Source organism: Mustelus asterias, unplaced genomic scaffold (assembly GCF_964213995.1).
Source record: "Mustelus asterias unplaced genomic scaffold, sMusAst1.hap1.1 HAP1_SCAFFOLD_124, whole genome shotgun sequence".
Classification (NCBI taxonomy): domain Eukaryota; kingdom Metazoa; phylum Chordata; class Chondrichthyes; order Carcharhiniformes; family Triakidae; genus Mustelus; species Mustelus asterias.
The window spans coordinates 972,830-1,044,918 of NW_027590162.1; the positions used below are offsets into that span (position 1 = coordinate 972,830).

Genomic DNA, 72,089 nt, shown 5'->3' on the forward strand with positions numbered 1-72,089 from the left:
CTTCATGAGTACTTTGCATCGGTATTCACAAAGGAGAGGGACATGTTGATTGGTGGTGTCTCAGAGGGATATGTAAGCCTTTTGGGACAAATTATGAAGCAGGAAGTGTTAGGTGTATTAAAAAGCATTAAGGTGGACAAACGCCTAGGACCAGATGGCATCTATTCCAGATTTCTGAAGGAGACAAAATTTGAAATTGTTGGGCCTCTAACAGAAATCTTTGTTTCCTCGTTGGCCACAGGTGAGGTCCTACAGGATTGGAGGATAGCTAATGTTTTCCCATTATTTAAGAAGGGTAGCAAGGATAACCCGGTTAATTATAGGCTGGTGAGCTTGACGTCAATGACAGTGAAACTGTTGGGGAAGATTTTTAATGAGAGGATTTGGAACTGAATGGTCTTATTAGCGACAGATGGCATGGTTTTGGAGGAGGGAGGTCATGTCTCATTCATTTAATTCAGTTTTTTGAGGAGGTGACAAAAATGATTGACGACAGAAGTGCTGTGGATGTTGTCTACCTTGACTTTAGTTAAGCATTTGAAAAGGTCCCTCATAGCAGGCTGGTACAAAAGATTAAATCACATGGAATCGGTTTGAACTAGCCAGATGGATTCAGAACTGGCTTGACCACAGAAGACAGAGGGTAGTGATGCAAGGGTGTTTTTCTGAATGGAGGTCTGTAACTAGTGGTGTTCCGCAGGTTTTCTGCTGTTTGGAATATATATAAATGACTTGGAAGAAAACGTAGCTGAACTGATTAACAAGTTTGCGGATGATACAAAGATTGGAGTTGGGGATAGTGATGAAGATGGTCAGTGAATACAGCAGGATATAGCTAGACTGGAAAATTGGGCAGAGAAATGGCAGGTGGAATTTAATCCGGACAAATGCGAGGTAATTCATTTTGGTAGGTCCAGTTCAGATGGGAGCTATCAAATAAATGGCAGAGCCGTAAGGAGTATCGACACCCAGAGAGATCTGGGCGTGCAGATCCACAGATCCTTAAACGTGGCAGCACAGGTGGAAAAGATGGTGAAGAAAGCATATGACTTGCTTGCCTTCATTGGACGGGGCAGCGGGTATAAAAGTTGGCAAATTATGTCACAGTTACATAAAATGTTGGTTTGACTACATTTGGAATACTGTGTTCAATTCTGGTCACCACACTACCAGAGGAATGTGGAGGCTTTGGAAAGAGTGCAGAAAATTTGCCAGGATGTTGCCCGGGATGGAAGGTATTAGCTATAAAAGGAGAGATTAAATAAAATGGGATTGTTCTCCCTGGAAAGACGGAGGCTGAGGGGAGACCTGATAGAAGTTTATAAAATTATGAGGGATATAGATAGGGTGAACAGTTGGAAGCTTCTTGACAATGATAATTACAAGGGGGCACAAGTACAAGCTAAGGGGGGAAAGGTTAAGTGGAGATGTGCGGGGAAGTTTTTTTACACAGAGGGTGGTGGAGGCCTGGAATGCACTGCCAAGTGAGTTGGTTGAGGCGGATATGTTCGCGACATTTAAGACTTATCTGTATAGACATATGAACAGGTGGAGAATAGAAGGGTACAGGTGGATGGTCTCGATAGTACAACGTGTTCGGCGTAGGCTTGTGGGCTGAAGGGCCTGTTCCTGTGCTGTTCTGTTCTTTATTTTCTTGTTCTCTTTTTATAACGGTTCTCACTTGAAGAATTCTTCTGACATGCATCATGCGGCCTCTTCATTGTTTCGTTATATTTTCTAACTTCCTCATCATCCAGCCCTGGCTTTGGTTCCCCTCCCTGTCACCTTGATTGGAATGTACCAAGTCTGTACCTGAAACATCTCCTGAAAAATCACCCATTGTCCTGTCACAGTTTTTCCTGTCAGATTTTGGCTCCATTTTACTCTGGCTCAATCCCAGCTCCTCCCGTTGAAGTTCGTCTTCTTCCCATTCAGAAGTGCTACTTTAGATTGTTCCTTGCTAATATCAAGCTTGTGATACAATGATCACTGTTACTCAAGTGACAACCTCCAGACACTTGGATCATGTGGTCAAACTTCCTGTCCGTCTGTGTGAGAATAGAATTAATTCTGTATCTGCAATGCATAATCTGCCTACAGATTTGCTGCTCTCTTTCTCACCACACCTCCCTTTTTCCCTTCTCCATCTTCTCTGTTCACATTGTATTGAATAGCAATCGCCCGGTTCGCCCCATTTCTAAGCCACATTGTCATCATTGCCAGTATATTGTATTCCCATGTGGCTATTTGTGCTTCTAACTCACCAACCTTATTCACCACACTGTGTGATTACACACATGCATTCTAAACCTGTCCTTCTATTCCTCTTAGATTCCTTCTTCATCTACTCTGATCTTATATGGCACTACTTCTTTCTCCAGATATTCCTCCTTTCTACTTCTATACACTGATGTCCATCCCCCTGCCAGGTGAGTTCAGACCCTCCCCATCCACATGAGTGACCCTCTCCATGAGGACACACAGGCATTGAGTACAGAACCATGCAAGTTATGCTGAGCCTTTAGAAAGCTTTGAATGGACTGCAGTTGGAGTATTGAGTCCAGTTCTGCTCAGCACACTTGAGGAAACATGTGAGGATATTTCAGCGGGTACAGAGGAGATTTACCAGAATGGTTTCAGCAATGAGGGTTTTAGCCACAATGTTAGGTTGGAGAAGCTGGGGTTGATATTTTTGGAGCAAAGCAGATTGAGGGGGAGATTTGATAGAGGTGGACAGGATTATTCCAGGTGTGGATCAAGTCGACAAAGAAATGCTGATCCCATTCGCTGAGAATACAAGGACCAGGGGGGCACAAGTTGAAGGTTTTGGGATGAGACAGAGAGGGGATGTGTGTGGAAGAACTTCTCATGCAGCGAGTAACAACCTGGAAGTCGCTGCCTCTGAGGGTGGAAGCAGAGATGGTGAATAGTTTGAAAGATGAATTGCGATGGACATTTGAGGGAAATAAACTGATAGGGCTCTGGGGATAGAACAGGGGAGTGAGACTGACTGGATTGTTGCATGGAGAATCAGCATGGACTGGATGTGGTTCCAGAGATATATTTTTAATCCACAATCAGTCAGAGCAGGAGAGACAGACATTGTTTCCATGTCACCCCAACTCAGTACCCCTGACAGAGAGATACATAAATCCCAGTCCAAATTCTCACCCACTATCAGATTGTCAATGTGTCAGTCCTAAAATATTGCAGCATTGGCTGGAATTAAGTTAAATACCAGATACAACTGAATGATAGGATAACCTGAGACACCAACTGTGATCATTAAAATAAGAATACATATAAATTTGATGAGGACAGATTGAGATACAGATCACATACCCAACCTGATGCCTCATTCAGTGTACGGCAGATATTATATTCTAACAGTGAAAGCTAAGCTCAACATTCAAGTATAAAGTTCTTACAACCAGAGTGAATGATGAAAGCATCAATTGGATTAATAAAATTTGAATAACACTTTCTTTCACTTTGCAACGATTGTGAGATGAAAAGATCCATGGTCCTTCCCAATTGTGTTCAAATAGAAAGTGATTTAATCCTCGGCCAAATTCTCAATAATTCCATTAAAACCCACAGCATTAATGGTCTGTTTCTGTGCTGAAATTTCAACGTGGAATGAACTCAGATTGTTAAACAGTCACAGAGCCTGAGGTTATGTAATGAATCCCACACTATCAGAGCAGCAGAGGCGACAGATTCAGAATCATTCTCGAGCACATGTTCATTACCAGACACTGACAGAGACAGACTGTTACTGAACTCACTGACAGAACCTGATCCTGAATGACACTAATCAATCTGACACACATATATGGTTCCACTGACGTGGTCAGAAATCATCACAAACCCACATAGACTGCCGAATGTGCACAAACAGCACATGTTTCTTCAGAAGGAACTCTTCAAAATGCAGCTAATGAAAATACAACAAAACTTACTCCAACTTATAAATCAAAGAAAGGGTTTGATAAAGAAGCATCGTTACTCCAAACTTGGGGTCTCGCCTGGGCCAATCCAAGCTCTCCAAAATTCTGCACAGTTCCTTATTTATAGTGAATCAGCTGGTCAGCTGACTATTACATCACTCTAATTGGTTCCATGGTTCACTGGCTCAGCTGACCCTTACATCTTGTTCACAATAGTCCCATTACATCCAATCAAAGTTGTCACATTCTAACACCACACAGCTATTAAAGAGTGGGAGTTACAGACCCACATTTTCAAACGGGTTTTCCACATTCCCACGGAGGATCACTGAATTATACTAAAATAATCCCACACTCACATCCAGCACCAGATCCTGACAGACACAGCATGAATTCCACATTCACATACAGCACCAGAATCTGATATGCGTAATCAACATAGTCAAACTCACAGAGAGACACACTTGTTACACGACTGAAAGAGGATTTTTGGCCTGTCAAGTTCTGGCTCTCCAAGTGAGTAACACACCTCGGGCCATTCATCCGCCTTCTCCCCACATCTCTGCACATTCTTCATTTTCAGGCAATAATCCAATTCTTTCTTGAAGGCCTGGATTGAAGCTGCCTCTCATGCACTGTCAGGCCCCACATCCCAGACCATAACCACTCGCTGTATGAAAACGTTTCTCCTCATGTATCCATTCCTCCCTTTCCCAATTCCCTTAAATCTGTTCCCTCTGCTTCTCAACCCATCCAACAATGGGGACAGTTTTTCTCTGTCAACTCTGTCCAGACTCCTCATGATTCTGAATACTGTTATCAAATCTCCTCTCAACCTTCTCTGCTCCAAGGAACGTGGTCCCAACTTCACCAGTTTATCTCAATAACTGAAGTTCCTCATATATAACAATGTGTCTCACTTACACAGGCCAGAGGCAGCATATATTTATATGCAGGGCCCTGACAATTGATCCCAATCTCTCAGACAGTACCACCAACTGACAGAATTAATCCCACTCTCACAAACAGCACTGAAGATAAACAGGTGCAGAATTGGTGTCAAAGATTCCCAGATTTTGAGACCAATTCCCACATTCTGATTCAATGCGAGTAGCTGACAGATACAGACTGAATTCCACTATCACATTGAGCAGCGGAGCACACTCAATGCCACAGACTGAAAGATATCCAATCAATATCACACTGATTCACACTGCCAGAGACTGACAAATACAGGATGAATCTCACAGATGGTTACAAAGACTGATAGGTACAGAATAAACCCAGCCCCCTCAAAGTGGCCGAGATGGACAGCTACAACATTAATCCCAAACTGGCATATCATCCCAGGGAGTGAATGAATCCTGCACTCACTCTCAGCCCCCACTAACTGGCAAATACACAATGAGTCTCCAACACTACCACAGACAGAATGACTCCATCAGTCACATAGTCCCTGAGACTAAAAGATAATGATCCTCACCTTCACACCCGAACACACACTGTATCAGTGAGTGAATAAATCCCACACTCTCACACTGTATCAGAGAGTGAGTAAATCCCACACTCACACACTGTATCAGAGAGTGAGTAAATCCCACACTCTCACACTGTATCAGAGAGTGAGTAAATCCCACACTCACATACTGTATCAGAGAGTGAGTAAATCCCCCACTCTCACACTGTATCAGAGAGTGAGTAAATCCCACACTCACACACTGTATCATAGAGTGAGTAAATGCCACACACACACACTGTATCATAGAGTGAGTAAATGCCACACACTCACACTGTATCAGAGAGTGAGTAAATGCCACACTCACACACTGTATCAGAGAGTGAGTAAATGCCACACACACACACACACACACACTATCGGAGAGTGAGTAAATCCCACACTCAGATATTGTATCAAAGCTCCAGGGACCCAGGTTCAATTCCACCTTGGGTGATTGTCTGTGTAAAGTTTGCACATCCTCCCCTTGTTTGCATTTCCTCCCATGCTCCAAATGTTAAGTGGATTGACCATGCTGGATTGCCCCTTAGTGTCCCAAATGTATTGGTTAGGGGGATTAGCAGGATAAATATGTGGGGTTACCAGGATAGGTTCTGGGTGAGATGCTGTGTCAGAGAGTCGGTGCAGACTCGATGGGCCAAATGGCCTTCATCTGCACTGTAAGGATTCTATGACAGTTAAGGCTGAAATGGACAAACTTTGGTTTCTCAAAAAATCAAGAAGTAAAATGGGGTTGAAGCTGAAGATCTGAAACACTATCAGCTGCTACTACGCCCACATCTGGAGCCTGAATCCACAGTTTGGAATCCACATTTTCAAAGAGAAATACAGCTCATAGATTGCAAAGACAAGTTACCAGGAAAATGGAAGGAATGTGGGGAATATTTTATGAGGGATTAAGAGATTTTGGATTGCAATCTTTAGAGAAGGCTGATTTATGGTTCAGTTCAAGTTTATAAATTGATACATTTTAATTTGACATGGAAGTACTCTATGAAAGGTCTGGTACGGGGAAGTTCCGAACAACAAAGGGACCTTGGCGTGTTTGTTCATAGATCTCTGAAGGCGGAAAGGCAGGTGAATAGTGTGGTGAAAAAGGCGTATGGCACATTCACCTTTATCAATCGGGGTACCTCTTTTTGTGTACCAACCAATTATACAAAATCAAATTTACTTAGGAAAGACTTATCAGGTATCTCTTTTAAGGTACCAACTTAATAAACTAACTCAGGGACAAATTAAGAGGGGCAACTCCCCAAAAGGAAGGGGGAACAGCCCGAACCAAAAACAAAGTCGAAAGGAAACTTAAAACATCAAACCAAAAGGTGATTATTGGGGTCGATAATACACCCCAGCCCCTGCGGCGCCCAGCGGTCGCAGAAGGCATCAACCGCGCCCGTGGACACCGCATGCTCCCTCTCCAGAGACATCAATCGGGGTATAGATTACAAAAGCAGAGAGGTCATGATGTATAGAGCTTTGGTGAGGCCACAGCTGGAATTGTGCGTGCAGTTCTGGTTGTCACATTATAGAAAGGATGTCACTGCATTGGAGGGGGTGCAGAGGAGATTTACCAGGACGCTGCCTGGGATGGAACATTTAAGTTATGAAGAGAGGTTGGATACGCTTGGGTTGTTTTTGTTGAAGCAGAGAAGACTGAGGGGGCAACCTGATTGAGGTGTTTAAGATTGAGGGGAATGCACAGGGTGGATAGGGAGCAGCTGTTCCTCTTAGTTGAAGGGTCAGTTACGAGGGGACACAAGTTAAAAGTGAGGGGTGTGAGGTTTAGGGGGGAGTTGAGGAAAAATGTTTTTACCCAGAGGGTGGTGACAGTCAGGAATGCACTGCCTGGGAAAGTGGTGGAGGCGGGGTGCCTCACATCCTTTAAAAAGTACCTGGATGAGTACTTTGCATGCCATAACATTCAAGGCTATGGGCCAAGTGCTGGCAAGTGGGATTAGGTGCTCAGGTCAGAGCATTTCATGCATCGGTGCAGACTTGATGAGCCGAAGGGCCTCTTCTGCACTGTAATATTCTGTGATACATGGCCTTACTACCCAAGCTTGAAAAGTTCTTTACTCACAGTTACTGTATTTTGTGTGTCATAATAAACTACAGAAATTTGGTTCATGTCTCAATAGTCAATTTGTTTATCCCACATAGAATTGTTGATATTTCAAAAGCGTTGCCTGATTCTGTGGTGAATGCTGAAAATGCAGTGACTTTTGGAAAACCTGTCAGAAACATAGTGTGATTTCTATCTATGTATTGTCTGATGTTGTTGCTATTCTTGTTTTTAATACTGTGACTGTACGGCAATCAAGATAAATAAATAAATGAGTCATGATCGAACTGAATGGTGGAACAGAGTCAATGCACCTTGTGGGGGGCCAAGGATAGATCCTTGGGGGATTCGGGAGGTAACAGCACAGGAGTGGGAAGAGAAACCATTGCGGGTGATGTTGTGCTTAAGACCAGAAAGAGAAGAATGGAACTGGGGAGTGCCAACTTACCCAGCTGAACAATCTCTCCACCTGTCCCCCACTATTGACATAGTTGACTGCACCATCCTGCTCCAATACCTTCCCATTGTCAGGTCAGTGTTCACAGCAGATGAAGATGTTAAACAACCTGAGGAAACTAATGATGAATGAAGGGCTGGGCCTCAGGAAACGAGTGTAGAGAAGGCTGGAGTTCTCAATCATCTTCGTCTCGGGCGGCAGCTCCTCCATCTCAATGTGTGTGGTGAGATCAGGCCATTCTGCTCAGTCAGGAACACCCAGACTGACTGCAAGAGAGAGAGAGGCTGTAATTAGAACCAAACGATGAGGGAGACCCACTGAGAGTAACCAAGCCCTGGCCCCAGACACAGGGCACTGGAAGATCCCAGTATCTCTCCCTGGCCGATGCAGAGTGAGGTTCTGTAACCCGGTGTGGCACTGCGCCCCACACAAGAACACAGGAAGATCCCAGTCTCTGTGCTGATTGGTGTGACGGGGTTTGCAGCGCCGAGACTGGGGAGCTGCAGCGTGACATGTTTACACAGGAAGCCGCCATTCGAAACCCTGAGCTGCGGATTGACAGCCGGGCGGGGCGGGATTCGCGCTGCCGAAACCCTTCCCCCATCCGAAGCCCCACCGCCGGCTCAGGATGCGGGCCCGGGGACTGAAGCCACTGGCCGGACATTTACCGCCGCCCGGTGTCTGATGGGACCAGTGTGTACCCCCGCCCTCTGTCCAATCACAGTCACCGACCTGTGACCGACAGCTGAGAAAACCAATCGGAAATTGAGTCATTTCTGTTATCCAATAGACGCTCTGCGCCGATTGAGTGATGGCTGCATCATCCAATCAGTGAGCTCAGTCTGTCTGAAATGTGCGCGAACAATGGAAATGACGTTTTAATCTTGACCAATAGAGCGACATGCTTCACACAACACCCGCCCACATCACGATGGACATCGGCCTGAACCAATCGAAGAACGCCGCTGTAACACATACACCAATCGGAATGCGGCGCTGTTGTTCGGCTCCAGCAACGTCACTCCCAGCCCAGCGTCATTGCGTCATACAATTCGATCCGCGGCTAAAACCAATGAGAAATCAGACAGCTGGAGGCGGGTAAAGAATCCTTAAAGCGGAACCGCTATTAGAATTACCGTTGTACAACTCTAATTTACTTACGATAGTTAAAGCAACAACAGGATTGGTGAAAGTCAGAGCGTGAGAGAAGTAGAAATCGGGGGAAAGGAAGGAGGAAATAAATGTAGGAAACGCGATAGAAATGAAAGGAGAGGAAAGGAAGATGGAGGCAGTGAGGTTTAGAGAGGGAATTCTGGAGCTGAGTCCCTGAGAATTGAAGGCGTAGCCATCACTGGTGGAGTGAATCGATGATGTGGAGATGCTGTTTCTGGGGGTGTCTCCGAGTCGGGAATGGTGGAAATGATCTTTAGTTTTCTGCATGTTGCAAACGAAAGTCTCATCTGCTTCTCAGAAGGAATGCTCAGTGAGCTGGGGCTAAGTTTCTGAGTTCGCACCCACACAAGCTTTACCTGCAGCCTGGAGCTCAATGACTGAAGCGGGATTTTGTCTTTCTCATCAGGACGGTGCAGGCTGAACAGGTGCAGTGTTGCAGTGAGGAAAATGAAAAAGAGAATTGGTGCAATGACACAACCTTGTTTGGCTGCAGTTTTTACTGAACGGGGTTTGTGTTGGTTCACTGGGTTAGGATCACTGACTGCATGTATTTGTGGAGTGTTTTAGGTTCATTTATTAACATCGCAAGTAGGCTTACATTAAAACTGCAATGAAGTTGCTGTGAAAATTCCCTAGTCGCCACACTCCAGCACCTGTTCGGATACACTGAGGGAGAATTTAACATGGTCAATGCACCTAACCAGTGCATTTTTCAGACTGTGGGAGGAAAATGGAGCACCTGGAGAACACTCACGCAGACACAGGGAAACATGCAGACACTGCACAGATAGTGATCCAAGCCGGGAAGCAAACCCGGGTCACTGGCGCTGTGAGGCAGCAGTGCTAACCACTGTGCCACCATGGGGAGAGGGTGGTGACACATGTCCATGAGAAGCCAAGTCTGACGATAATAGCGAGAGTCATACAGTACAGAAGAGGCGCTTTGACCCATCACATCTGCACCAACAAACCTACATTAAATCTACAAGTATTCCTACCTTCCAGCACTTGGCTCGTAGCATTGAAAGTTATGACATTTCAAGTGTTCATCCACATACTTTGTAAAATTAGTGAGTTTTCCCACCTCTACTACCTCTCCAGGCATTGCAATCCAGACTCTGACCATGCTTTGGATGAAAAAATGTTTCTCTCAAATCCCCTCTAAACTTTCTGCCCCTCACCTTAAAATTCTGCTTCCTTGGTATCAACCCTGCAACTAGGAGGAACAGCTGCTTCCTATCCACCCTTTCCATAACCCTCATAATGTTATATACCTCAATCAGGTCTCCCCTCAGCCTTCTCTGCTGTAAAGAAAATGACGCGAGCCAATATAGTCTCTCTTCATAGTTCAAATTCTCCATCCCAGTCAACATCCTGGTGAATGGCCTCTGCACCCTCTCCAGTACAATCATATCCTTTCTCCAGTGATTTGACCAGAACTGCACTCAGTGCTCCAACTATGGCCTCACCAAAGTTTTGTACAGCTCCAACATTGTCTTGCTGCTCTTATAATCATACATTAGTACAGCATCACTCATGTTTCATGCATCTTTGCAACTCACAGAGTGAAAGGCTCTTTTATCATCAAAAAATACAATGTACGGCAGCTGGAGCTTTCCCTTGTATTTTCAGGGATCTAGGAATCAGTGGATCATCTAGAGATAGAACAAAAAGAATATTTTCACAGTATTTATTCACATGGTACTAACATCAGGTTGCAGTAGTTATGAGCCGACTGCGTGGCCTTATGGATAAAGTGTCTGACTTTGGTGCTTGTAGTAATGATATCAGAAAATTGCAGGTTTGAGTTCTGTCACGGTCGTTTCTGGTGGAGCTTCCTGGGAACCGATCTCCCACGTCATATTAAATCCACATTTTCTTCCAAACATTGCAGGGTGCTTTCTCAGAATGTACGTCCTTGTTATTTTATTACTTCAATTCTAAAATAATCTTAGCTCTGAACAATTCCACAATATCTGTTTGATCTGCATAAATTATTGATCCCAACTGGAGCAAAATGCTTTGTATTGATTGGGTGATTGAAATTCTGTGGAGGTAATTCTAATTTCCTCAGGACGAGGTTTAATAATGAGCTGAATGAAGTGTTTTTGTTTACAGGGATGAAAGGTTATGTCACTGGGCTGGTAAACCAGAGGCCCGCACTGATCTTTGGAGGCATGGAGTAAGTCCCACCATGGCAGCTGGTGAAAATTAAATTAACTGATTTCATACACAGAATTATTGATCAAATAAAGAAACAGGAGTAGGCCATTCGGCCGAAATAAGTCTGGACTTGAAACCAAGCCTCAGAAATGGCGGCCTTGAAATTCCTGTTGATTGTTTTCCCACAGAAAACATCTTCACTGAACAACAGAGAACATTTCACACAACAAGAAACACCTTTGCAGAACAGAAAATAAAAATTCTGCTCAAGATGGCACATATTTACATAACCGGGAATCTGGTCGGACCCCATTTGGAATATTGTGAGCAGTTTTGGGCCCCATACCTAAGGAAGGATGTGCTGGCCTTGGAAAGGGTCCAGAGGAGGTTCACACGAATGATCCCTGGAATGAAGAGCTTGTCGTATAAGGAACAGTTGAGGACCCTGGATCTGTATTCGTTTGAGTTTAGAAGAATGAGGGGGGATCTTATTGAAACTTACAGGATACTGCGAGGCCCGGATCATGGAGAGGATGTTTCCTCTCATAGGAAAAATTAGAAACAGAGGGCACAACCTCAGGCAAAAGGGACGATTCTTTAAAACAGAGATGAGGATGAATTTATTCAGCCAGAGAGTGGTGAATCTGTGGAACTCTTTGCTGCAGAAGGCTGTGGAGGTCAGGTCATTGCGTGTCTTTAAGACAGAAATAGATAGATTCTTGATTAATAAGGGGATCATGGGTTATGGGGAAAGGGCAGGATAATGAGGATGAGGGAAATATATGATTGAATGGTGGAGCAGACTCAAAGGTCCAAGTGGCATAATTCTGCTCCCATGTCTTATGAATATATTTACACAACAGGGATGAATTTGACACAACCACAGCAAAGATCTGTCAACGGCAGAGACACAGTTTCACAACAGAGAGAACAGTTACACAGCAGAGAGTGCAGTTACACTTACATGAAATTAATTTTGAAACAAGGTCTATCTTTATGTAACAGAAGATCCCTTTTCAAACATAATCAATTGTTCCATCTCAGTATCTTGTTGGGTTGTTGGGTACCTTCTCTGTCTATCGCTCTGTGTGTGTCCTGATCATCTCTTACTGCTTCTCTGTGTGTCTTTCTCTGTCTGTTTGATTCGGGCTGATGTTAAGTGTTATTGTCCAGCCAGGGTGCGCTTCCCAACACGTGGGTCTTGTTTGAAATACAAATACAATGAATAGTTTCCTCTCACCCGCGCAACAGGAATAGACAGGAAGCGGCAACGTTTCGGGGCAGAGTGGCTGGACCCATAACCCAGAGGTCGATGGATCGAAACCATCATCTGCTGTCATGTTCTCACGAACATCAAATCGTAACATTCGGCTGCTGCCCAAAGGTAAATCTGGGTTTTCCCGACAGTAAATTTGTTTCATCATCTTGATTTTCATTAACTGGGAACACAGCGCATATGTCCCAGGTTCACAGGAAGTAGTCTCACAACACCAGGTGAAAGTCCAACAGGTTTATTTGGTAGCATGGGCTTTCGGAGAGTTGCCCTTTCATTAAATGGTTGGACAGCTTATTCAGCCAAAAGCACGGGATTAATTCCTGTATCGGTTGAGATTGTTCATGAAGGCACGGCTTCGAAGCCTTGCTCCTCTCTTGACGTGTGAATCATCCTGTTAAATCGCCACAGTCAGCTGTCTCCTTTGATGACCCATAGGAACATCTGAGTCTGTGGACCTTGCTTTAATTTTGCAAGCAATGAACACCTCACAACTCTGAAACATTGTTTCAGATATAAAACTGTGCAAAAACAAAACTGAGCATGCGAACCGGAAGCATCCCTAAAATATCATTTCTACCATCGTTTTGAAATTTGTCATTTCGGGAACAATCGCAAACAATCAACTTTACCAAGATAACAATTTTAACCAGACACAAAATCCGACGTAGAAAAGCTTCATGAGCCTGACGTGATTTGAACACGCAACCTTCTGATCTGGAGTCAGACGCGCTACCGTTGCGCCACAAGCTCAGACTGCTTGCTGCATTTTACATCCGGGTTATGTTCGATGAATTCAAAATCAAACTGGGACCAGGGAATGGAACTGTCTCCCTCTTTACTTTCTGTGGTTACACATCGAATGGAAGAGTAGCAGCGAACCGGATTAACAAGAAAGCAGCAACACAGCATTATCCTGCGGGAGAAATATGTTCTTTGTTACGGGTGTTAAAACACCCTGGTTTGGTGAGAAGTCAAAAGAGAAAACGCTAGAAAATCTCAGCAGGTCTGGCAGCATCCGCAAGGAGAGAAAACAGCTGACATTTCAAGCCCAGACATTTCGAGCCCTTTGTCAAAGCTTGGTGAGAAGTCATTGCGTGACGAGGTGGCCGAGTGGTTAAGGCGATGGACTGCTCATCCATTGTGCTCTGCACGCGTGGGTTCGAATCCCATTCTCGTCGGTGATGGTTCGTTCAGTGTTTTGAGGTTCACGGAACCAAGATGAAGTTTGAACACACAAGCTTGGAGAGAAGAGTCCAGAACAATTCCATATTCCCATAATTCTCATCCTCTGAGAAACTCGATCTGACAATCAATTCAAATCAGGGCACCCGCTTTGGACACGAGTTTGCCACCATGTCAACATGTGGTTTCAGAAGCTCCAAAGCAGACGCCAGTGGCAGATTTTGTCTTTCCAGAATCGGCAGGTCAGCCATGAAAATTAATGCTATATTCGCTGATTTGGCCATGCTAAATAGCCCCTTAGTGTCAGGGGGATGAGCATGGTAAACATATGGGGTCACGGGGATTCATTCTGGGTGGGATTGTTGTCGGTGTCGGCTTGATGGGCCGAATGTCCTCCAAGTTCGAGGCGGCAGTTTCGCTTCTCTGAGAAGATTGACACACCAGTTCCTAATTTCTTCAAATTTTACCCAGAAAGCTGACTCCGATGAGATTCGGACCCACAACCTTTGAACATTTCACAAGACAATGACTAGCAGTCTAACATGCTGGTACCCACTGCCGCAGCAGACGCCATTTCCCTGGCCCTGCACTCAACCCTGGAACACCTAGATAACAAGGATACCTCTGTCAGACTCCTATTTATTGACTACAGCTCAGCCTTCAACACCATTATTCCCAAGAAACACATCTCCAAACACTGTGGCCTGGGCCTCAGCACCTCCCTCTGCGACTGCATCCTGAACTTCCGAACTCACAGACTTCCCTCGAATGGACTTACTTTGCATGAAGTTGATCTTTCTCTCCACCCTCGCTATGACTGTAACACTACATTCTGCACTCTCTTGTTTCCTTCTCTATGAATGGTATGCCTTGTCTATATAGTGCACAAGAAACAATACTTTAACAATACTTTTTCACTGTATGTTAACACATGTGACAATAATAAATCAAATGAAATCAAATCAAAAATGCCATTCTTTGTGCCACAGAGACATTGCTGCAGCAACTATTCCCCGTTCCCATCTGGCAATTTCTGATGTCGTCGAACAGACAGTTGAAAAGTTCAGCAATTGGGCAGCGATTACATTTCAAAAATACTTTATCATCATTAAAATATTTTGGGACGTCCTATGGTTGTGAAAAGAGCTACAGAAATTCCAGTCGAACTCCGAAAGGACACAGACAGGTTGGTGGAATGGGAGGACATGTGGTAGATGATGAATGAAGTGATTCATTTTGGTGGGAATAACACAAAGCGACAATATAAAATAAAGGATTTCATTCCAAAAGGGGGTGCAAGAACAGCAGGACATATTTGGACATGTGTATATGTCATTGAAGGTGGCAGGACAGTTTTTAAGTGCCGTTAATAAAACATACTGTATCCTCCAGTTTATAACTGAAAACAAGAAGTTTATACAAATTTACGGCAAAGAAAATGCAGATATACTGTTAGATATTTTCAGCCTTGCCCCTCGCCTGAGGTGTAGTAATCCTGAGGCTAAATCAACACCATTAAGCTCTCCCTGTTGAGATGGGGAACAGCGGATGGTCATTTGGGATTATGGTGACTTTACCTTTATATCTGTGCCATATTCAGAATATGTTTTGCATTATCCGCTGATTTTCGAGGATTGGGATCTTTCTGATTCTGTTGGTAGAACTGTGCGTGTGGAAGCAATTTGTTCTGGCGGTCAGCTCCCGGAACAGTAAAGTAGTTTGGAATCCATTCTATATTTGCAAACTCTGGGATTGTAAACGAGTTGATGGATCTCCTCATTCTGAATCTTCAATGCATTTTTTCAGCGTCGCTGACTGGGCTTGCATTTTTTTAAAAATTAATTCATGGGACATGGGTGCCACTGGCTGACCAGTATTTATTGCCCAACTCTAGTTGCCTGCGGGCAATTGAGAGTCAACCACATTGCTGTGGCTCTGGAATCACATGTCGGCCAGACTGTGTAAAGACGGCAGATTTTGGTCCCTGGAGGACCAGATAGATTAATACAACAATCGACAAAGGTTTCATAGTCATCAGGAGATCCTTAATTCCACATATTTTTTATTGAATTCAAATTCCACTGCCTTGTCAGGATTTGAACCCGGGTCCCCAGAATACGAGCTAAGTTTCAGATTTCAGCGATGATTCCACAAGGCCAAGGTCTCCAAATTTGCTTTGAACTGAGTGGCTTGGTAGGCCACCTCCGAGGGCCTACAACATTGTTGTGGGTCGGGAGTTGTATGTAAGCCAGTCCAGGTAAGAATTCCTTCCCTGAAGAGCATTAGTGCTTCAGTTGTCTTTTTTTACGAAAGTTGATTCAAGGCCATTAATTCCAGATATTTTTATTGATTTTGAATTTCGCCATCTGTCGTGGTGGGAGATGTGTGAGTGTTGGTCTGTGAGAGGTTGTGTGGGTGTGTGTGTGTGAGAGAGAGAGAGTGATGGAGATTCACTCATTTTCAGTGAATGTGAATTAACCCCTTATATTCATACACGGACACTGTGATCCCCTTGCCCTTGCGAATTCCTAAGAAGTAATTATACCACTGATATCCGTTGTCGTAGCGTCTGCATGGTTTCCCCAATGTGCCATGCCTCGGGACATCCTTTCATGCAGCGTATCAGGTACCTGCAGACGCTACGACAACGGATGAATGAACACCGCTCGACAATCACCAGGCAAGACTGTTCTCTTCCTGTGGGGGAGCACTTCAGCAGTCACGGGCATTCAGCCTTGGATCTTCAGGTAAGCGTTCTCCAAGGCGGCCTTCACGACACACGACAGCGCAGAGTCGCTGAGCAGAAACTGATAGCCAAGTTCCGCACACGAGGACGGCCTAAACCGGGATGTTGGATTTATGTCACATTATCAGTAACCCCCACAGCTTTCCCCCTGATCTTGCAGAATCTTACCAGCTGTTCTGTCTGGAGACAATACACATCTCTTTAACCTGTGTTTAATGTTCCCTCCACCCACATTATCTGTACCTTTAAGACCTGGCTGGCTGTAGAGATTTGCATTCTAATTAGTATTCTGTAACTTGATTTCTGTGTCTCTGTGCACTGTTGGAGAACAGATTTTCACTCCATCTGACGAAGGAGCAGCAAGCTCCGAAAGCTGATGGTATTTGCTACCAAATAAACCTGTTGGACTTTAACCTGGTGTTGTGAGACTTCTTACTGTCCTTTCCCTCTGCCTGACATGATGATTCTTCACTCAGATCTCTGCACAATATGAGAGGAAATCTTTCAGGCTCCTTTTATACAGCCCGCCCCGACCTGACTGAGAAAGGCGGAGTGAGAGAGCTGAGAGGGGAGGAGACAGAGTGAAGATTAAACACAGAGCGGGAGGGAGGAGAGAGCCGGACTGACACACATACACACAGAACGGCCCCTGATCTTTCAGCTCCACCTCCAGTTTCTGCAACCGCCAATTTCAACCCGTTTATGAACAATGGAAGCGAAACACAGCTCCCCAAACAAACCCGTCACAAACATGTGTTTCCACAAACCCGCAGCTTTGAAATATGGAATCAAAACAGAAAATGCTGCAAATAATCAGCAGCTCCGGCAGCTTTTGTGAAGAGAGAGAGAGAGACAGAGTTAACGTTTCGGGTCGTGACTTTGTTCTTTTGTGTTTTTAAACCTGGTCCCGTAATAATTCCCAGTCAGTAATATTCCGACCTAAACACAGTCGATTCTATAGCAAGAATCTTCCTCCGGAACATCCTCACACACATCTGCTTCTCGCTGTTTGCAAACACTTTATTGAAGCTGTTTGGGGCAATCTCCTGTGTTAAAATTAAGGGAGTCAGAATGGCCGAGCGGTCGAAGGCCGCAGTCTCCTTTGGAGGCGTGGGTTCAAATCCCAGTCCTGACATTGATGTTTGGCTAAGAATTGCCGTCTCACAGCGCCAGGCACCTGGGTTCGATTCCGGGCTGAGGTCACTGTCTGTGTGGAGTTTGAACATTCTCCCTCGGCTTTCTCCGGTTTCCTCCCGCACACCAAAGTGCGTGTTAGGTTGATTGGCCATGCTAAATTGACCCGGAGTGTCAGGGGGTCAGTCCGGTCAATCAATAGGGTAATGGGGATCCGGACTGGGTGGGATTGAGGTCGGTTCAGACTCGATGGGACGATTGGCCTCCTTCAGCACTGCAAGGATTCGGTTAAAAATTAGGCTGCAATGCGGTATTTAGCCGCCAGTGTTACTGTCTCACATTGAATCTACCAGACATCTTTATTATGAGAGAAAGTGGCGATTGAACAAATGTCAAATTCAAATGAAATTCAGCATCTGCTGTGTTTTGCTTTAGTCTGAATTTGAAATGATCTCTATTGAGAATGAGCCGGGCCGCGGGACAGGAATCATTTCCTTGCGGGATCAGCTCTTTCCTGAGAGATGTGGGTGGCTCTCAGCAGAGCCTTTGGGTTCAGAGGTTTACAATTTGCTCGGGTTGTTTCACTTCTTTCCTGACGCTTTCTTCGCTTTTGCTGCTTTCACTTTGGGTTTGGTCTTCGATTTAGTCGCTTTTTTGATAGACTTTCCGCCCGTCACCTTCTTCACCGGAGACTTTTTCTTCAGGGCTGCTTTCTTCACCGCCTTTTTTGGAGTTGCCGCCTTCTTGCTGCTTGTTTTCTTCACTGTTGATTTCTTCACTGGAGTTTTCTTTGCTGCGGGTTTCTTTGCTGCGAGTTTCTTTGCTGCTGCTTTCTTTGCTGCGAGTTTCTTTGCTGCGGGTTTCTTTGCTGCGAGTTTCTTTGCTGCGGGTTTCTTTGCTGCGAGTTTCTTTGCTGCGGGTTTCTTTGTTGCGGGTTTCTTTGCTGCGGGTTTCTTTGCTGCGGGTTTCTTTGCTGCGGGTTTCTTTGCTGCGAGTTTCTTTGCTGCGAGTTTCTTGGCTGCGGGTTTCTTTGCTGCGGGTTTCATGGCTGCGGGTTTCTTTGCTGCGGGTTTCATGGCTGCGGGTTTCTTTGCTGCGGGTTTCTTGGCTGCTGCTTTCTTTGTTGTCACCTTCTTGGCCGCTGTTTTCTTTACTAAAGATTTCTTGGCTGTTGGTTTCTTCACCTTCTTTCCCATTTTCCCCGGGCTTTCCTTCTTAGTGAGTTTGAAGGAGCCGGAGGCGCCCTGTCCCTTTGTCTGCACCAGAGACCCTGTCTCCACCTTCCTCTAGATAGTTAACCTGATCTGGGAGCCGCGCTTCCCCACATCCACTCCGCTGCCAGCCAAAGCTTTCTTTATCGCGGCCAGGGACATCCCCTTGCGATCGCTGCAACCCGCCACAACATTGAGGATCTGCTCGCCTAACTTGGGACCGGCTGTCGCAGGTCGGGGAGCCGCCTTCTTCTTCCTGGGAGACTTCACTTGAGCGGGAGCGGCTGGAGGAGCCGTTTCGGCGGCTGCAGTTTCAGTCATATCCGAGAGTGTGTGGAAAATCTGTGTGAGTCAGAACTGGATCCGAAATGAAGCCAGTGGTGGCGGCACAGAGCAACTTAAAGGCAGAGAGCGGACGGAGCAGAGACAAGCTGCTGTCAGCTCCCGGCTCCTCCAACCTCTCTGTGTTTCTCGCTCCTCACAAACTGTCCCATTGCAATGAAATTCCGCCTCTCCAGAGATCCAGCTCACATCCTTCATGTCTGTGACACACGAATGTTTGCTGTTGAAAAGGTTTCACTCGAACTGAGGACTCCATTTTCCACTGAAACCCGTTTTACTGCTGCACTGATCGCGATAGCTGACATGTTCTCTACTTTTCCACTGAAATCTTGAATTTAGCGAAACATTTGCCTTGAAATCTCACTTTGGGGCTCAGCAGGGGGATTAAGGGAATCTTTGATTGGAAAATTGTTTTATTTTACACAAGAGAGACTCGGTGATCTCATGATCAGAACAGACACACAAACACAGTTGGATTAGTCTGACTCCCCCGTCCCTTTCATACACTCTCTCTTACACAATATTCACACCTACACATTCACAGGACAAAACTTTTACCAACTGTATGGTCCCAGGACGGAATTTCTCCTCCTTTTCGCCTTTGCTCTGTATCCCGGGGGCGTCGTTATAGTTTTTCGCCTCAGTAACTGTTAAACACTCTGAAGCCCGCTCCCCGCAGATTGTCTTTGAATTCATTCATGGAATGTGAGTGTCGCTGTCTGGGTCAGCATTAGTTGCCCATCCCTAATTGCCCTTGGGTAGGTGGTGATGAGCTGCCTTCTGGAACCGCTGCAGTCCATGGGGTGTACGGCCACAGCTGTAAACCAGATTCCGCGGCAACAGCCAGTTATATCTGTTTTTTTCAGTTATTATAGCGGTTGCAGACATCATTGTGTTTCTTTAGGGTGAAGATACAAATTAACTGCTCTCGGAGTCTCTCAATTTTCCTGTTTTATTTGTTTTTCCTGCACTAACAGGTAACAGTAAATCACAACCTCAACAACCAGTGACAGCCAGTTAAATAATCATCCCCCACTCGCTGATAATGGAGTTTCTGACAGTGACAGACATGTTCTGACCATCCTCCGATTGGGCCCGAAGGTGACCAGATTCACTGTCAGAGCTGGACTTTCAGATTGAGGGGGTGGCAGAGCCAGGTGAGTGATGATAGTGACTGTGCGAACATTTGACCAAGGGTCAGTTCCTGGCCATCACAGTGGTAATTCATTTAATTATCTATCGCAGGTCAGAACAGTAGGTGGGCACTCCTAAAATAAAATTGACTAAAAATTCTCATCATCGCTGTGTTTCTAATGGAAAATCCACATTCAATTTGCTTTCAGCTGAAATGTTGTTTAAATGAAATTAAAGGCCTCAAAACTAATCAATGAGTTCTCAGTCAGAAACAATAGTAAAAAGAAAGGTGGCCTAAACTGTCCAGAACTACGAGACAAGCCACGTTCAGTTTACAAACTGTGCTATGGACACATCTGGTATCTGATGAAATCAGCAACTCAGGAAGTTCCGTAATTATAACTAATGAAAATAACAGTTGTTTAAGCAGAGTGACCGATGGTGGTATAGGGGTGAGCATAACTGCCTTCCAAGCAGATGACCCAGGTTTGATTCCTGGCCAATGCATTGGTCATTTATTTTGAACCTTATCCACGGCCTCTTGTGTTTTAAACTGAGTGGACAAAAACAGGGCGAACGAAACATTTGACAGGAATGAAATAAAATGCAGATACCTTTTTCATTTTTTGTTCGGACATGATTCTTTTTAAATGAAAAATATTGGAATAGAAAATCAAGTCATTGACCGAATAAATGAATTTTCAGCCAGACACAAAGACTCAAAGTAAAAGTAGAGGAACAAATTTCAGCTCCCGCACTGTGCATTGCGCAATCCTGGTGCCTGATGAAGTTAATATGAACTTTACTGAGGTGGTTACATTATTCTGACAAATAAGATCTGCCAAAAGATAAAACACTGGAAAATCTCAGCAGGTCTGACAGCATCTGTAAAGAAAGAAAAGAGCTGACATTTCGAGTCCAGATGACTCTTTGTCAAAGCTTTGACAACGGGTCGTCTGGACTCGAAACGTCAGCTCTTTTCTCTCCTTACAGATGCTGCCAAACTTGCTGAGATTTTCCAGCATTTTCTCTTTTGGTTTCAGATTCCAGCATCCGCAGTGATTTGCTTTCATTTGTTAAATAAGCAGCTGCTGTGGCCGCGTGGTTAAGGCGTTGGATTTGAAACCCGATGGGGTTTCTCCGTGCAGATTCGAGCCCCGCTGCCAGCGAGTGTGATTGGAAATGTTTGCTTTAGACAGCCACAGAGTTGCAAATCCTATTTTTTTGGAAAGAATTATTTGGATCTCCAGCATGCTTTCAGCTACATAACAAGAAGGTGAGCTTGGAAAGGACACCTGAGTGTCCTCAGTCTGGCAAGGACAAGATAGGCCGAATGGGTTCCTTCGGTGCTGTTACATTTCTCTGGTTCTTTCTAAGGTGCCATGAGGAAAATCAAAGCATGAGCAGAATGACAAAGGCATCAACAGGGGCACAAGGACAAAACAAGGTCTCACGTCAGAGGAAGATTTTTATTAATGACACACAGAACATAAGAAATACATTTATTTAATTGAGCTGGATCCTGGAAAATGAAACAAACTTCGAACCAATCAGTGCCTGTCTGAGAACTGGCAAGGAATATGGCTGACATTGATACGGTTCATAGTGAATTTGTTTATAGAATAATAGAATCATGCAGTACAGAAGAGGCTCTTCGGCCCATCGAGTCTGCTCTGACATCGAAGAAACATCTGACCTCCAATCAAATCGCATCCACCACCACTTGACCCATAGGCCTGAATGTTATGATATGCCAATTGCTGACCACATACTTTTAAAGGTTGTGAGGCAACTTGCCTCCATCACCTTCCAAGGCAGCGCATTCCCGACCGTCACTACCCTTGGGTAAAAATGTTTTTCCGCACATCCACCCTAAACATCCTGCCCCTCACATTGAACCAATGTCCTCTTTTTACTGACCCTTCAACCAAGGGGAACAGCTGCTTCCTATCCACTCTGTCGATGCCCTCATAATTTTGTACACCTCGATCAGGTCCCCCCTCAGTATTCTCTGCTCTAAAGAAAACAATCCAAGCCTACCCAATCTCCCTTCAGAACTTACATGTTCCATCCCAGACAGCATCATGGTGAATTTCCTCTGCATCCCCTCCAGTGCAATCACATCCTTCCTATCTTGAGGCGACCAAAACTGCACACAGTACTCTAGCTGTGGCCTCACCAAAGTTCTATGCAACGCCAACATGACATTTTATTGCAGTCGATGCCCCGATTGTTAAAGACAAGTGCCCCATATGTTTTTTTTTCACCATCCTACTAACATACCCTTCTACCTTCAGAGATTATGGACAAACACGCCAATGTCCCTATGTTCCACAGAACTTCCAAGTGCCATGCCCTTCATTGAATACTTCCTTGCCAAATTATTCCTTCCAAAGTGTGTTACCTCACATCTTTCGGGGTTAAATTCCATCTGCCACATATCCGCCCGTTTGACTATCCTGTCTATATCTTCTTGCAGACTAAGAAACTCAGCCTCCCTTTCACCACCCAGCCAATCTTTATGCCATCCGCAAAGTCACTCATCCTACCCCATCATTTATGTTAATGATTTGGATGAGAATTTAGGAGGCATGGTTAGTACGTTGGCAAATGACACCAAGATTGGTGGCAGAGTGGACAATGAAGAAGGTTACCTCGGATTGCAGTGGGATCTTGATCAATTGAGTCAATGGGCCAATGAATGGCAGATGGAATTTGATTTAGATAAATGTAAGGTGATGTATTTAGGTGGATTAAACCACGACAGGACCTATTCAGTTCATGGTAAGACGTTGGGGTGAGTTATAAAACAAAGAGATCTCGGGGTACAGGTTCATAGCTCCTTGAAAGTGGAGTCACATGTGGACAGGGTGGTGAAGAAGACATTCGACATGCTTGGTTTCAGTGGTCAGAACATTGAACATGGGAGTTGGGACATCTTGTTGAAATTGTACAAGACATTCGTAAGGCCACGTTTGGAGTACTGTGTACAGTTCTGGTCACCCTATTATGGGAAGGAAGGATATTAAACTAGAAAGAGTGCAGAAAAGATGTATTAGGATGCTACCAGGATTTGATGGTTTGAGTTATAAGGAGGGGCTGGATAGACTGGAACTTTTTTTTTCCCTGGAGCACAGGAGACCTAGAGGTGATATAACGAGGCCTATATCATAATGAGGAAATAGATAAGGTAGATAGCCAACAGCTTTTCCCCACAATAAGGGAGTCTAAAACTAGAGAACATAGGTTTACGATGAGAGGGGAGGGATACAAAAGGGTCCAGAAGGGCAATTTATTTCACACAGAGTGGTGTGTGGAACGAGTTGCCAGAGGTAGTAGAGGCGGGTACAATTTTGTCTTTTAAAAATAATTTAGACATTTACATGGGTGAGCTGGATATAGAGGGATATGGACCAAACACGGGCAATAGGGACGAACTTAATGGCAAAAATTGGGCGGCATGGACATGTTGTGCCGAAGAACCTTTTTCCATGCTGTGAACCTCTATGACTCGATTTATTGACACACACAGCAAATCCAAATTATTGTTCCCTGCTGCCATCTCCTGGCTGAACGAAAGTTGTGCAACAAGGTCACGATTCAATCAAACCTTCATAGATTGGAGTGAAATAACATCAACATGGTTCTGACCGATTAACATGATTGCAAAACATGATATTAATCAAATTCCATGTCCCAAGGATCTGCTTTCTGATTGGGCGACCCTGCTCACCCCGATCTATCGGAAAGTGTAAAACTCCCAGAACGGGAATGTCGGTTATATAATTCTCTCAGCTGTGATTTCTCTGCCACTTGATTGCTTGTGTATTCGTTCTATAAATACAGAGGGGGAGACAGAGCCAGGTGGTGTTGTGGTGACTGTGCGAGCATTTGACCAAGGGTCAGTTCCTGACCCAGAGTTTTGACTTATTTAATTGGCTATCTCTGGACAGAACAGAAGGGGGACACTCCTAAAAAAAAAACACCAAATATTCTCATCATCCATGTGTTTCTAACATAAAATCCAGCTTCAATTTCCGTTCAGTGGAAACTTTGTTCAAATGAACTGCAAATCTAATCAGAGTTATCAGTCAGAAACAACAGCAAAAAGGTGGCTCAAACTGTCCAGAGAAACGAGACAAGCGAAGTTCAGGTTTAAAAAGTGGGCCAAGGACACACCTGGTGTCTGCTGAAATCAGCAACTAAGGTAGTTTTGTAATTATAACGAATGAAAATAACAACTGCTTACGCAGAGTGAGCGATGGTGGTATAGTGGTGAGCATAGCTGCCTTGACCCGGGTTCGATTCCCGGCCATCGCATTGGTAATGTATATTGGACATTATCGGCGCCCTCTTGTGGTTTACACGCACCATTTGACTGAAATGAAGTGGACTTTATTTTTCGGATGCAGAATTCGGGTTCAATTTGATTTTAATGAAAGGTTATTGAAAAAGAATAACAAGTCTCTGAACTAGTGAATGAGTTCTGGATCAGAGACAAAGATACAAATTAAAAGGAGACGAACAGATTTCAACTCACACGCTGTGCTCTGCATCATTCCGGTGCCTGATAAAGGTCTGTGAATGTTGCTAAGGCGATTACATCACAACAACAAATAAGCAGCTGCGATGGCCGAGTGGTTAAGGCGTTGGACTTGAAATCCAATGGGGTTTCCCCGCGCAGGTTCGAACCCTGCTCGCAGCGAGTGCGATTTGAAATATTAACTCTACTGCTTCAGGGCAGCCACTGGCTCAAAGAAGGTTTGCAAAGTTTTGGCATTTAGTATTTGGATCTCCATCGTGCATTCAGCTGCATGGCTCCGGGCTGGGTGCAGGAAGATGGGCTTGGAAAGGACACCTGGGTGTCCTTATTATTTTGTAAATTGAATTTGTGTCTTTATATGCCCTGTTGTGAATAGAACTCCCGCTCACCTGATGAAGGAGCAGCAAGCTTTGTTACCAAATAAACCTGTTGGACTTTCACCTGGTATTGTGAGATTTCTTGCTGGGTCCTTGGACTGGCATGGCAGGATAGGTTCAATGGCTTCCTTCTGTGCTGTTATTTTTCTATAATTCTTCCTGTGGTTCGATGAGAAAATTCATAACATGAACATTTTCTTTTAAAAGCAGCATCAAGGCACAAAGACAAAATACGGTCTCATGTCAGAGGAAGATTCTTATGCAATGGCATAAGAATGCACACAGAGCATAAAAATACATTTCATCAGAATACATTGAATGAATATTTCAAAATGCTGCTTCGGTGATATCACATCATGTTCATTCAAACACATTGCAACAAGCTGGTCATTACTGGGCGTTCTGTATTCCTCGTTATAACAGTTTGAGAATGGAAGGAGCAGGTTCACATCTGCACATTGACAGGGTCAAACTGTGTCTCAGATTGACAGCTCCCAGGACGGGCTTTCCTCTCCTCTCGCTCTGTGCTGTAGATTCTCAGGGATTAGTTGGAGTTTCCCAGCTCAGTAACTGTAAAAGCCTCTGAGGCCAGCAATGCTCACAGTGTCTGCTCCCCAGATTCAGGGGGCTGCAGCCAATCAGAGCTGTGCCTGATTTAACCCAGAACTGGTTGAAATGATGATAATGTTCACAAGCTGAATTCTATTTGATCAGATGAAGATACAGATTGTGTGCACTCAGTCACTAAACAACAATATCCCGCCTTCATATAGAGTGGATGAGAGTGGGTGGAGGGAGAGACAGATTCAGAGTGAGTTAGGGTGGTGAGAAACAGACGGCCAGACAATGTCTCAGTGACAGAAATCCTTGTAAATTCCAGCTTTAGCCAGAAAGATTCTCTTGGAGAAACAGAAGCTGCAGTATCAGTTCTCACTGATATTATGGAAGAGACACATTATTAATCCCACACTCAGGAACAGTGCTGCCTTTTCATAGAAGAGATGGGGAGAGGCAAAATAAACTGAATGGTCCAGTTCGAAACAGTGTGCAGGTTCAGAGGGAGTAGATTCAGGAAGATATTTGAAAGTGAGACAGTTTAGGACTGTCGCTTGCAAAGTGGATAGGATCCTTGGCTTCACAAATGGAAGCACTGAGAGTCCATTGGATCCCGCATAATCCACAGTGTAAAAGGAGGCCATTTGCCCATTGCATCTGCACTGACTCTCTGGAAGAACATCTTTTGCCCATGGCTAACCCTCTTAACCTACACATCTTGGGTCACTAAGGGGCAAAATATCATGTCTAATCCATTTATTCTGCACATCTTTAGTCTATGGGAGGAAACTGGAGCACCTGGGGAAAACCCATGCAGATACAGGGAGAATGTGCAAACTCCACACAGACAGTCAGCCATGGAGGAATTGAGCATGGGTCTCTGGCGCTGTGACGCAGCAGCGCTAACCAGTGCCACTCTGCTGGTGTAACTTTAACAATCCAATTCCTTTCTGAATGCCTCACTTGAAGCTGCATCACCACATTGTCAGACAATGCATCCCAGAGCTGAACTACTCGCTGTGGGAAAGGGTTTTCTCATTATGCTTCAATCATTAACGAAGGGTCAGTAAATTGGTCCACGGGGGTGAAAGGGTTTCATATGATGTGACCCTTCGTAAACTGGGTCTGTATTCTCTGTGATTTAGAAGCATGAGAGGCAAAACATTAAAACATACAAGATTCTGAAGGGGTTTGATTTTGTGGACATTGGGAGATTGCGGAAGCTGGCTCAGTGTAAGGATCAGATCATTTCGCACTGACATGAGAATACATTTCTGCACTCATTGGGTTCTGATCCTTTGAAATGCTCCATTGTTGAATACACTAGTGGTGGCACAGTGGTTAGCATTGCTGCCTCAAAGCACCAGGGAACCGGGTTCAATTCCACCTTGGGTGATTGCCTGTATGATGTTTGCACACCCTCCCCATGTTTGCGATTCATCCCATTCTCCAAAGTTTAGATGGATTGACCATGCTAAACTGCCTGTTAGTGTCCCAAATATATTGGTTAGGGGGATTAGCAGAATATGTGGGGTTACCGGGATAGGTTCTGGGTGGGATGCTCTGTCAGAGAGTCAGTGCAGATTCAATGGACCTCCATCTACACTGCAGGTTATGACAGTCTATGACTATTAAGGCTGAGATAAACAAATTTTGGTTTCTCAGGGAATCAAGGGAGTGAGGAGTAAAGTGGAGTTCAATCCCAAGATCTGAAACTCCATAAGCAGCTGGTATGCCCACACCTGGAGTCTGCATCCACAGTTTGGAACCCACGCTTTCAAAAAGATATACAGCTGATAGAAAGAGTGCAAAGCTGTGTAACCAGGAAAATGGAAGGCATGAGGGGAATACTTTATGAGGGATTAAGAATTATTGGATTGCAACCTTTCAAGAGGTTGATTTATGGTTTAGTTCAAATTAGTAAATTGATACATGACCTTATTACCCAAGCTTGAAAAGTTCTTTATTCGGAGTTACCATATTTTTGGTGATCGTCAGTATCAACTACAGAAATTTGATTCACATTTTAATAGTCACAGTTTGTTTTCTCCCCAATAGAACTGCTGATATTTCAAATGATTTTGTTGGGAATACTGAAAATGTAGTGACTTTTAGAAAACTTGTCAGAAATATAGTGTGATTCCTATCTCTGTATTGTCTGATGATGTTGCTGTTCTTGTTTTAATACTGTGCCTCTGTGCTTTGCACTGTATGGCAATAAAGACACATAAACCATAATTGTTTTGAATGGTTTAACATTATTGATGAGCCACATAGTAAATGTCTGCCCTTATTTCCTGTGTTCTTGTGACTGGACAAGACACAAGCATGGATACTGAGGGGAAAAAAAGGGTGGAAATTGCAGAGGCAATGTTTACAAGTTTTCTATCCGAGCTCGTTTAATGGGTGGTGCCAGAGGACTGGAGAATTGCAAATGGTAAACACACTTCTTCAGAAAAGGCTGTGAGGATAAGCCAACTAAAGTCCAATCAGTTTAACCTCAGCAACGTGAAATATTCTCCAAACACTGGAGATTAAATTAACACTCACTTGTGCTGATGTACATTAAGGAAAACACATACATAATGATTAAAGGGGAATCATATTTTACTTGCTTAAGATTTTAATGAGGGTAACAGAAAAGGTTGATGAGGGGAATGTGGTTAATGTGAACATGGACTGCCAAAAAGCATTTTATAAATAAAGGGGCACACAGCAAACTTGTGGTTACATTTGGAGCTGATAGAATAAAAGGGACAGCAGCAACATGGATAGGAATCTATCAGAGTGACAGGAAACACAGCAATGGGAAATGTGCTTATTTGGAATGGAGGTCGGTTAAAGTGGGATTCCAGGAGGGTTGGTGTTAGGAATCCTGCTCTTCCTGATACATATTAGAGACATCGGCAATGCTGCACAGAGCACATATTCAAAATTGTGGTAATTACACAATACGTGACAGCATTGTGAACTGTTTGCGGATGTTTGCAGCAAGTTTGCGGATGACACGAAGATGGCTGGACTTGCGGATAGCGAAGAGCATTGTCGGGCAATACAGCAGGATATAGATAGGCTGGAAAATTGGGCGGAGAGGTGGCAGATGGAGTTTAATCCGGATAAATGCAAAGTGATGCATTTTGGAAGAAATAATATAGGGAGGAGTTATACAATAAATGGCAGAGTCATCAGGAGTATGGAAACACAGAGGGACCTAGGTGTGCAAGTCCACAAATCCTTGAAGGTGGCAACACAGGTGGAGAAGGTGGTGAAGAAGGCATATGGTATGCTTGCCTTTATAGGACGGGGTATAGAGTATAAAAGCTGGAGTCTGATGATGCAGCTGTATAGAACGCTGGTTAGGCCACATTTGGAGTACTGCGTCCAGTTCTGGTCGCCGCACTACCAGAAGGACGTGGAGGCGTTAGAGAGAGCGCAGAGAAGGTTTACCAGGATGTTGCCTGGTATGGAGGGTCTTAGCTATGAGGAGAGATTGGGTAAACTGGGGTTGTTCTCGCTGGAAAGACGGAGAATGAGGGGAGATCTACTAGAGGTGTACAAGATTATGAAGGGGATAGATAGGGTGAACGGTGGGAAGCTTTTTCCCAGATCAGAAGTGACGTTCACGAGGGTGCGAAGTATAACTCAGATATTAGAGGGATGTTTTTTTACACAGAGGGTGGTGGGGGCCTGGAATGCGCTGCCAAGTAGGGTGGTGGAGGCAGGCACGCTGACATCATTTAAGACTTACCTGGATAGTCACATGAGCAGCCTGGGAATGGAGGGATACAAACGATTGGTCTAGTTGGACCAAGGAGCGGCACAGGCTTGGAGGGCCAAAGGGCCTGTTTCTTGTGCTGTACTGTTCTTTGTTCTTTGTGAGGGGGTAGTGTTGAAGCTCAAAGTTACTTCGACAGCTTGTGGATCAGTGAGACAAGACCAATTTAAAGCAGAGAAGTGTGAAATGATTTATTTCAGTGGGAAGTAAAGGGAGAGACAATATGAAAAAAATGATACAATTGTAAAGGCATGCAGGAACAAGGGACTTGTGATTAAATGTGACACTAATAATTGCTGTTTGGGTGACAGGTTGAGAGTGTGGTTACTAAAGTATTTGGGATTGTGAGCTTTATACATAGGGGCACAGCTTACAAGACCAAGCACGTTATGGGAAAGCTGTATAAAACACTGGTTTGGCCTCAGTTGGAGTATTGCATTATCTGCAGGACAGCACTGTTTAGAAAAGAGGTGAAGGCATAAAAGAGGTGGCAATAAATCTCTGGGCGAGGGTCCAGGGATGAGGAAGTTCAGTTGCATCGGGAGATTGGAGAATTTGGGTCTTTGGTGAAGAGAAGGTTGAGAGGAGATTTGATAGAGGTGTTCAGAATTGTGGAGGGAAGTGGAAGGAGCTGATAGGGAGAAGCTGTCATGTCCCAATCTTCCTCTGTCAGGAAGTGTTCCCCAAACTGAATGAACAGGGACTGTTCCTGGTTACACTTCTCTGGCAATGCTAAATATTCCGAGTATTTGTTTTAATGTGTAATATTTAAGATAATTATACAAACACAACAAATTGTTTGGAGTAAAGAAGAGACATTAAAAGTGAAAATTCATGTTGACATCTCTCTGCTGGGCTTTGAGTCTTTCCAGTATGGGCCACTGATCTGATTAATCCAATGATGCTTTTCCCAGTCGCCTGCGTAACATGGCTTGAATCCTGGACTTTCAGTTTTTGAACTGCACAGCAGAGCGTTTAAGAAAGTATTGGGGCTGAATGGCCTCAGTTGTGCTCCAGTCCTCCTTCCGTCTGGTGAGCTGATCTGACACCCACCCCAGAGTGAAGTCGCTGCACAGATTGCCTTAAAAATGGTCTCTCAGCTGAGGGAATAACTGTGAATCTCATCACCACTTCCATCCTTACAAATTTCCTCCACTTCAAACCGTCCATCAATGCCAGGAGTCAGAACTGGAGTAGGAGTCTCCACCAATGATTCAGTCCCATCTTTGACCACTCGAGCATCCTGCCTTGCCTCACACCTTCTCTGTTCTCCAGCAGCGGTGATGTTCCAGGGTCTTGGCTACTCTGAATGGCCTGTTCGAGGATCGCCTTGCTCCAAAGCAGCTGCCTTTTGATGTTTGTCAGCAAGTTGTTGAAACTTGGCTCCTCTTCACCTCCAACTTCAGAACAATCGGGGACTTCCATCTTCCAAGCTTCTGGGGCTGGTTGAGCAGAAACAACAATAATTGAGGATTTTGCAGCGTTGCCACATTCGAGCAGATTTCCACCTGGGGCATTTCATTAAACACCGGCTTTTTCACTTCATTAACAACTATAGGAATGGCAATGCAATGTATTGGCCCATTTATCCTCACATAGGATTTCGCATGTCATGTTGAAGGTGCACAAGACATTGGGAAGGCCACACTAGGAATACCGTGTGCAGTTCTGGTCACCCTATTATAGAAAGAACATTATTAAATTTGAAAGAGTGCAGAAATGATTTACTAGGATGCTACCGGGACTTGATTGTTTGAGTTATAAGGAGAGGCTGAATAGACTGGGACTTTTTCCCTGGAGTGTAGGAGGCGTGGGGTGATGTTATAGAGGTCTATAAAGTAATGAGGGCCATGGATCAGCAAGATAGTCAATATCTTTTCCCAAAGATAGGAGAGTCTAAAAGTGGAGAGCATAGGTTTAAAGTGAGAGGGGAGAAACACAGAGGGTGGAGTCTGGAATGAGCTGTCAGAGATAGCAGCAGAGGTGGTTACAATTTTGCCTGGGCGGCATTGCTGAGTTGGGCTGAACGGCCTGTTTCCAGCTGTAAATCTCTGTGACTGTATGACTATGACTCCAGCCCTATCCGGAAACGATGCAGGTTGTCACTATCATTGCTGTAAGTGGAGGTGGACAATGCTCATTCACAACATCTGTATTCCGTATGAACAGCTGGCAGGTAGAACACCAAATCAATGGTAAATATTCTGTCAACATCCAGTGAAGCTGGGGAACTATGTTAACGGGTCGGTTATTGACAACACAGGACTCTGTGACAATAGCTTCATCCCCAACAGGGTGATGTCACCACATCCACAATTTCCCCAGTTTGGAGATTCCAGTCAGGAAGCAAGGAGCAAAGTGTAAGACACCAGAGAAAAGACAAGAGATCTTCATTTCTATCAAACAAATCATTATGTCAGGAGTTCCCAAAGGACAGCCAATGAATGACTTCTTTTAGAGTTCATAGTCATAGAATTTTACAGCACAGATAGAGGCCATTCAGCCCCTCGTGTATGTACTGGCCATCAGCATCTATCTATTCTAATCCCATTTTTCAGCGCGTATTCAAACATGTACGACCTGATGAGGGAACCAAACGTAACATTTCCACATTTGCTGACAACACAAAACTGGCGGAATTGTGAGTTGAAGGAGAATGCATGGAGGCTTCAAGGTGATTTGGACAACTTGAGTGAGTGGCCAAACACATGGCAGATGCAGTACAACGCGGCTAAATGTGAAGTTCTACATTTTGGTGTGAAAAACAGAAAGGACATGATGAGAGGAGATCTGATTAAAACATAAAATTCTAACAGGGCTGGACAGATTAGCTGCAGGAAGGATATTTTCCTTGGTTGGGGAATGTAGAACAAGAGGACACAGTCTTAGGATACGGGGTTCACCATTTAGGAAGGAGAGGAGGAGAGATTTCTTCACCCATAGGGTGGTGAACCTGTGGAATTCTCTACCTCAGAAGCTGTGGAGACCAAGTCACTGCATATATTCAAGAAGGAGAGAGAGGTTTTATTTAGATTTTAATGGCATCAAGGGGTATTGGGAAAAATGAGAAAATGGAATTGAGATAGAGGATCAGCCATGATCACATTGAATGATGGAATAGACTCGAAGGGCTGAATGGCCGACTCCTCTTCCCAGTTTCTATGTTTTCAAGTTGTGATGAAAGGTCACAGACCTGAAACACTAACTCTGTTTCTCTCTCTAAACAGATGCTGCACAATTTGCTGAGCTTGCTTTTCTGCTTTCATTTCAGATTTCCAGCTTCCGAACAGAACCCAGCCAGAGTCAGCACCTTCAGGAGAGAGAGAGAGGAACCAGTGAGTGTAGAACTGAACCCAGCCAGAGTCAGCACCTTCAACATAGAGAGAGAGGAACCAGTGAGTTAGAACTGAACCCAGCTAGAGTCAGCACCTTCAATAGAGAGAGAAACCAGTGAGTGTGGAACTGAACCCTGCCAGAATCAGCACCTTCAGTAGAGAGAGAGATAGAGAGAGGAACCAGTGAGTGTAGAACTGAACCCAGCCAGAGTCAGCACCTTCAATAGAGAGAGAGAAACCAGTGAGTTTAGAACTGAACCCTGCCAGAATCAGCACCTTCAGTAGAGAGAGAGATAGAGAGAGGAACCAGTGAGTGTAGAACTGAACCCAGCCAGAGTCAGCACCTTCAACAGAGAGAGAGAGAGAGGAACCAGTGAGTTAGAACTGAACACAGCCAGAGTCAGCACCTTCAAGAGAGAGAGAGGAACCAATGAATGTGGAACTGAACACAGCCCGAGTCAGCACCTTCAGGAGAGAGAGAGAGACAGAGAGAGAAACCAGTGAGTGCAGAACTGAACGCAGCCAGAGTCAGCATCTTCAGGAGAGAGGGAGGAACCAGTGAGTGTAGAACTGAACCCAGCCAGACTTAGCACCTTCAGAGGATAGAGAGGTAACTAATCTAAACCCTGTATTCAAGAACAGATGATGTGGAGATGCCGGTGTTGGACTGGGGTAAACACAGTAACAGCTTTAACAATATCAGGTTAAAGTCCAACAGGTTTATTTGGTAGCAAATGCCATTAGCTTTCAGAGCGCTGCTCCTTCGTCAGATGGAGTGGAAATCTGCTCTCAAACAGGCCACAGTTTGCCCTGTTTGAGAGCAGATTTCCACTCCATCTGATGAAGGAGCAGCGCTCCGAAAGCAAATGGTATTTGCTACCAAATAAACCTGTTGGACTTCAAGAACAGAGGCAGAAAAGAAAGAGGGAACCAATGAACAGTGAGCTGAACGCCGGTCAGCGGGCAGTTGCTGGAGTCCATCATCAAGCATTTGGAAAGCAGGGTTATAATCAGCATGGATTTAAGGGAGGGAAATCACGCTTGACAATACTACTGGAATTCTTTGAGGATGTATCTCGGAGAGTTGACCAGGAAGAACCTGTGGATGTGGTTTATTTAGACTTTCAGAAGGCTTTGGACAAGGTCTCACATGACGTTTTTAAGTTTTAAAGGTTAATTTGTTTTTTAGTGTCAGAAGCAGGTTTACATTAACACTGCAATGAAGTTATTGTGAAAATCCCCCACTCGCCAGACTCTGCTACCTGTTCAGGGAGAATTTAGCATGACCAATATACCTAACTAGCACATCTTTCAGATTGTGGGAGGAAACTGGAGCACCCAGAGGAAACCCACATAGATGCAGACGTACATAGGTGTACGTGCAGACTTCACAGTGACAGTGACCCAAGCCAGGAGTCAAAGCCGCGTCCCTGGCGCTGTGAGACAGCAGTGCTCACCACTGTGCCACCTCTCTACTATATAAAATTAAAGTACATGGGATTGCAGGTAGTGCCTTGTGATGTATAGAAAGCTGGTGAACAGACAGGAAGCAAAGAGATGGCATAAATGGGTATTTTTCCAACTGGAAGGCAGAGATTAGTGGGGTACCGCAGGGATCTGCGCGAGGACCCCAACTGTTCATATTATATATTAATGATTTGGACACGGGAGCTAAATGTATTATCTCCAAATATGTAGATGATACAATTGTGTGGGAGGGTGAGCTTTGAGGGGCATGCAGAGATCCTCCAGCGTGATTTGGACAGGCTGAGTGTGTGGGCATCTACATGGCAGATGTAGTATTATGTGGATATTATGGCAGATGATGAAATTTGAATTCACTATGAATCTGCAATCAAAAATCTAATTGTCGCTTGTCATTGAACCCTATCTGGTTTACTAATGTCCTCTAAGCAAGGAATTCTGCTGGGCCAGAGTGTGTTTGAATTGTCACGTCTAAAGGTAACAAAAGCATGGATGAGGGTTTCAGGGACGGGTGAGTTGAGGTATTACAAACACTGTGTGATGTTACACAGCTGGAAATAGGTGAGCTTGGTGAAGGAACAGATATGTGGTTGGAATCTTATTTCCGAGTCTGATGAGGTGCCAAGATTATGAGGGTTTGTTTCAAACTCGGACATTGACAGTGGGAGATGGACTCAGTGACTGAGAACAGAATTTGTAGTGGAAACATTGGTCTTCCAAATATTTAATTGGGGGAATTCTCTGCTTAGCCAGTACTCGAGGTCGGAGAAGGAGTCTAATAACTTAATAACAGGGGATTGGTTGTGAGAGGTGATGGTGAGGTACAGCTGGGTGTTATCAGCAGACATGTGAAAACTAACACTGTGCTTTCAGATAATATCACTGAGGGGTAAGGTGTAGATGAAAAATAGGAAGGAGCCAAGGATATATCCTTGGGTGATTTCGGTGGTAACAGAACAGGATGGGAAGAGAAACCATTGCAGGTGATACTCTGCATATGACCAGAAAGATAAGAATGGAACCGGCCGAGTGCAGTCTTACCCAGCTGAACAATCCCTCCTCATCTCCTCATCCTTCTCAACCTAGCCACACCTTTGACATGGTTGACTGCCCCATTATGCTCCAATACCTTCCCACTGTCAGGTCAGTGTGCACAGCAGGTGAAGATGTTAATGTACCTGACATCCTGGGAAAACTAATGATGGATGAAGGGCTGGGCCTCAGTAAACGAGTGGAGAGAAAGCTGGAGTTCTCAATCATCTTCATCTCGAGCGGCAGCTCCTCCCTCTCAATATGTGTGGTGAGATCAGGCCATTCTGCTCAGTCAGGAACATCCAGACTGACTGTAAGAGAGAGAGAGGCTGTAATTAGAACCAAACAATAAGGGAGATTCACTCAAAGTAACCAAGCCCCATCCCAAAACAGAGCACAGGAAGATCCCAGTATCTAACCGTGGCTTCTGCAAAGTGAGCTGCTCTAACCTGCTGTGACACTGAGCCCAACACACAAAGCACGGGAAGATCCCAATTTCTGTGCTGATTGGTCTGACTCCAGGGAGTTTGCAGTGCCGCTATTGCCCTCTTTTTAGGGCAGTGCCGCTATTGCTGAGACGGGGAACTGCAGCGTGACATGTTTACACAGGAAGCTGCCATTGGAAACACTAAGCTGCGGATTTATAGAATCCGACAGTGCAGGAGGAGGCCATTCTGCCCATCGAGTCTGCACCAACTACAATCCCACCCGGGTTCTACCCCCAGCACTGACCCGAGCTGGTCCCCATGAAACGAAGGAGCAGTTTAGCATGGCCAATCCACCTAACCCGCACATCTCTGGACTGTGGGAGGAAACCTGAGCACCCGGAGGAAACCCACGCTCCCCACGCTGTGAGGCAGCAGTGCTAACCACTGTGCCACCCCATTTACAGCCGGGCAGGATGAGATTCCCGCTACCAAAACCTTTCACCCATCCGGTGCCCCGCCGCGGGCTCAGGATCCGGGCCCGGGGACTGAAGCCACTGGCGGGACATTTGCTGCCGCTCCGCGCGGTGTCTGATGGGCCTGCGACCGACAGCTGGGAAAACCAATCGGAAATAACTGGGGTGATCAGTAAGTTTGCGGACGACACAAAACTGGCAGGACTTGCAGATAGTGAGGAACATTGTCAGAGGCTACAGAAGGATATAGATAGGCTGGAAATTTGGGCAAGGAAATGGCAGATGGAGTTCAATCCTGATAAATGCGAAGTGATGCATTTTGGTGGGAATAATGTAGGGAGGAGCTACACGATAAATGGAAGAACCATAAAGGGTGTAGAGACGCAGAGGGACCTGGGTGTGCAAGTCCACAGATCTTTGAAGGTGACGTCACAGGTGGAGAAGGTGGTGAAGAAGGCATATGGCATGCTTGCCTTTATAGGACGGGGCATAGAGTATAAAAGTTGGGGTCTGATGTTGCAGATGTATAGAACGTTGGTTCGGCCGCATTTGGAATACTGCGTCCAGTTCTGGTCGCCACACTACCAGAAGGACGTGGAGGCTTTGGAGAGAGTACAGAGGAGGTTTACCAGGATGTTGCCTGGTATGGAGGGGCTTGGTTATGAGGAGAGATTGGGGAAACTGGGGTTGTTCTCCTTGGAAAGACGGAGGATGAGGGGAGACTTAATAGAGGTGTATAAAATTATGAAAGGCATAGATAGGGTGAACGGTGGGAAGCTTTTCCCCGGGTCGGTGGTGACGTTCACGAGGGGTCATAGGTTCAAGGTGAAGGGGGGGAGGTTTAACACAGATATCAGAAGGACATATTTCACATAGAGGGTCGTGGGGGCCTGGAATGTGTTGCCGGGCAAGGTGGTGGAGGCGGACACACTGGGAACGTTTAAGACTTATCTAGACAGCTATATGAACGGAGTGGGAATGGAGGGATACAAAAGAGTGATCTAGTTTGGACCAGGGAGCGGCGCGGGCTAATTGTTCCTGGTTTCTCATTTCAAGGCTTCATTCTACGATCATCTTGCTGGTGCCAGTACAGAGTGAGACTGCGGATAGTTGGGAACCTGTCTCGGGGGCAGGGGATTCATATGGTGTTCGTGGAAGTGGAAATGACTAGGGTTGGGAAGCATTTTCCGATCGGGGCCATTGTGATCTCCTGGACTCGTTTCGATCGCCTCAGGGGGTCGGAGAGGAATTTCCCAGATTTTTTTTTCCCCATATTGGCCCTGGGGTTTTTCACTCTGGGTTTTCGCCTCTCCCTGGAGATCACATGGTCTGGAATGGGGGGGTGGGGGTAAGTTAATAGGTTGTAATGAACAAAGCATCGTAGCTGTGAGGGACAGCTCGGTGGATAGGATATTGGTATGTAGATAGGCTGGAAAATTGGGCGGGGATCCTGGATTCAGGATTCAATCCTGGACCGGGGAGCGGCGCGGGCTTGGAGGGCCGAAGGGCCTGTTCCTGTGCTGTATTGTTCTTTGTTCTTTGTTCTTTGAAATTGACGCATCGCTGTTATCCAATGGCCGCTCTGCGCCCACTGAGTGACAGCTACTTTATCCAATCAATGGGTTCCATAGTCAGAAGTTCGAGACCACTGAAAATGATGCTCCCAATTGTACCCAATCGCAGACCGCGTTGCTAACAACAACAGCCCCACAATGTGATTGACATCTTGTCTAGCCAATCGTAACGCAGTGTCCAATCGGACTGTGCCGCTCGTGCGCGACTGCCGGTCCGATGGTCGTGGGTTATCGTTGATATTTGCCCTCTTTTTCGATCAAACCAAATAAACAAACTCGTGAGCGTCACTCCCAGCCCAGCGTCATTGCGTCATTCAATTCGATCCGGAGCTGAAACCAATGAGAAACCAAAGAGCTGGAGGCGGAAAGAATCCTTAAAGTGGAACCGCTCACACAATTATAGTTGTACAATTATAATTCGTTGATGGCAGTTAAAGCGGCAAAAGGATTGCGGAAAGTCAGAGGATGCAAAAGCTGAAACCCGCGGGAAAGGAAGGAGGAAAGAAATGAAGGGAAGAGACGACAGAAATGAACGAGAGGAAAGCAAGCTGGAAGCCAGGGGCTTTTAGAGAGGGTATTCCAGAGCTGAAACCCAGAGAGCTGAAAGTACGAATATCACTGGTGGAGTGAACCAAGTAAGAAGTCTAACAACACCAGGTTAAAGTCCAACAGTTTTATTTGGTCGCAAAAGCCACTACCTTTCAGAGCGCTGTTCCCTCATCAGGTAAGTCAGGTAACGTGATGAAGGAGCAGCGCTCCGAAAGCTCGTGGCTTTTGCGACCAAATAAACATGTTGGACTTTAACCTGATGTTGTGAGACTTCTTACCATGAGGGCAGAATCAGTGGAGCTCAGATATCTCAGAGGATTGTTACGCTGGAGGTGATGAAAGGTAGGAAGAGCTGAGGACATGGAGGGTTTTGGAAACACGGATAAGAATATTAAAATTGAGACATTGCTTAACCACGAGTCAGTGTTTGTCACTGAGCACAGGGTTGATGCATTAACGGTATCTGGAGTAAATTCTGATTTAATGATGAGAAATCAATTAGCAGCTTTCTGGACACAGCAGCACAATAAATCGGATCAGAAGTGGACCACTTGGCCCCTCAAGCCTGCTGCTACAGTCAATAGGATCGTGTTTTAGATTCCAAACCACAGAATCTTTACAATGCCGTAACAGCCTATTTGGTCCATCAAGTCTACACTGCCTTCTTGAAATTGCATGCTACCTAATCCCACTCTCCCGCCTCACAGCCCCAGAGACCCGGGTTTGCTCCTGGCCTTTGCTGACTTTGCAAATTTTGCACATTCTCCCCCGTGGGTTTCCTCTGGGTGCTCTGGTTGACTCCCCCGATTCAAAGATGTGCAGCTTAGGTGGATTGGCCATGTTAAATGTTCCTTTAGTTTCCAAAGATGTATACATTAGGAACTGAATCTGTGCAATTTTGACACTTATTTTGAAATTTTCCCCCTGGTTCTTGATGAACGCTTGACTGGAACATAAAAAACTCTATCATTGAATCCCTACATTGCAAAAGGTGGCCATTCGGCCCATTGAGTCTGCACTGATTCTCTGATCTATCCACGCAACCTCACATATTTATCCTGTTAATCCTCCTAATCTAAACATACTGGGAGACATAAGGGTAAATTTAGCATGGTAAATCCACTTACCCTATCAATGGAGTGTGGGGGGAAACCAGAGCACACAGAGGAAAGCTACGTGGACATGGAGAAAATGTGAAAAATACGTACAGTCACCCAAGGCCTGAATTGAGTCCAGGTCCCTGTCATTCTGCAGCAGCAGTGCGAAAGCCACCCTTATTTCTCTTCCATAAGACCATAAGACATAGGAGCAGAATTAGGCCACTCAGCCCATCGAATCTGTTCCGCCATTTTTCTCATTCCCATTCTCCTGTCTTTTCCCCATAACCCCTGATCCCCTTATTAATCAAGAATGTATCTATCTCTGTCTTAGATACACTCAACGACCTGACCTCCACAGCCTTTTGCAGCAAAGATTTCCATAGATTCGCCACTCTCTGGCTGAAGAAATTCCTCCTCATCTCTGTTTTAAAGGAACGTTCCTTTCGTCTGAGGTTGTGCTCTGGTTGTAGTTTTTCCTACAAGTGGAAACATCCTCTCTGTGTCCACTCTCTCCAGGCCCCCCAGTATCCTTTAAGTTTCAATAAGATCCCCCCTCATCCTTGTAAACTCCAACGAATCCAGACCCAAAGTCCTCAACCGTTCTTCATACAACAAGCTCTTCGTTCCATGGATCATTCTTGTGAACCTCCTCTGGACCTTTTCCAAGGCCAGCACATCCTTCCTTAGATACGGTGCCCAAACTGCTCACAATACTCCACACGGTGTCTGACCAGAGCCTTTGCCAGCCTCAGAAGTACATCCGTGCTCTTGTATTCCACCCCTCTCGACATTGCATTTCCCTTCCTAACTGCCGACTGAACCTGCACGTTTACCTGAAGAGAATCTTGAACAAGGACTCCCAAGTCCCTTTGTGCTTCTGAGTTCCTAAGCATTTCACAATTTAAAAAGTAATCTGTGCCTCCATTCCTCCTTCCAAAGTGCGTAACCTCACACTTTCCCACATTGTTTTCCTTCTGCCATTTCTCAGCCCACTCTCCCAGCCTATCCAAATCCTTCTGCAGCACACCTGCTTCCTCAATGTTACGTTTCCCTCCACAGGTCCTCACAGACTTCTTTCCGTGAGGAAAAATACCCAACTTCTCAATCGATCTTCATTGCTACAAATCTTTGTCAACAGAATCATTCATGTGAATATCCTTTGCACTCCCTCCAAACTTCTTCAAGTGTGGTGCCCAGCACTGGACTCAGTGCTCCAGGTGAGGCCTATCTAGTGTATTTAAAATCTCAACATGATCTTCTTATTCATGTATTCAATCTTCCAATAAAACATAGGGTGTCATTTGCTTTATTACCTGCTCACTCAACATGCCCAACCACCTTTAATGACTTTTCTACTGAGAAACCGAGATCCCTTTTTTCCTGCATTTCCTTAAGTGTTTCTCCATTTATTTCTCCACACTCTCAAAATGTATCAACTCACACTTCTGTGCATTGAACATCATCTAGTTAGGTGATTGACTCGCACAGGTGCCCGACTGTGGCAAATTGGGGAATTTCACAATAACTTCATTGCAGTGTTAATGTGAGCCTTACATGTGACTAATAAACTTTACTTTAACTTTACTTTTCTTTACTTTTACTTCATCTGCCACTCGTCTGCCCAGAGGACAGCAATGGAATCATTCACTCAGCATCTACACATTGTTCTGAGCTCTAGGGTCTCTCAGAATAATTCACTCGGCCTCTCAACATGGAACAACCACCTCATTCCGGGGGGTAATCTAGTGAACCTTCTCTGTACCGCCTCTAATGCAAGCTTATCTTTTCTCAAATGTGGATACCATAGCTGTTCACAGCATTGCAGATGTGGTCTCCATAAACTCCTGTACAATTGTAGCAAGACACTTTTCTTCATCTCCTCCAATTCACGTGCAATAAAACCAAACCTGCCATTTGCCTTTGTAATTGCTTGAATGAATAATCCAGATTGTGCTCCGAATTCTCGAGAACATTTTAAATCCGTCACATTTCAAACTCTCCTCAACTCTGAAGAAGAGTCACGGACACCGAAAGCATTAACTCTGTTTCTCCCCCGATAGATGCTGCGAGACCTGCATGAGGTTTCTTGCATTTTCTGTTTTTATTTCAAATTCCGTCACTGTGCCATCCTCATCTCCTTTCAGACACGTATTTGTAATTTTTAACTCTCCAGTGACTTAGGCCACCAACTGTCTTGTCATTTAATCAGTGTTGCACTTCTACTTGTTTAGAAACGACAAGAGAACAGTTCACACTCGATTCAGTGATGAATGATGAATGAGAAATTATGTGAGGAGTTGTGACAGAAAATGAACATCTCCGCCTTCTCCCTGTAACGCGGCAGATAACAATCTAATTCCTTTGGAACGTTTCAATTGAATCTGTATCCACCGCACTTTCCAGCAGTGCATTCCAAACTTTAAACACTCACTGTGTGAAAAATGTTTTCCTCGTCTTCCTATTCCTTCCTTTGCTCATGATGTTCAATCTGTTCTCTCTCAAGTGGGAACAGTTTGTCCCTATCCATTCTGTCCAGACTTCTCATGACATGGGAGAGGCTGTTTGAGGGTAAATCCACATCTGGTATGTGGCAGTCTTTTAAGTAACGGTTGTTAGGGCTACAGGACAAGCATGTGCCTGTAAAAACGAAGGATAGGAAGGGTAGGATTAGAGAACCGTGGATAACCAGGGAAATTGAGGGACTGGTCAAAAAGAAAAGAGAGGCGTATGTTAGGTCCAGGCAGCAAAAAACGGAGGGAGCTCTGGAGGAGTACAAAGAAAGTAGGAAAGTACTCAAACGGGGAATTAGAAGAGCAAAAAGGGGTCACGAAATGTTCTTGGCAGACAGGATTAAGGAGAATCCCAAGGCATTTTATTCATACGTTAGGAACAAAAGGGTTGTTAGGGAAAAAATCGGACCTCTCAGGGACAAAAGTGGGGACTTATGCTTGGAGCCCAAAGAAGTAGGGGAGATCCTAAATGAATACTTTGCGTCGGTATTCACAAAGGAGAGGGATGTGTTGACCGGGAGTGTCTCTGAGGGGAGTGTTGAACCGTTGGAGAAAATCTCCATTACAAAGGAGGAAGTGTTAGGTTTGTTAGAGAATATAAAGACTGACAAATCCCCAGGGCCTGATGGAATCTATCCAAGGCTGCTCAGGGAGACGAGAGGTGAAATCGTTGGGCCTCTGACGCAAATCTTTGTCTCATCACTGGACGCAGGTGAGGTCCCAGAGGATTGGAGGATAGCCAATGTGGTCCCGTTATTTAAGAAGGGTAGGAAGGATAACCCGGGTAATTATAGGCCGGTGAGCTTGACGTCCGTGGTGGGGAAGTTGTTGGAGAAGATTCTTAGAGATAGGATGTATGCGCATTTAGAAAGGAATAAACTCATTAACGATAGTCAACATGGTTTTGTGAGAGGGAGGTCATGCCTCACTAACCTGGTGGTGTTTTTTGAAGAAGTGACCAAAATGGTTGACGAAGGAAGGGCCGTGGATGTTGTCTATATGGACTTTAGTAAAGCGTTTGACAAAGTCCCTCATGGTAGGCTAGTGAAAAAGGTTGGATCTCATGGGATAAGGGGGGAGGTGGCTAGATGGGTGGAGAACTGGCTTGGTCATAGAAGACAGAGGGTGGTAGTGGAAGGGTCTTTTTCCGGCTGGAGGCCTGTGACTAGTGGTGTACCGCAGGGCTCTGTATTGGGATCTCTGCTGTTTGTGATTTATATAAATGATCTGGAAGAAGGAGTAACTGGGGTGATCAGTAAGTTTGCGGACGACACAAAACTGGCAGGACTTGCAGATAGTGAGGAACATTGTCAGAGGCTACAGAAGGATATAGATAGGCTGGAAATTTGGGCAAGGAAATGGCAGATGGAGTTCAATCCTGATTAATGCGAAGTGATGCATTTTGGTGGGAATAATGTAGGGAGGAGCTACACGATAAATGGAAGAACCATAAAGGGTGTAGAGACGCAGAGGGACCTGGGTGTGCAAGTCCACAGATCTTTGAAGGTGACGTCACAGGTGGAGAAGGTGGTGAAGAAAGCATATGGCATTGCTTGCCTTTATAGGACGGGGCATAGAGTATAAAAGTTGGGGTCTGATGTTGCAGATGTATAGAACGTTGGTTCGGCCGCATTTGGAATACTGCGTCCAGTTCTGGTCGCCACACTACCAGAAGGACGTGGAGGCTTTGAACATAGAACATAGAACATAGAAAGTCACAGCACAAACAGGCCCTTCGGCCCACAAGTTGCGCCGATCACATCCCCACCTCTAGGCCTATCTATAGCCCTCAATCCCATTAAATCCCATGTACTCATCCAGAAGTCTCTTAAAAGACCCCAACGAGTTTGCCTCCACCACCACCGACGTCAGCCGATTCCACTCACCCACCACCCTCTGAGTGAAAAACTTACCCCTGACATCCCCCCTGTACCTACCCCCCAGCACCTTAAACCTGTGTCCTCTCGTAGCAACCATTTCAGCCCTTGGAAATAGCCTCTGAGAGTCCACCCTATCCAGACCCCTCAACATCTTGTAAACCTCTATCAGGTCACCTCTCATCCTTCGTCTCTCCAGGGAGAAGAGACCAAGCTCCCTCAACCTATCCTCATAAGGCATGCCCCCCAATCCAGGCAACATCCTTGTAAATCTCCTCTGCACCCTTTCAATGGCTTCAACATCTTTCCTGTAATGAGGTGACCAGAACTGCGCGCAGTACTCCAAGTGGGGTCTAACCAGGGTCCTATAAAGCTGCAGCATTATCTCCCGACTCCTAAACTCAATCCCTCGATTAATGAAGGCTAGTACGCCATACGCCTTCTTGACCGCATCCTCCACCTGCGAGGCCGATTTAAGAGTCCTATGGACCCGGACCCCAAGGTCCTTCTGATCCTCTACACTGCTAAGAATGGTACCCTTCATTTTATACTGCTGCTCCATCCCATTGGATCTGCCAAAATGGATCACTACACACTTATCCGGGTTGAAGTCCATCTGCCACTTCTCCGCCCAGTCTTGCATTCTATCTATGTCTCGCTGCAACTTCTGACATCCCTCCAAACTATCCACAACACCACCTACCTTGGTGTCGTCAGCAAACTTACCAACCCATCCCTCCACTTCCTCATCCAGGTCATTTATGAAAATGACAAACAGCAAGGGTCCCAGAACAGATCCCTGGGGCACTCCACTGGTCACTGACCTCCATGCAGAGAAAGACCCCTCCACAGCCACTCTCTGCCTTCTGCAGGCAAGCCAGTTCTGGATCCACAAGGCAACAGCCCCTTGGATCCCATGCCCTCTCACTTTCTCAAGAAGTCTTGCATGGGGGACCTTATCGAACGCTTTGCTGAAGTCCATATAGACCACATCCACCGCTCTTCCTTCGTCAATGTGCTTGGTCACATTTTCAAAGAACTCAACCAGGCTCGTAAGGCACGACCTGCCCCTGACAAAGCCGTGCTGACTACTTGGAGAGAGTACAGAGGAGGTTTACCAGGATGTTGCCTGGTATAGAGGGGCTTGGTTATGAGGAGAGATTGGGGAAACTGGGGTTGTTCTCCTTGGAAAGACGGAGGATGAGGGGAGACTTAATAGAGGTGTATAAAATTATGAAAGGCATAGATAGGGTGAACGGTGGGAAGCTTTTCCCCGGGTCGGTGGTGACGTTCACGAGGGGTCATAGGTTCAAGGTGAAGGGGGGGGGGGAGGTTTAACACAGATATCAGAAGGACATATTTTACACAGAGGGTCGTGGGGGATTGGAATGTGTTGCCGGGCAAGGTGGTGGAAGCGGACACACTGGGAACGTTTAAGACTTATCTAGGCAGCTATATGAACGGAGTGGGAATGGAGGGATACAAAAGAGTGGTCTAGTTTGGACCAGGGAGCGGCGCGGGCTAATTGTTCTTTGTTTCTCGTTTCAAGGCTTCATTCTATGATCATCTTGCTGTTGCCAGTACAGGGCGAGACTGCGGATAGTTGGGAACCTGTCTCGGGGGCAGGGAATTCAGATGGTGTTCGTGGAAGTGGAAATGAAGGGTTGGGAAGCATTTTCCGATCAGGGCCAATGTGATCTCCTGGACTCGTTTCGATCGCCTCAGGGGGTCGGAGAGGAATTTCCCAGATTTTTTTCCCCCATATTGGCCCTGGGGTTTTCACTCTGGGTTTTCGCCTCTGCCTGGAGATCACATGGTCTGGAATGGGGGGGTGGGGGTGAGTTAATAGGTTGTGATGAACAAAGCATCGTAGCTGTGAGGGACAGCTCGGTGGATAGGATATAAGTATGTAGATAGGCTGGAAAATTGGGCGGTGATCCTGGATTCAGGATTCAATCCTGGACCGGGGAGCGGCACGGGCTTGGAGGGCCGAAGGGCCTGTTCCTGTGCTGTATTGTTCTTTGTTCTTTGTTCTTTGACATTTAATACCTGTAAGTGGAACCCCTGATTTAGTGGTAAGATATTTAAACCAGTAGACATTAAGGCATGGATACAACTCGCAGCATTCAGTTAAATGACTTTTAAATGCGTTTATGAGCTAACAAGAAGCAATGTGAGATGCAGTAATTTCATTCAAATGAGTAATTATGATTGTAAAATCATATGCGGATATTTTGAATGGATTATTATTGACTTTAAGGAAGTTACCAATTGGCAGTAAACCAATCAAGATAACCCTTTGTCAAAGGGTCATCTGGACTCGAAACATTAGCTCATTTCACTCCTTACAGATGCTGCCAGACCGGCAGAGATTTTCCAACATTTTCTCTTTTGGTTTCAGATGACAGCATCCGCAGTAAATTGGTGTTATTTTAGAGTTGTACTGTTGCACCTCATTTAGAGTTGTAGGACTGAGAAACGTTACAAATGAAATGGATTAGATACTTTGGAACTGTTTCCCTTTTACTTTTCATTGTCTCTCTCTAATCTTCCTACCAGAATGAATCACTTCACAATTCTCAGCTTTAAATTTCATCTGTAACTTGTCCACGCATTCGGTCAACTTGCCGATGTCCTTTTTGAAGTTTTACACCAGGCTCCTTACAGGTTACGATGCTTCCAAGTTTCACATTGTCCACAAATTCTGAAATTGTGCCCTGTGCACCATTACCTCTGTCTAATATATCCTGGTGCATGTTCACAGTATCTACACCTTGTGTGCATATCAAACTGGGTTGAGGCTTATAACAGAAAAGAGGAGCCAATGCAGATACCTGCCTGCATATTCCACGTAAATGCTGCAGAATTGTAGTCAAGTGGTTTTGTTATTATTGTTAAGAGGAAGTAACAGAGGATGGTTTCGATCCATCGGCCTCTGAACTATGAGCCAAGCACTCTTCAGCTGCGCCACTCTGCTACAGAACGTCCATCTTCGCTTCCACCCGCCCCCCCCCCCCCGCCTCCCCCCCCGCCTCCGCTCCCCAGTCTCCGCCCCCTCACTCCTCCCCCACGACCCCTGTCCCCTTCTCCCTCCTCCCCTCCCCCCCCCCTCCTTCCCCTCCCCCTCCACCTGCCTTCCCCTCCTCCCCCTCGCCCTCCCCCCTTCCCCGCCCCCTCCTCTCCCCTGCTCCCTCCCCCTTTCCCCTCCCACTCCCCCTCCCCCTCCCACCTCCCCCTCCCCCTCCCACCTCCCCCTCCCCCTCCCTCTCCCCCCTCCCCCTCCCCCTTCCACTCCCCTCTCCCCTCTCTTTCTCCCCATCCCCCCTCCCTCCTTCCCACTCCTCCCTCCCCCCTCTCCTCCTCCCCCTCACCCTACCCCCCACCCCCGCTGCCTATCAATGCAATCAGTCAGATATTCACTTCCACACTTTTGTTTAACACCATCACCAGTGTCAGGAGGCTCAGTCTGGCTGCACAATTCCACTGCATTACACCAAGAATAAAGGGTCAGAGAAAGACACACACAAAAGCAGCCAAAGAGGTTGTTTGTTCACGTGTAACGACAGTCACGGAATTGATCACTGATGTTTGAAAGGAGTTTTCTCTTGTAAATATGTTTATAAATATATTTCCCGCTGTGTAACTGCTGTTCAAAGATGTTCAAAGATGTTCACTGTTGTTGTGCAAAGTGTTTCACTGTTTATCCTGCTGTGCTCTATGATATAGAGGTTAACAACATGGAAACAGCCCCATCGGCCCAACCTGCCCATGCCGCCCAGTTTTTTACCACCGAGCGATTCCCAATCGCCCGTGTTTGCCCCATACCCTCCAGATCCATCTTACCCATGTAACTCTCAATTGTTGTTGAGAGATGATTTCTGCTGTTGTGTAAGATGCTCCCCTGTTGTGTTTCCGGCTGTGTAAATTGTTTTTTTTTTCTATTCTGTTAATATGGCCCCTGCTCTGCAAATGTGTTCCATGTTGTTTGAGAAGATTTTCCGTGAAGATGTTTCTGTCAGTAAATTGTTGCATGTTGTGTTAAGATGTTCCCCGTTCGTATGCATATAAAATTGATTCACTGCAGATTGAGGTTTTTTGGAGAAAAGAGAAGCCGATGTAAATACCTGTCTGCCGACTCCACGTCTAAGCCACAAGTCGTTTCATTGTCAGTGATAATAGGAATAGCAGAGGATGGTTTCGATCCATCGACCTCTGGGTTATGGGCCCAGCACGCTTCCGCTGCGCCACTCTGCTCCGGCAAAGGCCATTTCTGCTGCCTATCAATATAGTCAGGCAGATTTTCGCTCCTGTAACATTTAATACACGTTCCAGTGTCAGGACGCTCAGCCACTGCATCAAAGCGAGAATAAAACAGAGAAAAACACACAATAGCAGTAAGAGAGACTGTCTGGACACGTAACGACAGGCAAAGGTGATGGGAAACCGGCAAAGCACGAAATTGGAAAATCGATCTCTATTTTTAAAGGAATTTTCTGTTGCAAGTACATATTTGTAAATATATTTCCTGCTGTGTAACTCTGCTCTCTGTTGTTGAGAGGTGCTTTCTGCTGTTGTGTAAAATGTTTCCCTGATGCTGTCAATATCTTTCCGGTTGTATAAATATGATCCATGTTGTGTACTTTTTTAAAATGTTCTGTTAATATATGCCCTGCTCTGTAAACGTGTTCCGTGTTGTGTGAAAATATTCTCCGTGAAGATGTTTTCTGTTCGGCAGAAAGATGACTAACTGGTCTCATGATTTTCCATATTGGGTTAAAATGTTGCACGTTGTGTTAAGATGTTCTCTATTCTTGTATAAAACTCTGGTTAAACTGCAACTGGATAACGATCGCCCAATTTCGACTGCATTTACCCTATGCTAGTGAATGTGATTGGGGGATTCAGATTGTATCCAAACATGCACGTGAGTGAGATTTGTTCTGTATCTATCTGTCTCCGGTTGTAGTTGCGAGTGTTTATTTGTTTTATTCATTTCGAGAGGTGGGCATCACTGAAGAGGCCAGCATTCATTGCCAATCCCCAACTGACATTCGGAAGGTGATGGTTTGCTGCTTTCTTGAACGGCTGCAGTCCATGAGGTGTCGGTACAGCCACAGTGCTGTTCGCCATTTCAGCATTTTGCCACTCTGACAGCGAAAGAGCCGCGATGTCTTTCCAAGTCAGGATGGTGAGTGGCTTGAGGGGGAGCTTGCAGTGCTGGTGTTCCCATGTATCTATTGCCGCTGTCCTTCGAGATGGTAAGAACATAAGAACATAAGAAATTGGAGCAGGAGTAGGCCATCTAGCCCCTCGAGCCTGCCCCGCCATTCAATAAGATCATGGCTGATCTGATAGTGGTTTAGTTCCACTTACCCGCTCGCTCCCCAAAACCGTTAATTCCCTTATTGATCAGAAATCTATCTACCTGTGACTTAAAAATATTTAACGAGGTAGCTTCCACTGCTTCAATGGGCAGAGAATTCCAGAGATTCACTACCCTCCGAGAGGAGAAGTTCAAAGAACAAAGAACAAAGAACAATACAGCACAGGAACAGGCCCTACGGCCCTCCAAGCCCGCGCCGCTCCCCGGTCCAGGATTGAATCCTGAATCCAGGATCCCCGCCCAATTTTCCAGCCTATCTACATGCCAATCCTATCCACCGAGCTGTCCCTCACAGACACGATGCTTTGTTCACCACAACCTATTAACTCACCCCCACCCCCCCCCCCCCATTCCTGACCATGTGATCTCCAGGGAGAGGCGAAAACCCAGAGTGAAAACCCCAGGGCCAATATGGGGAAAAAAAATCTGGGAAATTCCTCTCCGACCCCCTGAGGCGATCGAAACGAGTCCAGGAGATCACAATGGCCCTGATCGGAAAATGCTTCCCAACCCTAGTCATTTCCACTTCCACGAACACCATATGAATTCCCTGCCCCCGACTTCCTCCTCAACTCTGTCCTAAACTGACTCCCCCTTATTTTGAGGCTGTGTCCTCAAGTTCTTGTTTCCTTTCTAAGTGGAAAGAATCTCTCTGCCTCTACCCTGGTAGAGGTGGTGGGCTTGTGGGTGCAGTCTAAGAAGAGTAGATGAAGAAATATTGCTCCCATTGCCTGAGGAGAGAAGGATGGCTTTTAGAACATAGAACATAGAACATAGAAAGCCACAGCACAAACAGGCCCTTCGGCCCACAAGTTGCGCCGATCACATCCCCACCTCTAGGCCTATCTATAGCCCTCAATCCCATTAAATCCCATGTACTCATCCAGAAGTCTCTTAAAAGACCCCAACGAGTTTGCCTCCACCACCACCGACGTCAGCCGATTCCACTCACCCACCACCCTCTGAGTGAAAAACTTACCCCTGACATCTCCTCTGTACCTACCCCCCAGCACCTTAAACCTGTGTCCTCTCGTAGCAACCATTTCAGCCCTTGGAAATAGCCTCTGGGAGTCTACCCTATCCAGACCTCTCAACATCTTGTAAACCTCTATCAGGTCACCTCTCATCCTTCGTCTCTCCAGGGAGAAGAGACCAAGCTCCCTCAACCTATCCTCATAAGGCATGCCCCCCAATCCAGGCAACATCCTTGTAAATCTCCTCTGCACCCTTTCAATGGCTTCAACATCTTTCCTGTAATGAGGTGACCAGAACTGCGCGCAGTACTCCAAGTGGGGTCTAACCAGGGTCCTATAAAGCTGCAGCATTATCTCCCGACTCCTAAACTCAATCCCTCGATTAATGAAGGCCAGTACGCCGTACGCCTTCTTGACCGCATCCTCCACTTGCGAGGCCGATTTAAGAGTCCTATGGACCCGGACCCCAAGGTCCTTCTGATCCTCTACACTGCTAAGAATGGTACCCTTCATATTATACTGCTGCTTCATCCCATTGGATCTGCCAAAATGGATCACCACACACTTATCCGGGTTGAAGTCCATCTGCCACTTCTCCGCCCAGTCTTGCATTCTATCTATGTCTCGCTGCAACTTCTGACATCCCTCCAAACTATCCACAACACCACCTACCTTGGTGTCGTCAGCAAACTTACCAACCCATCCCTCCACTTCCTCATCCAGGTCATTTATGAAAATGACAAACAGCAAGGGTCCCAGAACAGATCCCTGGGGCACTCCACTGGTCACTGACCTCCATGCAGAGAAAGACCCCTCCACAGCCACTCTCTGCCTTCTGCAGGCAAGCCAGTTCTGGATCCACAAGGCAACAGCCCCTTGGATCCCATGCCCTCTCACTTTCTCAAGAAGTCTTGCATGGGGGACCTTATCGAACGCCTTGCTGAAGTCCATATAGACCACATCCACCGCTCTTCCTTCGTCAATGTGTTTGGTCACATTTTCAAAGAACTCAACCAGGCTTGTAAGGCACGACCTGCCCTTGACAAAGCCGTGCTGACTACTTTTGATCATACTAAACTTCTCTAGATGATCATAAATCCTGTCTCTCAGGATCCTCTCCATCAACTTACCAACCACTGAGGTTAGACTCACCGGTCGGTAATTTCCCGGGCTGTCCCTGTTCCCTTTCTTGAATATAGGGACCACATCTGCAATCCTCCAATCCTCCGGAACCTCTCCCGTCTCCATCGACGATGCAAAGATCATCGCCAAAGGCTCCGCAATCTCCTCCCTCGCCTCCCACAGTAACCTGGGGTACATCCCATCCGGTCCCAGCGACTTACCAACCTTGATGCCATTCAATAGTTCCAACACATCCTCTTTCTTTATGTCCACATGCTCGATCCTTTCTGTCCACGGCAAACCAGCAGTACAACCACCCAGATCCCTTTCCACCGTGAATACCGAGGTAAAGTATTCATTAAGCAGCTCCGCCATTTCTAACGGTTCCGCACAAACTTTTCCCCCTTCACCTTTTAAGGGTCCTATGCCTTCACATCTCATCCTTTTACTCTTGACATATTTGTAGAAAGCCTTGGGATTCTCCTTAATCTTACCCGCCAAGGCCTTCTCATGACCCCTTCTCGCTCTCCTAATTTCCTTCTTAAGCTCCTTCCTACATCCCGTATACTCCTCTAAATCCTTAATACCTCCTAGCTCTCTGAACCTTCTGTACGCCTCTCTTTTCTTATTCACCAGGTTCATCACAACCTTCGTGCACCACGGTTCCCGTACCCTACCAACACCCCCCTGTCTCATCGGAACGTTGTCATGCAGAGCTCCAGACAAACATTCCTTGAAAATCCTCCACTTTCCTTCGGTACTTTTCCCCAAGAATGCCTCCTTCCAATTTACCCGTCTAATTTCCTCCCTGATGACACTGTATTTCCCTTTACTCCAGAGAAACACTTTCCTAGCCTGCCTGATCCTATCTCTTTCCAATGCTATCGTGAAGGAGATAGAATTATGATCGCTATCCCCAAGATGCTCACCCACTGAGAGATCCTCCACCTGTCCAGGTTCATTAGCCAGCACCAGATCAAGTACAGCCTCTCCTCTAGTAGGCTTATCCACATACTGTGTCAGGAAACTCTCCTGGACACACCTAACAAACTCCTCTCCATCCAAACCCCTAGCCCTAGGGATATTCCAATCTAGGTTTGGGAAATTAATGTGCAGAGTGTTTAGGACCTGGGATGCACTGCCTGAGAGGGCGGCAGAGGCAGCATCAAATCAGGGCTGTCAAGGGGGAATGGAATCAGCACCTGAAGTGGAAGGATTTCCATGGTTATGAGACAAGGACGGGAAAGGGATGGACTGAGTTGTTCTTGTACAGACCAGCATAGAGACAAAGGGCCGAATGGTCTCCCTCTCTTTGCTGTCCCTTCTAAGATTCGAGGTGTATGAGTGTTGGACTCATTCCGCCTGATCCCTATAACCCTTAATTCCCTTACCGATCAGGAATCCATCCATCCGCGCTTTAAACGTATTCAGCGAGGTCGCCTCCACCACCTCAGTGGGCAGAGAATTCCAGAGATTCACCACCCTCTGGGAGAAGAAGTTCCTCCTCAACTCTGTCTTAAACCGACCCCCCCTTTATTTTGAGGCTGTGTCCTCCAGTTTTAACTTCCTTACTAAGTGGAAAGAATCTCTCCGCCTCCACCCTATCCAGCCCCCGCATTATCTTATAAGTCTCCATAAGATCCCCCCTCATCCTTCTAAACTCCAACGAGTACAAACCCAATCTCCCCAGCCTCTCCTCATAATCCAAACCCCTCATCTCCAGTATCAACCTGGTGAACCTTCTCTGCACTCCCTCCAATGCCAATATATCCTTCCTCATATAAGGGGACCAATACTGCACACAGTATTCCAGCTGCGGCCTCACCAATGCCCTGTACAGGTGCATCAAGACATCCCTGCTTTTATATTCTATCCCCCTCGCGATATATGCCAACATCCCATTTGCCTTCTTGATCACCTGTTGAACCTGCAGACTGGGCTTTTGCGTCTCATGCACAAGGACCCCCAGGTCCCTTTGCACGGTAGCATGTTTTAATTTGTTTCCATTGAGATAGTAATCCCATTTGTTATTATTTCCTCCAAAGTGTATAACCTCGCACTTATCAACGTTATACTCCATTTGCCATATCCTCGCCCACTCACTCAGCCTGTCCAAATCTCTCTGCAGATCTTCTCCGTCCTCCACACGATTCACTTTTCCACTTATCTTTGTGTCGTCTGCAAACTTCGTTACCCTACACTCCGTCCCCTCCTCCAGATCATCTATATAAATGGTAAATAGTTGCGGCCCGAGTACCGATCCCTGCGGCACGCCACTAGTTACCTTCCTCCAACCGGAAAAACACCCATTTATTCCGACTCTTTGCTTCCTGTCGGATAGCCAGTCCCCAATCCACTTTAACACACTACCCCCAACTCCGTGTGCCCTAATCTTCTTCAGCAGCCTTTTATGGGGCACCTTATCAAACGCCTTCTGGAAATCCAAAAACACCGCATCCACCGGTTCTCCTCCATCAACCGCCCTAGTCACATCTTCATAAAAATCCAACATGTTCGTCAAGCACGACTTTCCCCTCATGAATCCATGCTGCGTCTGATTGATCGAACCATTTCTATCCAGATGCCCTGCTATCTCCTCTTTAATAATAGATTCCAGCATTTTCCCTACTACAGACGTTAAGCTGACCGGCCTATAGTTACCTGCCTTTTGTCTCCTTCCTTTTTTAAACAGCGGCGTAACATTAGCATTTGTTGCCTATGATGGCACATACTCCCCCTTGTTGTGCTAACTGGTAGTCCACTGCGTATCATGTCTGCTGAGCATACAATCTTAACTCAGCCATTTCTTGGTTAACAGCCTCCAATGCTTTTGAAGTGCTGTTTCCCAGGATTGTTAGCCCACAAACAATATGGTTACTATTCTCCTCCGAATGTACCCCTTCTGAGGGCATGGAACAGTCAGTGGCCCGATTGTCCCTACCGCAAAACGGTTTGGGAGGTTTGGTGTTTCTGTCATGTAGGTACCATTGAAGAGGAATACATACCCCTTCTTAGCCCGGTAACATTTAGTGTCCCGATTGTGAGTTTGCTCATACTGCCAATTGCTCAATTTACTTAGCTTCCCGTTTGATCCCACCACCTGGTAAGTATCAAAGGGGTATGTCCATTTGGCTGAGCTTACGTGAGTCCCATTACATTGCCCGCAAATAAGCTGTCTTCCCGCGGTTATATTTAAACATTTTCGTTCGTCACAAGTACAAGTAATCTGTCTCTTGTTGATCCGACAATGTTGACGGACACACTGTGTCTGTACACAAGAATCGTTCCTAGGGACTAAGGCATAGGCACATCCCCATCCCTGCCCCGTGAAACAAAGCGGATAGCTTGCAGTGTCTGGGCAAGCTTTTCCTCCCTCCTGTTGGGACCCCTCGCATGGAGGATTTGTGGGGTTTACAAGTCCCACACATCTCCCCTGTAAACCTCTTTTATATTTGCCAATTTGTCCCTTACAGAGTGTCTCTGATGTATCTACAGTATATAAGTCATGAGGGGTCCACCCAGGGGTGGCTACAAATAGGGCTTCTACAGATTGGGTTAACGGGTAACATACAGTCCGATTCCCGTGTAAATGTATGTGGGCTTTGTAAAACAAGTTGTCTTCTAGCCCAGTCAGATTTACGGTTACCACAACGCAAAATAATACAATTACATACGCGATTACATACATATTCGCAACAGTTATAAAACTTAACACTACAATTCAATTTTTACAGTTATTTCATTTATTAACCCGCGCACGCCGGCTCTTGCTTGCAGTCTTTGCCTGTGTTGAGGAAAGCAGTTCTGTTAGTTCATCAATTTAGCTACTTATCTCCTTTGTATAATTTCAGCTGCGTCCAGTGCTTCCAGACCCCTTTCCCTCTTATGTCTATACAGGCACAGGTGTCCCCACTAATTATAATTTCATGTGGCCCATTCCACTTTGGTGCAAACCCTGGTTTGTCGGGTAGTGTTTTTACTAGGACGCGACTTCCCGCTGTTGGGACGTCAGGGAGCCTTTCCAGCTCTCTCTCTGCGTCTTTTATCTCCTGATTACCTCTTACCAATTTGCGCATCCCTTTTAGCTGGGTGCTCAGGTCCAGAATGTATCTCTTGATTTTATCTTTTAGTGGACCGACATCGGTCCCACCTGTTATGATGCTTTCTGGTAATTGCATCGCCCGTCCTGTCATTAGTTCATAAGGGGTTAATCCGGTTGTCCGGTTTGTGGTAGCTCTTAATTTCTTTAAACTAGTGGGCAATACCTCTGTCCACCTTCTCCCTGATGTTTGTATGTCTTTAGCTAGTGCATTATACATTTTAACTATATATCCCCCTTCCATAGCGAGCTTAGTGTGAATTAAATAACACTTTGTACTGGCCTTTTTTGGCTGCAGTTGGACATCCATTCATTTGTATGTAATCTTATCAAAAGACATCGCTTTCCCCATTAAAATCACATGCCATTCAGTTCCGATCTTTATATGAGTACTCTTACATTATCTCTAATTTGATCATTTGTTTGCGTGCAAGCGCTACACCACAGTACTTCACAAAATAATTATGTCTTTATCAATACACAATATAGTATATGAATATATCATACAAAGTTGGTTAAGGCTTTTCAGGATTTGATGTTATTCTTGTGTCTATATGGCAGTGCTATACTGTATAATAAAAATAATCAAGCGGCAGTTGTATCATACCACTTTACACATCGTAACCGTGATATCCAAACCCTTTTAATTCAAGCCGTTTCTATTTTTAAACTGAGCTCCAGATCGAAACCCCCGCACTCTGGGAAAAGTAACAGGCGCCGAATCAAAATCAAAGCAGGTACAATACATACCAGTTATTTGATTAGGAACATTTTGGTTTCTTAACTGGCTAGATTTTAAGCTTTGCAGTGTTTTTATATTTGGCAAACCTTGAACCTTGATGGCTCATGAAATTCCGACGGCAGTACATAATTTTAACTAGTTCAGAATACTAAACTATCTGACGTTCGTAAATCGCGATATTCTGCGATTAATACTGTATTTCACTGACTTGGTATACTTTAAACTGACCCATAGACAATATATTTACCTTAGTCTTTTGTTCCTGCTTTTCTACCTTTCCACAAAATAACTTATTTTCTCCTCTTAACTCCTCAACTAACTCTTATAATTTCTACTTCAAGACAAAGGAAAGAGCACATGCTTCCTTCCAAGGTTTAAATCCTTTCTTAACATTAAAACATTAAAGCAAACAACAACAAAGCATCCACGCAACCACTTTGTTTAAACACACACACACACACACACATGGAAGCTTCCAAAAGTCATTCCACAGCACATCCTTTTTCATTCAAACTTATCATTTCAAACTGGGATGAGTGTAAAACATTCAAAGAGAATATAGAACATTGATTAAGACAGTCGCTTTTATTCTTCTTTCTTCCAAACTGTAATTGACTCAAAACAGAAGTAAATTCAAGAAATCCTATCACTTTAATCTTTACAGTTTTAACACTCTCCCAGCCCCCTGAGGCTAAACCAAGGTGCAATGTACTGCACCCACTGCCTGTAGCAAACATTCCACAGGAACAAAGAGCTCCCTGCTCTCAATCTAATTACAACAACAACCACCTACATTCGACAAGCTACCAGATCTCACAAACAACTGAAATACAAAAACTAAGATCTCTCCTATCCATCTGCAGGTATGCCACTAGCCCATTCTACCAATTCATCGTAATCTTGGGACATAATCACTCCCATTTTTAGGATGACCTGGTGAGAACTAGAGAGTCCATCCTTAACAGCCTGGATGAACGCTCGATCTCCTCGCCCTGGATTCCCATGTCCTGAGCACTTTTGGTATATTCGGAACAATTGTTCCCCATACTCAGAGGCTCCTTCTCCTTTTAGCTGCTTTGTGGTGGTAATTCTGCTCCAGTTAGTGGGAGCATTCCCTAAGACCCTCTGAATTTCTTCTTTAAACTGTAAGAAGGGTGCCTGTTGGGCATCTATTTCTGCTGTTAGGGGGATTACATGTGTCCACCGTCCCCCACTATAATCCTGTGCTATAGGGGCAACGGGTCCCCCTGCTACCTGCCTCCACTTATCCGCTGGACAGGCTGCCCTGACCAGCTGGTGTACGTCTCTTAGGTGTAATTGATGTCCTACGCAGATTGTGTCTAATTCTTCCCAGAATGTAGTGTTCGCGCTTCTGGTTTGTAATTTGCCCAGGGAAGCCATCTGCTGTCTTTCCCCTGAGGTAAAGGGTTTATAATTTGCCTTGGGTCGCGCTGCTGTCCCCTCTCTAGTTGTGGGCGCTAATTTGTGTTCCAGCTGTTCCCACTCTTCTGAGGGTGCCGTTGGCCCTTGCGGGGTAGACTCATAAGAAGGTAGAGGATCGGTTTCTCCTCCCCCTTGCCTTTCTAAAACCTGATTTCGTTTTTCCAATTCCCTCACTTGGGATTCTAGTTCTCTAATTCTTTCTTTGTCCTCTCTCCATTTCCTTGTAGAGGCAATTGTTTGTTCAATTAGACCTGCTAACTGATGTGTTAACATGATTCCTATTTTCTTCGTTCTGTTTCTTTTTACTTTATCTATCCACTTTCTCTGCTGCTCTAAGGTTTGAGAAGTATCCCAGCCATCCTTTTGCATTCTCTTTATTAACTCCTTCCTGTCTGTCATGTAGATTTCAGTAAGAAGTTTAACAACACCAGGTTAAAGTCCAACAGGTTTATTTGGTAGCAAAAGCCACACAAGCTTTCGGAGCTCTTAGCCCCTTCTTCAGGTGAGTGGGAATTCTGTTCACAAACAGAGCTTATAAAGACACAGACTCAATTTACATGAATAATGGTTGGAATGCGAATACTTACAATTAATCAAGTCTTTAAGAAACGAAACAATGTGAGTGGAGAGAGCATCAAGACAGGCTAAAAAGATGTGTATTGTCTCCAGACAAGACAGCCAGTGAAACTCTGCAAGTCCACGGAACTGTGGGAGTTACAAATAGTGTGACATGAACCCAACATCCCGGTTGAGGCCGTCCTCGTGTGTGCGGAACTTGGCTATCAGTTTCTGCTCAGCAACTCTGCGCTGTCGTGTGTCGCGAAGGCCGCCTTGGAGGACGCTTACCCGAATATCAGAGGCCGAATGCCCGTGACCGCTGAAGTGCTCCCCAACAGGAAGAGAACAGTCTTGCCTGGTGATTGTCGAGCGGTGTTCATTCATCCGTTGTCGCAACGTCTGCATAGTTTCCCCAATGTACCATGCCTCGGGACATCCTTTCTTGCAGCGTATCAGGTAGACAACGTTGGCCGAATTGCAAGAGTATGTACCGTGTACCTGGTGGATGGTGTTCTCACGTGAGATGATGGCATCTGTGTCGATGATCCGGCACGTCTTGCAGAGGTTGCTGTGGCAGGGTTGTGTGGTGTCATGGTCACTGTTCTTCTGGGGTAAAGGGTTTATAATTATAAGGTTATAAGTTATAAGGTTCGAACAAGACTTCTTCACCGCACGGGACCTTCAACCGATGCTATACACTAGATACATCGATGACATTTTCTTCCTTTGGACTCATGGTGAACAATCACTGAAACAACTCTATGATGACATCAACAAGTTCCATCCCACCATCAGGCTCACCATAGACTACTCTCCGGAATCGGTTGCATTCTTGGACACACGCATCTCCATTAAGGACGGTCACCTCAGCACCTCACTGTACCGCAAGCCCACGGATAACCTCACGATGCTCCACTTCTCCAGCTTCCACCCTAAACACGTTAAAGAAGCCATCCCCTACGGACAAGCCCTCCGTATACACAGGATCTGCTCGGATGAGGAGGATCGCAACAGACACCTCCAGACGCTGAAAGATGCCCTCATAAGAACAGGATATGGCGCTAGACTCATTGATCAACAGTTCCAACGCGCCACAGCGAAAAACCGCACCGACCTCCTCAGAAGACAAACACGGGACACAGTGGACAGAGTACCCTTCGTTGTCCAGTACTTCCCCGGAGCGGAGAAGCTACGGCATCTCCTCCGGAGCCTTCAACATGTCATTGATGAAGACGAACATCTCGCCAAGGCCATCCCCACACCCCCACTTCTTGCCTTCAAACAACTGCACAACCTCAAACAGACCATTGTCCGCAGCAAACTACCCAGCCTTCAGGAGAACAGTGACCATGACACCACACAACTCTGCCACAGCAACCTCTGCAAGGCGTGCCGGATCATCGACACAGATGCCATCATCTCACATGAGAACACCATCCACCAGGTACACGGTACATACTCTTGCAATTCGGCCAACGTTGTCTACCTGATACGCTGCAAGAAAGGATGTCCCGAGGCATGGTATATTGGGGAAACTATGCAGACGCTGCGACAACGGATGAATGAACACCGCTCAACAATCACCAGGCAAGACTGTTCTCTTCCTGTTGGGGAGCACTTCAGCGGTCACGGGCATTCGTCCTCTGATATTCGGGTAAGCGTTCTCCAAGGCGGCCTTCGCGACACACGACAGCGCAGAGTTGCTGAGCAGAAACTGATAGCCAAGTTCCGCACACACGAGGACGGCCTCAACCGGGATATTGGGTTCATGTCACACTATTTGTAACTCCCACAGTTGCGTGGACCTGCAGAGTTTCACTGGCTGTCTTGTCTGGAGACAATACACATCTTTTTAGCCTGTCTTGATGCTCTCTCCACTCACATTGTTTCGTTTCTTAAAGACTTGATTAGTTGTAAGTATTCGCATTCCAACCATTATTCATGTAAATTGAGTCTGTGTCTTTATAAGCTCTGTTTGTGAACAGAATTCCCACTCACCTGAAGAAGGGGCTAAGAGCTCCGAAAGCTTGTGTGGCTTTTGCTACCAAATAAACCTGTTGGACTTTAACCTGGTGTTGTTAAACTTCTTACTGTATTTACCCCAGTCCAACGCCGGCATCTCCACATCATGTATCTCCTTCATGATAGCATTGGAAAGAGATAGGATCAGGCAGGCTAGGAAAGTGTTTCTCTGGAGTAAAGGGAAATACAGTGTCATCAGGGAGGAAATTAGACGGGTAAATTGGAAGGAGGCATTCTTGGGGAAAAGTACCGAAGGAAAGTGGAGGATTTTCAAGGAATGTTTGTCTGGAGCTCTGCATGACAACGTTCCGATGAGACAGGGGGGTGTTGGTAGGGTACGGGAACCGTGGTGCACGAAGGTTGTGATGAACCTGGTGAATAAGAAAAGAGAGGCGTACAGAAGGTTCAGAGAGCTAGGAGGTGTTAAGGATTTAGAGGAGTATACGGGATGTAGGAAGGAGCTTAAGAAGGAAATTAGGAGAGCGAGAAGGGGTCATGAGAAGGCCTTGGCGGGTAAGATTAAGGAGAACCCCAAGGCTTTCTACAAATATGTCAAGAGTAAAAGGATGAGATGTGAAGGCATAGGACCCTTAAAAGGTGAAGGGGGAAAAGTTTGTGCGGAACCGTTAGAAATGGCGGAGCTGCTTAATGAATACTTTACCTCGGTATTCACGGTGGAAAGGGATCTGGGTGGATGTACTGCTGGTTTGCGGTGGACAGAAAGGATCGAGCATGTGGACATAAAGAAAGAGGATGTGTTGGAACTATTGAATGGCATCAAGGTTGGTAAGTCGCCGGGACCGGATGGGATGTACCCCAGGTTACTGTGGGAGGCGAGGGAGGAGATTGCGGAGCCTTTGGCGATGATCTTTGCATCGTCGATGGAGACGGGAGAGGTTCCGGAGGATTGGAGGATTGCAGATGTGGTCCCTATATTCAAGAAAGGGAACAGGGACAGCCCGGGAAATTACCGACCGGTGAGTCTAACCTCAGTGGTTGGTAAGTTGATGGAGAGGATCCTGAGAGACAGGATTTATGATCATCTAGAGAAGTTTAGTATGATCAAAAGTAGTCAGCACGGCTTTGTCAAGGGCAGGTCGTGCCTTACGAGCCTGGTTGAGTTCTTTGAAAATGTGACCAAACACATTGACGAAGGAAGAGCGGTGGATGTGGTCTATATGGACTTCAGCAAGGCGTTCGATAAGGTCCCCCATGCAAGACTTCTTGAGAAAGTGAGAGGGCATGGGATCCAAGGGGCTGTTGCCTTGTGGATCCAGAACTGGCTTGCCTGCAGAAGGCAGAGAGTGGCTGTGGAGGGGTCTTTCTCTGCATGGCGGTCAGTGACCAGTGGAGTGCCCCAGGGATCTGTTCTGGGACCCTTGCTGTTTGTCATTTTCATAAATGACCTGGATGAGGAAGTGGAGGGATGGGTTGGTAAGTTTGCTGACGACACCAAGGTAGGTGGTGTTGTGGATAGTTTGGAGGGATGTCAGAAGTTGCAGCGAGACATAGATAGAATGCAAGACTGGGCGGAGAAGTGGCAGATGGACTTCAACCCGGATAAGTGTGTGGTGATCCATTTTGGCAGATCCAATGGGATGAAGCAGCAATATAATATGAAGGGTACCATTCTTAGCAGTGTAGAGGATCAGAAGGACCTTGGGGTCCGGGTCCATAGGACTCTTAAATCGGCCTCGCAGGTGGAGGATGCGGTCAAGAAGGCGTACGGCGTACTGGCCTTCATTAATCGAGGGATTGAGTTTAGGAGTCGGGAGATAATGCTGCAGCTTTATAGGACCCTGGTTAGACCCCACTTGGAGTACTGCGCGCAGTTCTGGTCACCTCATTACAGGAAAGATGTTGAAGCCATTGAAAGGGTGCAGAGGAGATTTACAAGGATGTTGCCTGGATTGGGGGGCATGCCTTATGAGGATAGGTTGAGGGAGCTTGGTCTCTTCTCCCTGGAGAGACGAAGGATGAGAGGTGACCTGATAGAGGTTTACAAGATGTTGAGAGGTCTGGATAGGGTAGACTCTCAGAGGCTATTTCCAAGGGCTGAAATGGTTGCTACGAGAGGACACAGGTTTAAGGTGCTGGGGGGTAGGTACAGAGGAGATGTCAGGGGTAAGTTTTTCACTCAGAGGGTGGTGGGTGAGTGGAATCGGCTGACGTCGGTGGTGGTGGAGGCAAACTCGTTGGGGTCTTTTAAGAGACTTCTGGATGAGTACATGGGATTTAATGGGATTGAGGGCTATAGATAGGCCTAGAGGTGGGGATGTGATCGGCGCAACCTGTGGGCCGAAGGGCCTGTTTGTGCTGTGGCTTTCTATGTTCTATGTTCTATGTTCATGTAGATTTCAATCAGGGAACCTGCAGATCCCCTTTTAACTTCACTGTCTGCCATTTCGCAGACTTCACTAACCCCGGCCACGATTACTACTCTTAGCAAAGTGTGCTAACTACCATAGGGACTTCACTACCCCCGGCCACTATTGCTATTCTCACACTGTGTTTTACTGCCGTTACAGGGTTTTAAGTTATACTCACGGCTTCCACGATTACCACTTCGGCAATGTGCTTCTCCACCGGATTTCGGTTTAGGTCAGAGTTGATCAAACTCCTGTTCCACCCCACTTTTCACCACATTGACAGTACAGTTCCCAACTTTTCAATACATTCATGCAATCAGCTGGCACCTCTGCGTCTGTTCGCCACTACAGAGGGTGATGTTAAACCGACTTCTGCCCTTTTGTGCTTCACAATCCTTTAGTGCCCTTGGTGTCTCTCACTCACTTCAATTCCTGACCTTCACGTGGCAGATTTCTGCTCTTAATAGCCAGTCTAAGGCAGAGCTTTTGAGACAGGCACTACCTTGTCCTTTTGTCGATCAGCACAAATCACAGTTATTTATTCCTATCAGCAGTTAGTACTTATCACTATAACAAATACTATCACAAATACACAGTACAAATATTTCCCCCTTATAAACCGCATTTTCTGATCCAGTCCGACTGTCACAGATTCCGCAATCTCTACCCCGGTTGCGACCGTGGCCAATCGGTCTCACCAGTAATAGGATCCTAGCCGACTACGCCATTTGTTGTGGGAAAAATCCACCAGTAGTCAGACTTCGAGATTCAGAAAATACGATTTATTAAATGGATCCGTGGAGACAAGGCACATGGTCTGTAGCAAACCTTCTCTCAATTGTATACCGGGAGCGGTTCATTTTTATACCCTTTACACAATGGGCATACCGGTGATTCGAACATTATCACATTGTTTAAGTGAGTACAAGTATTTAACATTTCATGAATGGGTACATTTCCCCATGTTTACAAGAGTACAAACAGGTATAGACATTTAACATTTTATGAATGGGTCTATCAATGGCTAGTTTCGTCTCGTGCAGGTGCTAATCGGTTCCCTCGCATTTATATTTCCCGCGTTCCTGTAACGTTAAGCTAGGCTCTTTGTTTAGGGGTTTCCTTATCTTAAAAGATGTTTCGACCCTTGGCTTTGGCTTCCTGAGGTGTTTGTTTGCTATGAGTCACTCTCTGTACTTTGTAAGTGGTTTGTCTGTCAGGATTCTGGCTTGACGTTATTTCTGAACAGCGGGAGCCTGTGTCTGCTCTTTTGACTTTCCCAGTTAACCCTTTATGTGCCAGGCAGCCATTTTAAAGTGTGCTTTCTTGTATTGCCATTTTAAACTGTGCTCCCTTGTATTTTTCCCCTTACACTTTGTTGCTGCAGTGCATCTTGTAGATGGCGCAAACTGCTGCCATTTTGTGTCGGGAGTGGAGGAAGTGAAGCTTTATGCATGGGAAGCGAATGAAGTGGGATGCTTTGTCCTGGATGGTGCCAAGTTTTTGCAGTGCTGTTCAAACTGCATTCATCCAGGCAAGTTATCTCAGGAAACCAGGTGCTCCGGTTTCCTCCCACAGTCCAAAGATGAGCAGGTTGGGTGGATTTGGCCATGCTAGATTGCCCCTTGGTCACCAAGGTGTTTGTATAGGTAGATTAGCGGGGTGGATTCGTGGCTCTGCGGGAATAGGTCCTGTGTGCGATTCTCTGTCGGAGAGTCGGGACAGACTCGATGGGCAGAATGGTCTCCTTCACCACTGTCGGGATGGTGTGATTCTAAGGCGACTTGACTCTGTTCGAAATTCCCTGAGAAAACAATGGAACGCTATGTTTGTAGAACTTGGAGAATTGGATTTATTGCAAATTAAATGTTTTTTGACTGCAAGATGATGAAAGTACCTGGATCACGTCAATAAATAGTCAAGATATTTGAGGAGACTCTCGAACTATGTTTTTTTTTATCGTTGTAGATTATCCACTGTGAAGGGAAAGACAACATTGACAAGCAAGAAATGGATATTGCGACTTACGCAGTTGCAAAGTTCACTGGAAAGGAATCCGAGGATCTGAATCCAGAATCTTCTGGTTTACTAAATCGGTGCTTTAACCAACTAAGCCACAGAGCCTGATACCGCTCTTCGTGGGTACAGCAGAATGCTGGAAATACATTCCAGATCTGGTGGTATTAATGAAAAAAGAGCTATTACCAGATCTGTAACGCACCTATGAAAATAGAGATAGTTCACATTTCAGATGCAGACCTTTCACGGGAATGACCGGTTCTCTCTCCACAGATGCTATGGGATCTCGGATAGATTCATGAAAGAAAAATAACTGAATCCCACAGTGGCCCATCGAGACTGCACCGATTTCCCTGTAAACCTTTCAAATCCGCCTTTCCCCGACACCCGCCCACCAGGGTCTCAGGGGAGGTGCTCCTTAGGAATTCATAGAAACCCTACAGTGCAGAAGGAGGCCATTCGGCCCATCGAGTCTGCACCGACCACAATCCCACCCAGGCCCTACCCCCACCCCCACATTTTTACCCGCTAATCCCTCTAACCTACGCATCTCAGGACTCTAAGGGGCAATTTTTAACCTGGCCAATCAACCTAACCCGCACATCTTTGGACTGTGGGAGGAAACCGGAGCACCCGGAGGAAACCCACGCAGACACGAGGAGAATGTGCAAACTCCACACAGACAGTGACCTGAGCCGGGAATCGAACCCGGGACCCTGGAGCTGTGAAGCAGCAGTGCTAACCACTGTGCTACCGTGCCGCCCAATTCACAAAATTCACAAAAGAATTCACAAAAGAAAGCACATCAGAGGGAATCACACAAATCACTCAGTGAAACACTTCCACTAAACATTGAGCGGTTTATCGTGAGCTTGGTTCCACTTACTGTTTTCAGACACACACCTGGTATAAAAGTAGCCGTGTTCAGGATGTGATTCACACACAGTTTTCTGCTCTGAAGGCAGATGTGCTCCTTCTGTGGCACGAGGTGATTTTTTAAAAAGTACTTTATTCATACGGGATATGTGTGCCGCTGGCGCGAGAAGCATTTATTGTCCAAATTAATAATCTTTGAGTAATTGGCGATGAATTCATTCTGGTGCCGCTGCAGTCCATGTGGTATATGTGCACATACACTCCTGTTCGGGAGGGAGTTCCAAGATTGTGAGCCAGCCAGGGGAACGGTGAGACATTTCCAAGCCAGGATGAAGTGTGTCTCGGAGTGGAACTCACAGGTGGTCGTTGTTTCTCAGCATCAGCTGCCCTTGTGCTGCCAGGTGAGAAATTTCTTGGGTTTGGATGCTGCTTCGCGAACGAAAAATCACTGTCAGGAGTGGGATTTGAACCCACGCCTCCAGAAGAGACTGCGGCCTTAGACCGCTCGGCCATCCTGACTACATTGGCAAAGCGTAAAATTTCTGCACAAGTCGATCTGAATTCCACCTTTATTGTCATTACATTTATAACTCGATGTATTTTTCCATTTCTGAACCCCAACCAGAGTCCTGTATCTGAGTCCCATCCTTTCCCAAGCCGCCGGGGGCTGAGGAGCTTCTCATTGCTGGATTGCGCTGTTTGCTCAAATCAACAAAGACCCAATTCCCACCCTACCTGTTGCGAACACGAAGGTGTTGAGAGTGTTAGATCTGAGCAACGTGAAGTATCCAATCGGAGAGTTATATCCTGGCGACAGGAATATCTCTCCACAGCTGCTTTCGGAGCTGCTGAAAATTTCCAGCATTTCCTCTTTCTGATTTTGTCCCTTCATTACAGGAGTTCATTTACTAACAACCCAAAACTTGTCTCGAGTGCGCAGGTCCAGACATACCTTTTCTGTGATCTTCACACAGACAAGTTCACGCTTCACTTTCCAACTCACAAGCTTTAAAATCGGCTGCTTCCACACTCAGCACCCTGCGGCATTGCCTTCAACCCTCACCCCACCCTCCACCCGACCACCAGGGTCTCAGTAGTACAAATGCTTCTTGGGAATTCACAAAAGCAAGGGGATCACAGTGTTTGTGAGGGAATATAAAAGGTTAATCCACACTCACAAACGGACTGATTATGTGAGAATCTCTCTCTCTCACGCACGCACGCACACACACACACACCGACCACCACCACCACCAAGGCAAATGGTGAAATTTCATCAATTAAGAACATCTGGGATTAAAAGTCTGACGACCATGGATCGATTGTCAAAAGGAAGACAACTGCTTCACTAATGTCCTTTAAGGAATGAATATTTTAACTGGTTTGGACCTAAATGGGGCCCCCGACACACAGCAACTTTGGTGACTCTAAGCTGCCCTCTGAGGTGACCTATCAAGCCGCTCAGTTCAAGGGAAATTTAGGATGGGCAATAATGCGGGCCCAGCCAGCGACACCCACATCCCAGAAATGAATAAACAAAATAAATCGGTGAGTCAAAATGAGGGGATACAGAAACTCAGTTGCAGTACCAAAAGTTGACAGAGACAGAATTCATTGAGAAACCATGTTTCAGTTCCGGAAGCTGACAGTCAGAACAAGTCACTTCTCCACGCACAGTTTAACTGATCGAATCAGAAAGATCCCAATCTTCATTGAGCAGCAGATAATGCAAAACACAGTCTGAATACAGACAGATGCACCAGAAAAAGCATTCCTTCTGGTTGCATCACAGCTTGGTGCGGCTCCTGCTCTGTCCAGGACCGCAAAAAATCGACAAAGTGTCGTAAACAAAGCCAGTTCATCACGCAAATCAGTCTGCCATCCATTGACACGCCGCGTTGCCTTGGAAAAGCAGCCAGTTGAAGCAGCCACACACCGTGGACAGATTATCTTCCACCGGCTTCTGTCGAGAACTGGATACAAAAATCTGACGGCAGGCACGAACCAAGTAAAGAACAGCGTCTTCCTTGTTACCATCAGAATTTTGATTGGACCTATCTCGTATTAATTTGATCTTTCTCTACATGTTGCTGTGACTGTAACTCTACATTGTGCGCTCTCTTCTTTCCTTCGCTATGTATGGTATGCTTTGTCTGCGTAGCATGTAAGAAACAATACTTCTCACTGTGTACTAATGCATGTGACAAGAATAAATCAAATCAAATCAAAGAATATGACACAGATATAAAGGTAAAGTCGCCGGAGTTGCAAATGACCAGAGGCTGCTTTCCCCCTCAAAAGGGAGAGCTTTCTGGTGGCGATTTAGCCCAAGGGTTACCATACCTCAGGCGACAGGCAATGCTTGGAATATCTAATGTGCGATCGAATAGTACATCTGGATTTTCGTTGCAGAAAATTTGTATCGAAATCCTGATGTTGTTTTTAAATCCGGGGATAATATACGGCTGTTACAAACTGCCCTGCCACCTTCAATGATTTGTACACAGGTCCATATATTTCCCGCTGTTCCTGTTTCCCCTTTTGGAATTATATCCTTTATTTTGTATTGTCTCTTTGCGTTCTTCCCACCAAAATGAATCACTTAAATCTTCATCCGCCACATGTCGTCCCATTCCACTAAGCTGTCTGTGTCCTTTCAGAGTTCGACTGGAATTTCTGTAGCTCTTTTCAGAACCAAAGGGCGTCCCAAATCATTTCACTGATAATAAAGGATTTTTGAAATATAGTCATTGTCCAATTGCTGAACTTTTGAACTGTCTGTTCGATACGTCAGAAATTCCCATATGGGGATGGGGAATAAGTGCACCAGGTGTGGCTCTGTGGCGCAACGGATAGTGTGTTCGATTCCTCGTCATTGTCTGGCGAGACAATCAAAGGTAAACTTTGAAGAAATCAGCTGTTCATAAACTGGTTTGTTAGACGTTGGTTATAGTTGCGATGACTGAGTTGTTCAGGCGTTTGATTTAAAATCTAATGTGGTTCACCGCGCAGGTTCAAGCCCCCAGGGTTTCGAGAGTGGATGAAACTGTTCATTTTCTTTAATCACCTCCAGAGGGCTGATCACTGACTGGAAAACTGATCGCCATTCCTATTGGATTTTGTGAAGATGTCGACGAAATATTGAGTGAACAGATGGAAAAGAAGACGATAACAATGTCTGTTTGACTTCTGTATTTTGGGAGCCGATCGTGGCTCTGGGAGGAGAAAGGGGTGAGGTCAGAGGTGCGGGAGATGAATAGGGCACGGTTGAGCGCTCAACCAAACACCGAGGGTCGGGGTGGAGGCACGTTGGTTTCAGGAAGTTGGAGTCCATGTAAGGAGCGCCGATTTGGAAAGAGGCATCAGGGGAACAGTTCCGACTGAGGTGAACAAACTAGGAGAATGGGGATGGCGTCCTTACAGGGAGCGGGGTATGAGGATCTGTACTCGGCGTGTGAGTCGGTGGGGCTTTAGTTACTGGTGGTCAGTCTATCTAGAATTGGAGGCAGACAGGTCAAGGAAGGGTAGGGAAGTGTCGGATTTGGACCATGGGAAAATGCGAGGGTAGAAAATGGAAGCAAAATAGCTATTTTTTCCAGGCGCAGATGAGAGCAGGAAGCAGCACCGATACAGTCATCGACGTAACGGAAAAAGAGTTGGGGGGTGGGAAGAGGGGGTGGCGGGGTGGGGGGGCGGGGGGTTGGGGGCGGTGGCGGTGCCTGAACAGGACTGGTACAAGAAATATTCCACATACCCCACAAAAATCACTCACTTTCAGGCGCGTAACCGGAGCCTAACGGTGCCTTTTGTGATGCTATCTGAAGATTACAGTTTCCAACCCAGTCACTTTGTACAGAAATCTGGTGGAACCTCCTCAAAACTGAGCCTGTTAACTGAAATCCACTATTTCTTTCAGAAATTGCAGGGAGCTTTCTCAGAATTACTTCCCTTGTAACTTTGTCCATTTAATTCTCACTTATCTTAGAAGTTTTGATCCGAACAATTCCACAATATCTGTTTGATCTGGATAAATTATTGATGTTCCCAACTCGAACAAAATGCTTTGTTATCAATCGGCCAATGGGAATTCTGTGGATGGAATTCTAATGTCCTCAGGAAGAGGTTTAATAATGAGCTGAATGAACTGTTTTTGTTCACAGGGATGAAAGGTTATGTCACTGGGCTGGCAATCCAGAGGTCCGGACTAATATTTGGGGACACGGAGTAAATCCCACCACGGCAGCTGGTGAAATTCAAATTCACGGATTTAATACATAGAAACATGGATAGAAAACAGAAACAGGAGTTGGCCATTCGGCCCAAATAAAGCTGGAATTGAATGCAAGCTTCAGAAATGGCGGCCTTGAAATTTCCGTCGATTGTTTTCCAGAGACAACATCACAGAACAACAGAGAACATGTCACACAACAGGACACGCCTTTACAGAACCGAGAAAACTTCTGCTCAAGATGGAGCATATTTACACAACCGGGAACACATTTACACAACCGGGAACACATTTACACAACAGGGAAGAATTTGACACAACCACAGTGAAGATCTGTCAACGACAGAGTCACAGTTCCACAACAGAGAGAACAGTTACACAGCACCGAACACAGTTAAACAGCAGGAAATAGATTTCAAAACAGGTCCTGGCTTTGTGTAACAGAAAACAGCTTTTCATAAATAATCATGTTTTCCATCTCAGTATCTTGCTGGTTTGCTCGGCACCTTTTCTGTCTGTCATTGTGTGTGTATCCTGATAGTCTCTTACTGCTTTTCTGTGTGTCTTTCTCTATCTGTTACACTCGAGGTGATGTGATGTGTTATTGTCCAGCCAGGGTGTGCTTCCCACCACGGAGGTTGTTGTTTTAAATTAATAGTTGTCGGACTGCCGCGCAACAGTCATAGGCAGGAAGCGATTATGTTTCGGAGCAGAGTGTCGCAGCGGAAGCGGCCCGTAACCCCGAGGTAGATGGATCGAAACCACCCTTTGCTATCGTGTTTTCACTCGCATCAAAAAGGCATATTCGGCTGCTGTCCAAGAGCAAATCTGGATTTTCTCGGCAGCAAATTTGCTTCGTCATGTTGATTTGTGTTACCGTGGGTGGCACAGCGCATTTGTTCCAGGTTTAGTTCAGTTGGCTGTGCAGCAGATTCAGCCAACATAAGAACATAAGAACATAAGAAATAGGAGCAGGAGTAGGCCATCTAGCCCCTCGAGCCTGCCCCGCCATTCAATAAGATCATGGCTGATCTGACGTGGATCAGTACCACTTACCCGCCTGATCCCCATAACCCTTAATTCCCTTACCGATCAGGAATCCATCCATCCGCGCTTTAAACATATTCAGCGAGGTAGCCTCCACCACCTCAGCTCCCGATCATTTCCCGTATCGGTTGAGATTATTGATACAGGCCCCGCCTTCTCAGCCTTGCTCCCCGCCTGAGATGTGAATCCTCCGGTTAAATCACCAGAAGTCAGCTCTCCCCTGAGATGTCCGCTGAATCATCTCGGACCGTGGACGTTGCTTTAAATTTACAAACAGCAAAAATATGACCTGCTCGTGGAAACCGGAGGTATCCCTAAAATATCATTTCATCATAATTTTGAAATGTATCATTTCGCGAACATTTGCAAACAATCAACTTTCCCCGGATGCAGAATCCAAAGACCAACTGCAGAAATCCTCCAGGAGCCTGACGTGAATTAAACACGCAACCTTCTGACCTGGAGGGACCTGATAAATTAACTGTCTCCCTCTTTACTTTCTATGGATTTACATCGAATGGAAGAGTTACAACGAACCGAGATTAATGAGAGATCAGGAACACAACATTGTCCTGCGGGAGAAATGTCCTCTTGTTGCGGGTGTTAAGAGCACAAGAGCTGGTTTGGGGGAGTGCAGACGCATGACGAGGTGGCCGAGTGGTTAAGGCGATGGACTGCTAATCCATTGTGCTCTGCACGCGTGGGTTCGAATCCTACCTTCGTCGTAGGTGCATTTTCTCCGTCTTCGTATTGACCCACTGATTGATGGTGAACTGATGACTGATATTGAGGTTTGCGAACAAACGTGAAGTTTCGACCGAGTTCTGCAGGTATTTGGGGTGAATAATCCAGCACCATTCCATATTCCTCATCCAAATGAGAAACTCGAGCTGGCAATCGATTCAAATCAGGACACCAGCTTTGGGCAGGAGTTGACCACCAGGAGAACATGTGGTTTCAGAAGCTCCAAAACAGACTGCAGCTTCATTTGAGGCACCAGTTGCGGATTTTGTCTTTCCAGAATCGGACGTTCCGCCATGAAAATTAGTGCCGGGTTAGGTGGAATGGTCATGTTCAATTGCTCCTTACTGTGGGGTGACGGGCCTGCATGGGATTGCTGATGGCGCCGGCTCGATCAGCCGAATGGCCTCCTTCTGGACTGTCGGGATTCTATGAAGTTCAGGGCGACAGTTTCACTTCTTTGGGAATTTCCCCAACTGTTCTCGGATAAGATTAAAACTTCTAACC

At 45.8% G+C, this 72,089-nt stretch overlaps 1 long non-coding RNA gene, 5 other non-coding genes and 1 pseudogene across 7 annotated transcripts; 3 read left to right on the plus strand and 4 right to left on the minus strand.

The window, feature by feature from the left end:
• Positions 1-9,031: 9,031 nt before the first annotated feature.
• LOC144484711 (uncharacterized) lies at positions 9,032-19,194 on the minus strand (annotated as a pseudogene).
• On the minus strand, positions 13,279-13,350 carry trnaw-cca (transfer RNA tryptophan (anticodon CCA)). The gene has a single exon. It is a non-coding gene; the product is annotated as a tRNA-Trp (tRNA).
• trnas-gcu (transfer RNA serine (anticodon GCU)) lies at positions 13,697-13,778 on the plus strand. The gene has a single exon. It is a non-coding gene; the product is annotated as a tRNA-Ser (tRNA).
• Positions 19,195-24,972: 5,778 nt separating the features above from the next.
• Positions 24,973-25,054, plus strand: trnas-uga (transfer RNA serine (anticodon UGA)). Its single transcript has one exon. It is a non-coding gene; the product is annotated as a tRNA-Ser (tRNA).
• A 5,062-nt stretch (positions 25,055-30,116) lies between these two features.
• On the minus strand, positions 30,117-36,473 carry LOC144484726 (uncharacterized). 2 transcript variants are annotated; one of them, XR_013496113.1, is made up of 3 exons: positions 36,369-36,473; positions 35,598-35,762; positions 30,117-31,041 (listed from the first exon to the last, which is right to left on the minus strand). It is a non-coding gene; the product is annotated as an uncharacterized LOC144484726 (long non-coding RNA). The 2 variants fall into 2 exon arrangements; XR_013496114.1 differs by having other exon boundaries at positions 36,375-36,470.
• An 11,671-nt stretch (positions 36,474-48,144) lies between these two features.
• Positions 48,145-48,216, minus strand: trnam-cau (transfer RNA methionine (anticodon CAU)). Its single transcript has one exon. It is a non-coding gene; the product is annotated as a tRNA-Met (tRNA).
• Positions 48,217-71,484: 23,268 nt separating this feature from the next.
• Positions 71,485-71,566, plus strand: trnas-gcu (transfer RNA serine (anticodon GCU)). The gene has a single exon. It is a non-coding gene; the product is annotated as a tRNA-Ser (tRNA).
• The last annotated feature ends 523 nt before the right edge of the window (positions 71,567-72,089 follow it).